General features: G+C 43.6%; 1 protein-coding gene across 5 annotated transcripts; it reads right to left on the bottom strand.

The window, feature by feature from the left end:
- Window positions 1-24,948: 24,948 nt before the first annotated feature.
- Window positions 24,949-57,395, bottom strand: GATA6 (GATA binding protein 6). 5 transcript variants are annotated; one of them, XM_039218370.1, is made up of 8 exons: window positions 57,326-57,395; window positions 56,892-57,003; window positions 54,335-55,503; window positions 49,647-49,813; window positions 45,924-46,049; window positions 44,980-45,067; window positions 44,783-44,886; window positions 24,949-26,406 (listed from the first exon to the last, which is right to left on the bottom strand). In XM_039218370.1, the coding sequence occupies exons 3-8, from the start codon at window positions 55,464-55,466 to the stop codon at window positions 26,239-26,241; spliced, it is 1,785 nt and encodes a 594-aa protein (XP_039074301.1). In that variant the 5' UTR covers window positions 55,467-55,503; window positions 56,892-57,003; window positions 57,326-57,395; the 3' UTR covers window positions 24,949-26,238. The 5 variants fall into 5 exon arrangements, with proteins under 5 accessions (XP_039074301.1, XP_039074300.1, XP_039074310.1 ...); XM_039218384.1 differs by lacking the exon at window positions 57,326-57,395 and adding an exon at window positions 30,440-30,469 and having other exon boundaries at window positions 26,354-26,406; window positions 56,892-57,143; XM_039218369.1 differs by lacking the exon at window positions 57,326-57,395 and having other exon boundaries at window positions 56,892-57,143.
- Between the last annotated feature and the right edge of the window lie 14,694 nt (window positions 57,396-72,089).

Below are 72,089 nucleotides of genomic sequence, written 5' to 3' on the forward strand. Positions count from 1 at the left end.
ACCAACTGAGCCACCCAGGTGCCCCCTACAACCAACAACTTCAAGATACAATCTCAGAGAGATGGAGATATAGATTTCCCATTTTTATGAAAGTCTGTTCTCACATCCTATGACATTCAGAAATTGATCTTCTAAACCTCTGGACTTGTCCATTTCAAAGAATGCAGTCAGATGACTGACTTCAGTTCCACATTTAATCTGCACATCTAGACTAAGACCTGAGTCAGGAACCTCTGGACTGTGGCACGCTGCACTTCTAAATGTTTTCTCAGCCACTAATTTGCTGACATTTCAAACAAATGATGTCCACAAAGTGGATCTGAACCCAGGCCTTTACTTCCCACGGTCAAAGAATTGATTGAGCAAATGAAACCATGGAAGTGGATAAAAACAAAGTGGAGAGATGACACGACATAATATTTGAGTGTCAGCCTCTCAGTTGCTCACAGAACAGTCGGACAACAATAGCCTGGCTCTCCTCCCTATGGCCCGGTCACTCTGCTCACTCTCTGCACTGGGCTGTGCCCAGAGCAGAGCTCTGAACGCTGCACCACAGCACCCACACCCACTGCCTTCCCTGGTCCACTCACCACTTAAAATAACATATCTTGCACAACAGTGTGTGTGTATGTAAGCCACTAATCCATACACTCAAAAATGAGTAAGAACATAAAATTTATGGTACATATATTTTACCACAACTTTTAAAAATAAAAAAAGAGGGGCACCTGGTTGGCTCAGTTAGTTAAGCGTCCAACTTCAGCTCAGGTCATGATATCACCATTTGTGAGTTCGAGTCCCGTGTCGGGCTTTGTGCTGACAGCTCAGAGCCTGGAGTCTGCTTCAGATTCTGTGTCTCCCTCTCTCTCTGCCCCTCTCTCACTCACTGTCGGTCTCACTCTCTCTCTCAAAAATAAACAAACATTAAAAATAATAATAATAATAATAATAATAATAAAAAGAACCAAGGAAAAAAATAGTATCTCTATTTCATAAATGAAGCACAGAGAGATGAAGTCACTTTCCTAAAGTCACACAGTAATAATAGTGGATGTACCAAGAGACTATAAAGACATCTATAGGCAATTTATGTAATTTAGTTAAAAGGTAATTTAAACACTTATGGTCTGTTTAGTAGTGTTTCACAAAATGTTTGCTCCTGGTAAGGCACGCACATCTGCTGGAGATTCAATCAGCATTATCGGGGCAGCATTATCTGAAGCGTTTCTGGGGCAGTTACAGGATTCCAAAAACGACTCAGAAGTGCCGACTCTCCTTCAACTCACACGTCGAAACATTTCTGTGTAAATGCGTCATGTGGGCTTCACAAGGTGTCTAATGGATGCTTTTAGCTGACTGGGCTTCCCTCTCCTCCCCTCTTCCAATTCTGTTGCCTGAAAATACATGAGGCTGCCATTTCTGGGCTGCATGTATTGACTATTTCACCAATGCAAAGTCCAACAGGTTCTCTGGAATTTTAACAACACAAGAATGATAGCCACGAGACAGATGATAAGAAGAGTCGATGAAGGCAAATCACTGAATACTCATAAATACAGAAAAAGGATGAGATTGCACCAGTAATTACCATCATTTCCATACCTGAGAGACAGCATGACCCCAGACAAATTTGTAATGCTGAATTTAAATTCTGATTCAACAACTTATTGCTTAGAATCCCTTACCCTCTTTAGCCTCCATGTTCAATATATCTACTGTATCTATATCTATCTATATCTACCTCACAAGTTGTTTTGAAACTAAAGAGAAAATGCATATTAAAGTGCTTGCCAAAACTATCGAACAACATGTAAATAGAGTTATAGGTATCCCTTCTACACAAGTTGTGTTTAAAAATTCATGAATTCATAAACATTGACACATTTCAAATCCAAAAACGGATTCTCCATTAAAAAGAACCCATTTGTTGGTGTCTGGGTGGCTCCAGTCGGTTACGCATCCAAACTTGACTCAGATCATGATCCCACAGTTCATGAGTTCGAGCCCCGTGTTAGGCTCTGTGTTGACAGCTCAGAGCCTGGGGTCTGCTTTGGATTCTGTGCCTCCCTCTCTCTCTGCCCTTCCCCCACTTGCCCTCTGTCTCTCTCTGTCTCAAACATAAAAAAAAAAAAAAAACCATTAACAAAACAAAACAAAACAAAAGAACCCAATTGTAGAAACATTTTACTCATCTGTGGTGTTTTAAAAACTGATGTGAGGGGCGCCTGGGTGGCTTAGTCGGTTAAGCGTCCGACTTTCGCTTAGGTCATGATCTCGCGGTTTGTGGGTTCGAGCCCCGCGTCGGGCTCTGTGCTGACTGCCAGCTCAGAGCCTGGAGCCTGTTTCAGTCTGTGACTCCCTCTCTCTCTGACCCTCCCCTGCTCACGCTGTCTCTCTCTCTCTCCTAGAAATAAATAAATAAATAAATAAACATTTAAAAAAATAAAAAAATAAATAAAAAATAAAAACTGATGTGAAAAGCCCTTACAGATAGGATTTTGATTTCTATCCTATTTGTAATTCCTATTTAACTAACAAAAGACTTTAGCTAAAATTGTCAAGGGAAGTTACATATATATCACTAATATCTTAGAATAAAGTAAAAAAGGATAACCGCTTACCCTTTGTTGATGTCATGGAGAATGGACAATCCTTACAAGAGATTTTTATACTTGAAATATCCTCTATAAAGTTTACCCTTCATTCAGAAACTTCAAATATTAATATGTAGAAATTGTCAAAGAGTTCCAGTCCCACTACTCAGTGTCATTGAATAAGTACCCTAGCCATGTCTTTGTGTCATTCCTTTGTCTAAGGCACAGAGTTTAACTTGGGACACAAAATGTATCATGAAGTGCTGTTCAAGTGTATAGCACCCCCATTCAAGCACCTACTTGAACGTCAACATCTCCCAGCAGCAGAAGCCCCAGACGCTTCTCTGAAAACATAGGTAAAAGCTCAAAATGACCTTTTTTGTGAAGACCTTTTCCTTAGTGGCCTTCCCATGAAGGAAGCCCCATTCATTTCTAGCATAGGTTCTACATCCAAGGACATCTACTCACATCTTCCAATTACTAACAACTCACAATGACAATATTCTGAGTGCCAGCAGCACTCTCTGTTCTCTATGGTACATGCAGAGGCATGGCCCTTGCCTTGAGGGCTTGTGACATAAGCAGGACAAGAAACAATATTTAGACAAGACATCAGATGGAGAGGCTGATAAGATTCAAGTGTGAGTTGCTCCCTTTCCCCTCTCCATCCCTCTGAGGGTAGCTCTTCAAAAAGGAGCCAGGACAGAAAAGACGGATCATTCAGAGGAGACCCTTCTGGGGAAGGGGTGACAGATATTCTCAGGGAGTCCAAGGGGTGGACTGAAGCTGAGGAAAGACAGTTGGGAAAAGAAACAGGAGAAAAAGAGGGCAGAAGCATAAGTAAGAGCCAAGGAGGGATATTTTATTTTAATGTTTATTTATATATTTTGAGAGAGAAAGTGACAGAGAGAGAGAGAGAGAGAGAGAGAGAATCCCAAGCAGGCTGTGTGCTGTCAGCAATGAGCCTGATATGGGGTTTGATCTCACAAACCCATGAGATCATGACCTGAGCCAAAATCAAGAGTCAGATGCTTAACTGACTGAGCCACCCAGGTACCCCTGAGGAGGGATATTTTAAAGGAACTGAGAAAGTATTTCAGAGAGCAGCCCCCATGAGACAGCTTGAAAGCAATTGAGCATCTCCCTCCAGTGGGAACAGAAGCAGAAGACTGGAACCATCTTTCCAGCAACCTTCTCTCAATTGTTACTGCTGGTATTTCTTTAAGAAAACAATTTCAAAGGAGACAAAGTACCTACACACAAAAATATTCTTGGCCATTTCAATAACAGAAAATCTAGAAACAATCAAAATGTTTATCAAAGAGATTGGTTAGTACACTGAGGGTGTCAGGGTAAGTATTGTGCAGACACATTGTGAAAATGGTCATTATTAAGATAATATATAAGCAGGGAGAATATGCTGGGTTAATAGTAGGAGAAGACAAGCACAATACTCGGGTGTTAAAATATTCAATAAATGGGTATGTTACAATGAACTTGCAACAATGCCAAACAAATGTACAGTATTTATAGAAAAAGACTAGGAAAATGCAAATATAAAAAAGAAATACTGCAGTTACTTTAGGATGGTAGTATTATATAGGTTTTTACATTTTTTCAAACTTTTTAAACATTCTTTTTTACAGCATCTTTTCAGTTTAAAACCCTTCAATGCTATGGTGATTTTGTTAATGGAGACATCCTTCCAGTGTTAGTCCAGGTATGGCAAAGGAATCAGAGGTATGAGAAGTTGTTCTTTTTAAACATCCACCTATAGTCTACACTGCTTTAGCAGGCAGAGGGGTGCTAATTGGCCGTTTCTCACATTTGCTAGTGAATAAGCCACTTGGGGAGGAGGGCACAGGGGAGACCACTTGAGGTATGAACACAGGTCACGTGCGGGCCCAAGTGAGTTATCAGCTTGGAAGGGAAGTTGTGAAAGCTCAAGATGCTAAACAGCCACTTGGACCATTTGCCTCCAATTCTGAGAACCTGTCTTGTCAGCAACAGCCTGGCTTCCCTGAGGCTACAGTGGTTTCACCCAGTTTCGTTGCTGCTCTCATGAGACCTAAGCTAGGCATCCCTCAGCCAAGTGGAGCCATTTCACTCAGCTTTATTTTCCTGAGTATTTTGTTTCTTAAAAAGTAGCTTTTATGGGGGTGCCTGGGTGGCTCAGTCAGGTAAGCATCCAACTCTTGGTTTTGGCTCAGGTCATGATCTTACGGTTTCATGAGTTTGAGCTCTACGTCTGGCTTTGTGCTGACAGTGCAGAGCCCGCTTGGGATTCTCTGTCTCCCATTCTCTCTGCCCCTCCCCCAACTCAAGCTATCTCTGTGTCTCCCAAAATAAATAAACTTTGGGGGGAAAAAAAGCACTATGGATAAAAATAAGAAAGGCTTAGTTAAGTGCTTGGCCTCAACAGCACAGACAAATGGGGGGGGGATTCCTTTTAAAGAATCATTTTGGGGGCACCTGGATAGCTCAGTCAGTTAAGCATCCAACTCTTCGTCTCAGCTCAGCTCTTAATGTCAGGATTGTGAGTTCAAGTTCTGCCCACCATGAAGCCTATTAAATAAAAATTGAAATTAAAAAAAATCATTTTGCTTTATCGTTTTCTGCCTAGATCCTAAATCTCTTGAGAAAGTGCTAATTTTGGGGAAAATCCCACAAATGCAAACACATAGGGTTAATTTTCTCCCTCAATGGTTACCAAAGTAGCACCTATTTTGCTGACCTAGTTAGTATTTAGGCAGCACAAGCCCCATGAGACTTAGGACTTAGATGGCCAGAAACCTTGGGATGGGGAAGACTCCCAGGAACTGTGGTCCATGTCACCTACATCGCCCAGTGACACCCAGCTGAGGCAAGCCACTCCATTCACTGAATTTCTCTTTCTTCAATTCAGAAGATAAGCATCCGGCCTCTCCAATACCATCATTCACCCATCCGCTTACCAGATGCTGTCATGAGAATCAAATGCGATACAGGAATGAAAAGTTTTAAAAAGTTTTATACATGTGTTAGTGACATCATTAAATAAATGAAAACAGAAGCAAAACACATAAAAAGGTGTGTTTCAGGCATGTGAATTGCTCCTTGAAGTTGCCAGGGAGGGCACAGCTTGGAAACTGGGCTGGAATGTCTGTACACCAAGATCCAGGACTGTCCGATGCCAGCAAAGCCTTTGAAAGAGCCACCACAGATCACAACCATCTATGGAAGAACAAAGGGGAAAACATGGCCCAAAACAACAGCAAGAAGCAACAGCCAGGGCCTGGCACTTCTGGACAGGTTAAAGCCCACGATGGAGCCTCCGGGCTCTCTTACTGATCAGCACATCCCAAAAGGGAACGGCACGTCCCCTGCTCCCTCCCACCAACTCCAAACCAGGGGCTGCTCACTGTCAGCGGTGTGGGCCCCTGAGTCACCCACACGTCAACGCCCTGGGTTTCCCTTGGATCCTCTCCCACCAGTGTTGCCAGATGATGAGATCATGGCACTTGACAAAACCCTCTCTTTCAAAAGCACCTTTTATCCAAATGGATAAAAAAAGAATTTAACAGGCTTTATCTTTCTGGCTGTCCCATCTTTGGCAAGGCCTACAGCTCACATATTCAATTGTGTTGGGTTTTTTTTAATATATATTTTTAGAGCAGTTTTCAGTTCACAGCAAAATTGAGTAGAAAGTACAGAGAATTCCCATACATCCCAGCTCCCCACACGACCTCACTGTGGACATCCACACCAAAATGACACATTTGTTACAGTTGAACTTCCTCATCACCCAGAGTCCATGGTTTACAATAGGACTCACTTTTGGTGTTGTGCATTCTCTGACACACTCAGTTTCCAAGGAAGGAAATAGGCAGGAGGAGATGGGAAATTCACAACCAGTCAGTGAGCAAGGACTCTGTGCTCCACAAACAAAACTTCCGTCTCTCATTCCATCTGTGGAAGGCTTTTCTTCAACGATCAAGCAAGGGAATACATGCTATGCATTAACATGCAAGACCCGTTTTAAAGAAAAGTTGGGGCTCCTGGGTGGCTCAGGTGGCTAAGCTTCCGACTTCAGCTCAGATTGTGACTTCACCATTCATGAGTTCAAGCCCTGCATCGGGCTCTGTGCTGACAGCTCAGAGCCTGAAGCCGGCTTCAGATTCTGTGTCTCCCTCACTCTCTGCCCCTCCCCCTTCCTCTAAAATAAATAGACATTAAAAAAAAATTTTTAATCAGGTTGTCTAAACCAACACTTCTCAAATTATCACATGAATATGTAACCCTGAGAGCCTTGTTAAATCCAGATTTTGCTTGCATAGGTCTGGGGTGGGGGCGCCAAGATGCTCCTACAAGCTCCTAGGTAACACCCATGCTGCTGGACGTTGGACCCCGCTTTGAAAAGTGAAATTGAATGTGAGGTGTGTTGGAAGGGTATGGAACTTTCAAGTTAAGTGGATTTGGGTTCAAATCATAGCTCTGCCACTGACTGGCTGCCCAGCCAATGATTGTATCTATAAAAATGAGATTATCAAACTTACCTTGCAGGGTTTCGAGAAGTAATGACTGCAAAGTTCAGTTCAGGGCTAGTACTCAATGAACTGGGCAATAATTACCATTATTTTTTTTCCATGGCTTTTATCACTGTTATATCCGATTTTGATCAGTTTCTCCCTTACCCACCTATATATAAAAAGCATATTAACCACTTTTAGACAAAGTTTACACATTTTTTTGTAAATATTTCACATTTGATCTCACTAAGAATACCTCATAAATTAGCATGAGTTAATAGATTCGTGTAATCCAGAATTGCATTTCTTTCTAAGTTTATTTATTTATTTTTGAGAGAAAGAATGCAAGCAGGAGAGGGGCAAAGAAGAGAGAGAGAGAGTCCCAAGCTGGCTCTGAACTCGGCATAGAGCATGACATGGGGCTTGATCTCACAAACTGTGAGATCATGACCTGAGCTGAAATCAAGAGTCAGATGCTTAATCGACTGAACCACCCAGGGGCCCCTAATCCAGAATTTCAAAAAGCTCTCCCCAGTTTTTATTTCTACTCCAGTTTATGTGAAAAGTCAAAAGAAAGAATTTTCTCTCTACCCTTGATTTTTTCCCTCAAGGCCCTTGTCTGCATTCCAGTCTTTCCCACCTGACCTCACACATATTCATGTGAATTACATAATGTTAGTAATTATGTAACTACTAATTACATTAGTTGTAATTTGAGAGGTCCCAGCCCAACTCTGATTTTAATAAGAAAATTAACATTCAGAAAGATTACATTATTTGCCCAAAGTGACAGTTACATTTTCTTAGAACCAGAAGAAATTGGTTTTAAATAGGTTGAATTAATTAAGCAAGAAGACCATTAGACTGAGGTAGTTCTAACACCTTAACAGCCTATGTAAGCGAACCAAAAACCAAAGCCTACAATGCCTCAAGGTTAAGAAATCCAAACCTGGACAACCAATCACTAATGGCCAAGTAGGCTTCCCAAATAAAGCAACAACTTAAGCTGTAGCCAATCTAATATTTTCCTTGCTTTGCTTATGTATCTTCCCTATAAAGTTCTTGCCCTAACACTGAAGGAGCACTCCTAGCCACTTCCAATTTGGTGTGGCCCAGTTCCAATCTATTTTTGTTCAAATAAACTCTTAAAATTTGTAACATGCCTTAGTTTATCTTTTAACACTTTAAAAAAATTTTTTGTTAATGTTTTATTTATTTCTGAGAGAGAGAGAGAGACACACAGCATAAGCAGGGGAGGGTCAGAGAGAGAGGGAGACACAGAATCTAAAGCAGCCTCCAGGCTCTGAGCTAGCTGTCAACACAGAGCTCGACGCAGGGCTTGAACCCACGAACCATGAGATCATGACCTGAGCCAAAGTTGGACACTTAACCAACTGAGCCACTCAGGCACCCCTTTTAACACTTTCTTTAAGACAGCTTTGCACATAATAAAAGGCAACTCTCATGTACAGGGAACAGTTGGGGGAGAGGGCTATGCAACAGCACCCTCAGAAACCATACACAAATATAAAGGCAAGCTCTAGGTTCATGGTTCTGGGGATGTGAGAATTCACAGAAATCCAGAAAAAAGAAAAAGAAGTTGTAATTGGGGATGTTACCAACTTTTGACTTTGTCAAGAAAGAACTTTTTCTGTAGTTATCATCATTCACTATCACCATTATCCCATAAAAGGAAAAAAAATATTTTAATGCCAAAAAAAAAATAGAATGGACATAATCCCAGAATAGAGGACATTCCTACCATTTTAGGTTTATAAAAAATTCAATTATAGCTCCAATTTTTCCCTTTTTATTGCAAAAAAGCAACCAGAAGTGATTACTGATTCTTAATCTACTTTGTGTCATAAGTACCTTTGAGAATCTGATGAAAACAATAGACTTTTCCCCAGAAAAAAATGTACATACATACATACAATATTTTTCAAGTTAAGTCCATATATTTGCAGGCCCCAGGTCAAGATAACCTGCTCTTAGCTGGTAATTTCCTCTCCACCTGACTAGTGACTTCATCCTCTGATCATCTTTAATGGATCTGAAGTCCTCTGCAAATTGCAGGAGACTCAGGTCAAGGTCCCACCCTCGGGCCCTAAGGCTATCAGAAATAGCCTTCAGCACAGATGGTGTGAACTTTCCTGAGAGGAATGAGGAGTTTCTTCCTTTGCCTGGACCCTGCCCATTAATGATAATGTCAAATACAAAAAGATTCCCTCCCCCAAAAGCTCCAAGACCAAAAATTCCTCTGTGTCCAGGACCAAGAAGCCCCAACTGGTGGTGTAAGGTCATGGGATTCTAGGAAGTAGATTGAAAAAAAAGTAAAGGTCATTCTAAAACAAGACCAGATTTGGGTCCATCTATGTCTCATATCCAGATCATTCTCAAAGCCCTGTGGAAGAGGCAGCACAAGTTAGGAGAGCTAAAATTGGTCCAGGTTCAGTCCAGTGGTCCATGGTATAGGAATGGGGTGGAGAGCACCTAAAAACCCTAGAAAGTGTCTGGTGACACCCAGAAAAATGATGAATGGGCAGGCACATGTATACCGTGATATTTATGGGTAACAAAAGCATCATAGCCTGCTTTCGAATGATGAGCAATGGGAGAAGCTTCTCGACCTTCAGAGGCAGGTAGACTACTCAGTACTGCTCAGAATGACTTCTCAGCCATGCCTGTCTTAATATGATCAAATCTACCTGCACCAATCCATCCATCCAGCTTGTAGTTCCTAAGGTCACCCATACAAAACATATAATATCATTCTACAGTATTCCTCTGGAAAAGAACAGACAAGGAAAAGTGATCTTAATTACAAGCCTCAGCGCCTGTGCATTTAAGAGAGGAAAATCATACTTGCAGCTTCCCCTTCCATCCCTCCACCCTGAAAGGAAGGCACTTGCTTCTTCCTTAAGTCTGTAGAATTCCTGGCTCTAACATCTGCAGAATTTAGGAAGATCAGGTAGCTAAATGGATGCTATTTATAGAAATAGGTCTCCCTAGATGGAGTTTCAACCCGTTTTTTTGCAGACAAAAATTGGGGAAAACCCTTAATGGTGGTTGGGCAGGAGAGAGGCTAACGAGAAGGCTTTGGGGAAGTAGGGAATCCTTCAAGTCATTAAAACCAATTTTTATCTGGGGTGCCTGCTCACTCAGTCGGTAGAGCATGTGACTCTTGATCTCAGGATTCTGAGTTTGAGTCACGCTTTAGGTGTAGAGTTTACTTGAAAAAAATAAAATAAAATAATGCCAATTCTTATCTGGAGAATGCCAAAAGAGGTGAATATTTGACATATTTAAATATAAGTGTATGGTAGATTCAAACACTTGACTATTGATTATGTAGCCATATGTAACTGAAAACTTCCCAGAGACTCATGAGGGTTTGAAAAATACTATTAATGCTTTACTTCTTTTTTTTTTTAATTTTTTTTTTAATGTTTTATTTATTTCTAGGAGAGAGAGAGAGACAGCATGAGCAGGGGAGGGTCAGGGAGAGAGGGAGTCACAGATTGAAACAGGCTCCAGGCTCTGAGCAGGCAGTCAGCACAGAGCCCGACGCAGGGCTCGAACCCACGAACCGCGAGATCATGACCTAAGCGAAAGTCGGACGCTTAACCGACTAAGCCACCCAGGCGCCCCTTAATGCTTTACTTCTTAAGCTGAGTGGTGAGTACCTGGGCATCTCATTATTGGTCAAGTTTTTTTTTTTTTTTAATGTTTATTTATTTTTGAGGGAGAGAGAGGGAGACAGAGGATCTGAAGCAGGCTCCGGATATCAGTGCAGACCCCAACACAGGACTCAAACTCACGAACTGTGAGATCATGCATGACCTGCGCCAAAGTCAGACCCTCAACTCACTGAGCCACCCAGGTGTCCCTTCTCATTATTATTCTTTAAACTAAATAAATGCAGATATACATGCTCTTTTGGTTACAGATTTCATTAAAATAAAATATTTAATTAAAGACTTCTCTATTCCCATTGTCATCTCTACCTGAAGTTAACAGAAGGAGCCAATTAGTGGATTAGATTTGAGAATGTATCTCCTCTTTGTCTCTCTCTGGGCCTCTCCCTCTGTACTTCTTTCCTCTGTGTGGCTTCCTGTTTCCTGACTCTGCTAGAATGTGAGCAGCAAACCTTTAAGAAGAGAATTTGTGAACACAACTCAGGCTAGTCTCAGTGTTTGTATATTCAGGAGTGAGGCTGAGCCACAGGCCAGCCCTCCTGCCCTCCATTGCCTGGAAGGAGAGACTGAAGAGGCCAGGGAACAGAGGACTCTGTCCTGCGGGTACAGGTGCCCTAGGTGAGAGATAAGAAGCTGGCTATTGGACAAGCAACAAACTCCAGCCTCTTGGATCCCAGACCAGCATTGGAAGGGATGCCAAAAGGCACAGGCTTTACAGACACAGTTCATTCAAAGCACCTTTACTGCTCTTTCTCTCTTCTTTCTCATTCACTGTACAAATGGCAGCCGTCAGTTCAGATAGAGCCTCTTGGGTTTGAGGCATAGGGAAGTGTCCACTGCAGGGAAAGATTCATGAGAAAAGGGAGCTTGCCTTTCTACTTTAGAAAAGAAGAACAAGGAGCCCCAAATCCTTGGCCCCTGGGTAAAATCAACCCTGTTAGGTATAGCTTTGTTTGCTCCACATCAAAGTGGAGTAGGAACAAGTGGCCAGCCATGTAGACCAGCCTAAAGAAGCCATGAGCAGAAGGGCACACGTGACACTAATTCCCAACTGCAGTCATTTGGGGAGTGTCAACTAAAATCACATTCAGAACATATTAAAGTGACTCCCAGCCACAATCAGAGGAAAGGGAAAGAATAATTTAGAACCTATCTTCTTTGAAGAGTAGAACCGTTGAAAGAAACTGGTTAATGGTAACTAAGAGCAAGTTAGAAACCAGGTGGAAATAAAGGGGGAGTACATCTTGTTTGGTCCAGCAAAAATGTTGCTGTAAAGAAAATGGTCAGACCCCTGTGCTCACAGGGTTGACCTTGTGCTGACCAAGCCAGCCTTGGGCTCCAGATGCACTGTGCCTTCCTCATTTTATGCAGATGGAAAAGAGACCAGTTTTTAGTTAGTTATTATTACTTACCATTATTCCTATAGCTGACGGTATTCTAAGTTTTTTGCTATAAAGTAGCATTAAAATTTTTTTTTTCCATATACAAGCCTTTGGTGGCCTTGGACAGATCATGACAGGGATGAAAACCATGAAAGGATTAAATAACTCTAAGATGTCAGCTTCGATCCTGGGAGGCCATCTTCATCGTGACTTCTCCCAAAATTGTTCTCAACTGAAGTATCTAGTTTTAATTCCTTTCATTGCTAAGGAACTTGAGAAAAACAAAACAATACAAAACTATTTCCTGTAATGATTAATTACTTCATCCTAGGATGGAAGAATTGCTAATTCCTACAGTACAAACTGTCTGTTTTACAAGTAAAGCATGGCACTAGTTGACCCTCCCTCTTCTCATCTGACACACCAGATGGTAGCCTCTCCCTGGTGCGGGGCTTTGTTTTTACTTAAGGCAGATAAATTCTTTCACACCTCTGAAAGTAAGCCTCTTGCCTCAAACTTACTAATGGCAATAGGGGTACAGAATTTCAGAAACGATCGAAGGGAAGAGAAAGGAGCTCATCTCTACTTCAAGTTCAGTCTGTCAAGTATTATGCTTGCAGTTCACATACAGCATTTCATTTACTTTCACAACAACCCTAGAAGATATCCCATCACTCTCATTTTACAGATGAGTCAACTGAGGCTCGGGGACATTAAATAGTATGACCAAGGTCGCAAAGCTGGTAAGTGGAAAAGCCAGGATTCAAGTCTCAATCTCAGTCCAAAGCCTTGTTTCTTTCCAATACACTGTCCCCCAAATAACAAGAAAGTTAATACAGAGCATGAATCTACCTAGCATTCTCCTGGAGCTTCTGTTGTGAACATGTCTTTTTAATGAGGCTTACTTTTTAAAAATATTTTTTCATCCAAAAATGCCTGTCAGGGTACTCAGATGGCTCAGTCGATTAAGCGTCCAACTCTTAGTTTCAACTCAGGTCATGATGTCCCAGTTTGTGAGATCAAGCCCCAAGACAGGCTCAGCACTGACAGTGCAGAGCCTGCTTAGGACTCTCTCTCTCCCTCCGTCTGCCTCCACTCTCTCTCTCTCAAAATTAATAAGTAAACTTTAAAAAATAAAAATAATAAATAAACAAAAACACCTTTCAAGTACTGATTAGATGACTGACATCATCACATCACAGTGATAAAAAGATATCCCTTTTCTGGTTAATAAACATATGATGTCTGAAAACATGGAGCCATATCCAAAAAAGTGAAGCAATCACAAGCTGTGAATTCCTAACAAGTCTCTGCAAATCTTGTACCTAACACAAGAGGAGCAGAGAAACTCAGTGTTAAAAAGGGAGAAGAAAACTTAAAGTACACCAAGGCTGCATGGCCCTCTTTACACACAAGTAAGCTGAAGCCCAGAAGAGCCCAGTGACTTTCCCAGAATCACACAGCTGGACCATGGCAAGCCGAGCTCAGAACTGAGCAGACAGGCATGGACAGCTCTTGCACTTCAGGATAGTACACCTTCTACAAAACTTCCCCCACCCCATAAGAAACCTAAGAGAGTCCCCAGTATCAATCTAGATGTTGCTTTGAAAGTATTTTTTAGATGTAATTAACATATAATCAGGAAATGGAGTAAAACAGATTACCCTCCCTAATGTGGGTGGGCCTAACCCAATTAATAGAAGGCCTTATGAGCAAATACTGAGGTTTTCCAAGGAAAAAATCCTCCTCAGAAATGCAACATAGAAATGCCTGAGTTTCTAGACTATTGCCGACAGAATTGAGACTCAAGACTCCAGCATCAACTCTTTTTCTTTTTATCATCATTCATTTCTTCTACCTCCCACTCCCTGCCTCTGGCAACCACCAATCTATTCTCTGTATCTATGAGCTTGGGTTTTTGGGGAGGGCTTTGTTTTTGTTTCTGTTTTAGATTCTGTAATTGAGAGGGATTATATGGTATTTGTCTTTCTCTGCCTAACTTATTTCACTTGGAGTAATGTCCCCAGTGTCTATCAATTCCATCCATGTTGTCACAAATGGCAAGATTTCCTTCTTTTCTATGGATGAATATTCCATCATATATGTGTGTGTGTGTATTTGATCATATATATGTGTGTATATATATATTCCATCATATATATATATACACACACATATAGATAGATAGATGTATATAGATAGATAGATATGTCTTCTTTATCCACCCATCCATCGATAAGACACAGGTTGCCTCCATATTTGGCTATCATAAATCATGCTGCAATGAACATGGGATTGCATTATCTTTTAAAGTTAATGTTTTTGTTTTCTCCAAATACCCAGAAATGGAATTGCTGAATCATATAGTAGTTCTATTTTTTAGTTTTTTAATTTTTTGAGGAATCTCCAACCTGTTTTCTAAATTGGCTGCACCAATTTACATTCCTACCAATACCACGTAAGTGTTCTCTTTTCTTCACAGCCTTACCGACACTCGTTATTTCTTATCTTTTTGCTAATAGTCATACTAACAGATGGGAGATGATATCTAATTGTGGTTTTGATTTGCATTTTACTTGTGATTAGTGATACTGAGCACCTTTTCATGTACATGCTGGCCATCTGTGTGTCTTCTTTGGAAAAATATCTCTTCAGATCTGCCCAATTTTTAATTGGATTTTTTGTTTTATTGCTGCTGAGTTGTATGAGTTCTTTATATGTTTTGGATATTAGCCTCATATCAGATATACAATCAGCAAATATTTTCTCCCACTCAGTAAATGGCTTTTTCATTTTGTTTGATGGCTTCTCTTGCTGTACAGCTTCTTAGTCTGATAGATCTTTGCTTTTGTTGTCTTTGTTTTTGGTGTTAGATAAAAAAAAAAAAATCATTACCAAGACCTATGTCAAGGAGCTTACCAGCTATGTTTGAAGGGTTTTATAGTTTCAGATCTTACATTCAAGTCTTTAAATTCATTTTTAATTTTCGAGTTTTGTGTATGATGTCAGAGAGTGGTTCAGTTTTCCCAATACCATCTACTGAAGAGATTGACCTTTTCCCACTATATGTTCTTGGCTCCTCTGTTGTAAATTAACTGACAACTTATGCATGGGCTTATTTCCAGGCTCTCTGTTGTTTCATTGACTGTGTGTTTTTATGCCAATACCATACTGTTTTAATTACTGTAGCTTTGGGGCACCTGGGTGGCTCAGTTGGTTAAGCGTCCGACTTCAGCACAGGTCATGATCTCACGGTCCATGGGTTCGAGCACCGCATTGGGCTCTGTGCTGACAACTCAGAGCCTGGAGCCTACTTCTGATTCTGTGTCTCCCTCTCTCTGCCCCTCCCTTGCTTATGTTCTGTCTCTCAAAAATAAATAAACATTTAAAAAAATAATAATTACTATAGCTTTGTTGAAATCAGAAAACATGATACCTCCAACTTTGTTCTTCTTTCTCAAGATTGCTTTGGCTATTTGGGGTCTTTCATGGCTCTATGCAATTTTTAGGATTATGTTTTATTTCTGTGAAAATGCTATTGGAATTTTGATGGACATTGCATTGAATCTATATATTGCTTTGGGTGGTATAGATATTTTAACAACATTGATTCTTCCACTCCATGAGTACAGAATAACTTTCATTTGTGTCTTCTTTAATTTCATTAATGTCTTACAGTTTTCAATGTACCTGTACAGGCCTTTCACCTCCTTGATTAAATTTATTTCTAGGTATTTTATTCTTTTTTATGCAATTAAAAATGAGATTATTTTCCTAATTTCTATTCCTGACAGTTTCTTATTAGTGTATACTAACACAATAGATTTTTATTTATTGATTTTGTATCCTGCAACTTTGTTGATTTCATTTATTAGTTTTTGGATGGAGTCATTAGGGTTTTCTATGTATATATATATCACATCATCTGCAAATAGTGACAGTTTTACTTCTTCCTTTCCAATCTGGAGGGCTTTTATTTTTTTTTCTATTATTGCTCTGGCTAGAACTTCCAATACTATGGTGAATAAAAGTGGTGAGAGTGGGCCTCCTGGTCTTATTCCTGATCTTAGAGGAAAAGTTTTCAGCTTTTCACTATTGAGTGTGATGTTAGCTGAGGGCTTGTCATACATGGCCTTTATTTTGTTGAGGTACATTCCTTCTATACCCCTTTGTTGTGAGTTTTTATCATAAATGGGTGTTGATTCAACATCAACTCTTCTTTTTTTTTAAGTTTATTTGAGAGAGCGTGTGCATGCACACAAGTCAGGGAGGGGGAAAGAGAGAACCCCAAGCAGGCTCCATGCTATCAGCACAGAGCCTGACACAGGGCTCCATCTCATGAACCAAAATGTGAGATCATGACCTGACCTGAAATCAAGAGTCTGATGCTTAAATGACTGAACCACCCAGGTGCCCCAATCCAACATCAACTCTAAACTGAGTCATCAAATTGCAGGCCTGCCCTATGAATTTCAGACCTTGTCATCTCCCACAATCACTGCATGAGTCAATTCCTTAAAGAGAGAGAGAAGATATATACACACGTAAAGATATACATACATATACATATGCACATATATGGTTCTGTTTCTTTGGAGAAGCTTAATAGATGGAGAATGAATGAATGATGTTCTTCTAGGTTGCATATGGTCAATAAAAAGCAACTAGATTAGTGAATGTCTAGCTCATAAGGGCCCTATGTTAGCTCCATGCCCAGAGTTACAAATGCTGCTTCTCCCTTCACAAAGCTGAAGTTGGTGAGGCTTCAAAGCTGATGAGAGGGCTATCAAGTGGTAATATTGCTCTCCTTTTTGAACACTGAATACTGCAGCCTGGAGAGTTTAAGTAACCTGGTCAAGCCACAGAGCTGGTGTGTGGAGCCAGGATTTAAACCCACGACTGCATGACTCCAAAGTCCACAGTCTTTCCACTTCATTACACTCCTGATTTATTTATAACATCACGTAACGTCAAGAGGGGAGGTTTCAGGAAAAATGGAGTAGGCCATCATATCAAATGCTTCAAAGAGGTCAAGGAAGGAAGGAAGGTTGAATGGAGGAGCAGCTCCCTCCACTGCCCCAATCCAAGATACAGCCACCAAAGGTTTTCTATAGTCAGTTCCAAAATAAAAGAATCTATCACCCATTTGTAAAGGAAAGGAGGCACCTCCTGGAATTTCTCCTGGAAAGGCTCAACTAGAAATTTCACCAATGAATCTAGTAGTATCAAAAAATCAGAAATGTTTGTTGTAGACTCAAGTATGAGACAAAATGTAAATGGAAGAATAGAATAAACAAAAAAGGAAGTTCTGGTAAAAGCATTTAAGGAATAATACATGTGTAAGGAAGAGCAAAGGGATGATGAGTTATAGAAATGTTAAATACTATGTAACCTATGTGAGTGTGTCTCCCACAGACCTATTGGTATTCAGTATGGCTCTATATACACAACAGGTATTCCCAAGATGATTTTCCATGACTAGGATGGCGTGTGTTCTCAAAATATAGGGTGCTCTAAATTACATATAGTGGTTTACAAAGTTCATTTGACTGGAGTCATCACTCTCAGCCAGCCTAGCTACTGATCATTGCCCAGCTGATTGGAGCCAGAGATCTTCCTTCTGCCAGATTCAACAAGAAGGGAGTATAAAGAATGCAGTCTCTTATTTACAAGCTGTGAGGCCTACAAAAACTTTGCAGAGTATATCTGTCCATTTGGTAATAAGTGATCTCCAGGGGCTCAGAAAGGGAAGCTGTTTGGGTTAGCAAGTGTAGGTGTTGGTCCTGATTTTCTGCTCTCACAATGCTTTCATTTATTCCAGCAAATGTAGCCTGATGATTCACTGGAGACCAATAGTCATTTGTGCTATTCCCTGGAGGTAACTCAGAGTTGGTGTCTGGGGACATACGCAATCATTGAAAACTCTATTGGCCTAAGTCTCAGTAGCTTGTTAATTCCTAAACTGATTAATGAAGCAATACTCTGAGTAGCAGAAGTTACTGGCCACTGCCAAAGCCAAACTTTTGCTCACAATGTTTAGGTCTCGAGTTTCATTTAGTGACCTCTCAGCCTAGCCTAGAGCCAAGACCACGGAGTCAAGAGTCTGGAAACCCAGGACACACTGGCCAACAGGACTTAACCTTTTAAGATTCAGCTTCCTCCACTGGACCTCAGCAAGGTCTCTTCCATCTCTAAAGTTAAATGAATCCATGGTTTAAGTGAACAAATACATTAGAAGGTATGTATTTCCTCATCCAAGCAACACCAAGAGCAGGGTTTCCCACCAACACCCAAGCCATTAGCAATACAAATAGAAACTGCATATCCCCCCAGAAAGCACAAGAGAATCAACCAAAAAAATATATGAAAATTCAGGATGATTCTGGGAAACAAGCTTAATATACGCTTAGCAGATATAACAACCAATTCGAAAGATTAGACTAACATCAGAAAGTGTGAAAAACCTAGGGATAAGCTTAACTGGAAATATGCACAGGATCTAAATAAAAAGTTTAAAATTCTGAGGGACACAAAAAATATCTAAACAAATGAAAAGATACTTCGTCTCGGACAGGAAAACTTAACAAAATTGATATTAATTTTCCCTAAATTAATTCAAAATTTTAATATTATCCCAATAGAAATACCAATAGGGTTTTTTTAAACTGCACGAATCAATTCTAAAGTTTTATGGAAAATAAATAAGCGAAAATGTGATCAATTTCTTTTTTTTAAAAGATTAATGAGAAGGGGTTAGCCCTCTAAATACATTGAATAGTCAAAGAAATTTGGTATCAAAGCATGAATAAACAGATCATTGGCACAAAATAGAAAAATCCAGAAATAGAGCCAAATATATATAAAAATTTATATTATATATCCACATAAGAATTTATACAAGAATACATATACATATGAGAATTTACATATTTTTTTAATTCCCATTTTGAATCAGTGGGAGGTAAATGGATTATTCGGGAAATGATGGTAGGACAATTTGGTTGCCATTTGGAAAAATATAAGGTTAAATATATACTCTACATGTTACAACCACCAAAAACAAAAATTCTAGATGGGAACAAAATGTAAACCTCAAAAGCAAAACCATGAAAGTACTAGAATAAAACATGGGATTAAAAAAATAATCTTAACAGTGGAGAAGGCTTTCCTAAATATTATACAAAACTCCAAAGCCATAAAAGAAAAGTTTGGTAAACTGAAATACCTTTACAAAAGAAAAGATCATCATGATTTTTTAAGTATAAACAAAGTCAAATGAAAAACCAGGAATAAATATCTTTAAAGTATATTTCAGACAAAAGGCTAATGTCCTTCATATGCAAAGAGCTTCTCAAATCAATGAAACCAATAACTCAATAGAAAAAAAATAGATAAAGAATATGAACAGAATCAGGCAAAGAGTTCACATAAGTGAACTACACACATGGCTCTTAATCATAGGAAAAGATGTTCAACCTCATTCACAACAGGATAAATGCAAAACAAAACTCAAAGATGCGAAAATGACAAAGATCAGAAAGATAACAAAATCATTTGGCTAAGGGAAAACATGCACTTTTGCACATTGCCTATGAGGGTGTAAATTGGATCAATCTCTGTAAGACCAATTTGGCAATATCTATCAAAAAAGTAGAGATACCCCTTGACTCAGTAATACCACTTCTAGAAACTTATCTCACTGGTATATTTGCATATAAGTGAAATGACACAGATAAAGGATAATAATTGTAGCAGTACTTGGAATAGCAAAAGACTGGAAACAAATGTTTTCAATAGGGCGCTGATTAAATAATGAACTACCCAGATAATACTAAGTGAAAAAAGCAAAATGCAATGTATGTAGTATGCTACCACATGTGTAAAGAAAGATTGTCTATATACTTGTATATGCTTGTGTATGCACTGATAGTCAATGCATATTATCAATACAAGAAATAAGAAGTTACATCTGGGAGAAGAACAGAGTGGCTCAGGAGCAGGGGTTAGGAGGGCGGTTTATAACTTTCGAAGTTTGTACTATTCAAGAAATTTTAATTAATGCAAGGCCAAAAAAAAAAAAAAAAAAAAAGCATTCTTCAGCCTTACACAGGACCTGCAGAATCAGATGTCCTTACACAGGACGTCTCTGAGGAAGGAGTCCAGGACTCTGCAATTTTAACAAACATTATACATGATTCTCAAGCAAACAGAAGTTTGAGAACCCCTGACAAAGAGCATCATTAGTAATGCACACTTATCAAAATAATAATAGCAACAATGACGTAAGCACTATGAACACTTATTTAAAAAGATAAAGCCTAAGACATCATTGCCAACATCTTGCACAAGTTTTTTTCTGAAAAAATATTCCTTGGCACAATCAAGCATAGCAAGATTTGACACCACAATGAAGTATTCCTTGTTCTCTCATGTGCAGTTTTAACCACAATTAATAATTTTGCCAGCTTTTTATACTTTGCTTTACCCTAATCTTGCAAGATAGGTAAGAACATAAGAAGCCTCACCTGAAGTTCTGTGAAAAGAAGGCAAGTGAATTGCTACTACACAGCACAACCCCTCCGAATTCATTACTTCACAGCTAATAACTACACACTACCTTCTGTGTTCTAAAGAAACCTGTAATTAAAGAAACATAGACGTTTACAAGGGGTCTTCAATCTAGGCATGCCTGTGTTGCAAGTCACAATTACCTATTTCTGAGATGCTAGTGGACACAGGAAAGACCTAGCCTCAATTCTCAGGCAGTTCTGGCTTCCCTTCTGCATACTTCAATTTCTTCTCCTTTAAATAGAGATGAAAAGACAGTATGGCGGAGAGATTAAGAACATGTGCTCTGGAGCCAGACTTTCAGACTCCCAAGGCTCAAATTCCAGCTGTGCCACTGTGTAGCCTGGCATAAGTTACTTAACGTCTCTGTGCCTCTGTAGACAACATCTGTAAAATGGGGATAGCACCACTTCATCCACCTGGTATGAGGATTACATAAATCTACATATGTGCGGCACATTGTATAGAAACTGGTACATAGTGCTAGATAAATATTTGCTATTATTATTTTAGACAAGTCTTGGAGTGTTAAAGGAACCAAGTTCACAAAAATAAGAGTAAAACACAGGGAAGGGGTGGAGAGACAGGGAGGAAAACTCTTAATGGCTAAAGAGAAGACACAGAAGGCAAACAGCAATGAAAAGTTGGTTGTTTCCAAGAAATAAAAAACCAACTACAAGATATTGAAGCAATGGGCCAAGCAAAGCAAAGCTGTTTTTCCCGTGTTCTGTAAGCTGCTCAGCTGCCAGACGTTTCCATTTTCCGGTCTGGGTCTGTCTCGCTGTATAAATTTTATATCAGGGGCCCCAGACCAAGCAGGTTTGGCTTCAGGGGATGTGGCAGCACCTCTTACAAAGCCCCTAAGTTCACGAATATGACCAGGATTCTCCCCTCTGTGGTCTGAGGCAACAGGAGGACATGGCCTCCATAGATCAAGACTTGAGGTGGCAAGGGAACCAGAAGAGAGCTAGAAGGACAGTCCAGGTCTGCCAGCTTCCCACAGACCCACCGTCACTCATGCATATAATCTGCATGTGAGACCACGGGCAGCGAATGCAGATGGAAGGGACCTGTGAACAACCTTGCTGCCTGATTTCTCCATTTTATGGCTGATCTGCAGACTGAGGTCCAGAGAGAGGAAATGTCTTGACCAAAGTGAAGGGGTCTCAGGGAACTACTGTTGACTGAAATATAAGCCCTTCTTCTAATTAAACATTATTTCACCTTTAATTGCTATATTTTAGCCATTTTTTAAGTTCATTCTTTAAAACCAAACAAGAAAAAAAAAGCTTCCAAGTAAAATAAGTATCTCTTGAACTAAAACAGTGGTATCAGCTGTCAAATGCTCACTTCCCTGTGCCAGCTACTGGGCAGGAAGAGCCGTGCAGACCCCCTGATCCACCAGTTCTCCAGTGGAGATATGGGAGATGCCAGAGTCCTTGGTGGCAGCGTGGTCCCTTGCTCTAACGTCTAACTCAGAGGTTCAAAGTGTACCTACAACATCCTAACTTTTTCCTTTAGAAGCTATTTTTTAAGTATCAACCATAATTTATTTTATTCAAAGTCCCTATGAATTTACTCAGGCTTTCAGCATTTGAACTAACTGAAGGCACCATGTGATTCTTTTCCTCTGCAGGTCCTACACATGGCTACCACCTTGTCCCTGACCCCCCTCCCCCCCAACACCCCCTCCATCACCTCCAGGGACCACAGCAGAGCAGAAAGGTCTGCTTTAGCTGCAGCTAAAGGTTCAGCCACAAAGAATCCATCTTGAAGCCTCAAGTGGCTAGAGCTGTAGGTACTGAATTTTTACCACAGATCCTGTTTTGGAAGATTTAGTCTAACAAATTTATCAATAATGGTTTCTCATTTAAAATAATCAGATTCATACCTGACTGCCCATTAGAGCTTCAAACAGAGGATAGATAAAAGTGTTGCCAAGCTGACTTGATAGTTCAACCCAGAAACAAAATGCATTTTAATGAGCAAGAGCTGCCTTACCCTGCATGAATGCTTGATCCCTGCTCCCCCATCTCACCTCACCTGCACTCACACCTATTATTTCCCTCTTAGAGTCACAGGATCTGAAGACCATACGGAAAATGCCAGAACATAGAACTTGAGGTATCAAAGCTACCACACTGCCCCCAAGTAAAAGCAGCCTGGAATCTGGCATAGCCTCAAGAAATGCTCGATTGCCCTCCTAGCTGCCAATTTATCTATGATCTGAAATTACATCAAATTTCCAAGGAAGGGGGAAAGCATTTCCCATGAGCAAGAAGTTAATTTATTTGCAGGGGGAAATGAATGGCTCCCTTTGCTTTCCTGACCCTCCTATAGGCACCAGGAAACAACACAAAATGACCCCGAAGAGAGACCCCAGACAGAGCCTTCAGTTATGTAAGATGGCCTAAAATCAGCCATGGGTGACAGAGGACAGGAATTCTGCAACCCACAGTGATGGGTCTGAGGACTCTAAGCTGAAGTGCACCATCTATTTAAATGCACCTCCTTTTGAGGGGCACCTGGGTGGTTCAGTCGGTTGAATGTCTGACCTCAGCTCTTGGTCACAGTCTCATGGTTAGTGAGTTCAAGCCCCATGTCAGGCTCTGTGCTCAGAGCCTGGAGCCTGCTTCGAATTCTATCTCTGTCTACCTCTGCCCCTACCCCCACTTGTGCTCTGTCTCTCTCTGTCTCTCAAAATTAAATTTCAAAAGCCATTAAAAATTTTTAAAAAAATATCAAGCTTCTTTATACCATCACAGGTGAGAAAGTTATCACTAAAAAGGCCCCAGATTAAGGGAGTTCATTGTCTTAGGACAAGAAGCCCCATTTCCTTTGTTCTGCTCCTTATAATTTATTTCATGAAAGCTAGAACACAGAGGGGAAAGAATTCTGGGGGGGAAAAAAAGCTTTAGTATCCCAATGTTGTCTTAGGTTTGGAAGGGGCAATATTTGAGACCACCTCCAGAAAAAAGATTACTTGGAAGCCCCAAGAAGAAAAATTAATTTTCCAATCAGAGCATATTAACTTTGAACTCCCAACCCACCAGAAAGCACTCAAAGAATGAGAACCAAGAACCATAAGAGGGAAGGGGAGAAAAGGAGTCAGTCGGGACAATTATTTTCTGCTGTCACACCAACCCTGTTCTGTAAAAGCCAAACTCAGACTGGTGTCTCCCAAAGGTGCTCCCTCCCCCCAACTCTGCCATCCCTTGAGCTAGGGGGATCCCTCATTTCACTCACCCTAGCTTTGTTCAAGAAGTACAAGTGAGCCAAGGGGCACCAGACCCTCATACACCATACACTTTTAAATACCCCTCAGGGAGTAAGACATTCAAAACCCCCACATTGTAAGAGCTCCTGCCACCTTCCTTCAAAGTCAACACTTAGTGCTTACTATGTGCCAGGCACTGCTCTAGGCTCTTCACGTGGATTATCCTAGGAGTTGTATGTTAATTGGCCTTATTTTACAGATGAGGAAGATGAGAATGGGATAACTTGCCCAAGGCCACAGAGCTCCTGCATGCAGAGCAGGGACCTCCAGCCTAGGGATCTGACTCCACACCCAGACCATTGCTCTAGCCCACTGTACGGTGTATGTGGGCTTCAGGGACCTCCCCAGACACACACACTCCCTAGCCTTGAGTTTCACTGGCAATACAACCCACCATAAAGCAAGACTTCCCCTCTCTTAAAAGACTCACACTGGCCCCACAGAATGACTATAAGCATACAAGAAAAGAAGTTAAGAAATGCTCCACACTTCAGGAGCCAAAATAAATGCCACCATTGTGTTATGAAACAGTCTCCTGTTTTTCCAAAACCCAAGACTGTTCAGATCCTTTTCTATCTTCCGCCGAGTGTCAAAGACTTCGACCTCAGGTGAATGTGGAGGCTTGGTGGCACTTTGCAAAAGGAGGAACTAGAAAGGAAAACTGTTCTGTTTCTGGGTCCTAGAGTATATTTCATTCAGAGGGAAAGAAACTCTGGACTTTTTTAATGTTTATAGGGAGTAGCCCTAAACAGAATGTTTATGACCTCAGATAGTCATATAATACTGGGTCCTTTTCACTTATTAAAGTTGTCCCCAGTGGAAATTGAAGGTGATAACTGACTCCATGTGCCAACTTCAAATAAACCAAGGTATAAAGCAGCTCCAAAAGGACAATTCATTGAAAGAAAAGCCAAAAGGCAATTTACAAACATCACATGCACTTGTTTTATAGGCATATCTCTAGCCACATACAGTATCAAAAGGAAACTATAAGGGAAGGAATTCACTGTACAGAAGACAAAACAATACCCTTTTTTTTTATTTTTAAAACTCTGGTGAAATAGGTTTCCATAGGACATCCCATTCTTAAAAAATTTAATGTAAACCAACCTGCCTGTGGGTTAGTCACACGATAGACTTCATCGTAGTGTGTACAGATGCCTAGAGTATTTACAAATGTTATCTGTTAGGTAGTAAAGTTCTGTTGCAATTTTTCCAGCACAAATTCCATAGTAAAATAAAGAGGGGCTATTGGTGTTTTTGTATAAAAATTCTTAACAGATGGATAAAGTCAATTTTCCTGAGAGAAGATTTGTTCTTGAAATATTTCTCTTTAACAACTGGAAATATAGAAATGGGATGTAGTTGTAAAAGAAGCATAAGAATGTCTAAGTTAACATTTTTCTTTTAAATTATTTAAGTACCATTAAGTTAAAATGTTTACATTCATTATAAAAAATGTTGTTAAATCTTATGCAAATGATTTAACACTGATTGCTGCAACGCAAATTGCACTTTTTAAAAAAATTATTGTTTGCATGGAAGAAAAATATCTTGTTTGCTACCCTGTTTACAAATCCCGACTGACCTCAGGTCAGTCCCACAACATGAACTTTGAGAGCCGTCAGTCACAGTGTACATTACACCTGCAATGCAGTCTTGCACACGGAGTAATATTTTTGACGAGAAACCTCACGAACTGACTCAGCCTCCAGAGGTGTGTACCAAGTGGCCTCAAATGGTCTTCTCCATGAAAGCATGTGAAATTCGGGTGGGGAAAAGGTACGAAGAAATTCTGGAATAACCAAAACCGATCAGAAGAAGCACGTGATTTGGGGCAATACACATAAAACCATTTTTTTAAAAAAAAATCTCTCAATATTCCTTAGCAGGCAAGGCCCCGGTCCTAGTCCCAGTTTCTGGAAGAGGCACAGTGGTCGTCAGGTCTCCTGGCAGGCCGAGGCAGGCTGGCTGGAAGTGGCCGTGGCCAGGGAGGAGGCGACGTGCTGTGGGCTGCACTGGCCCTCCCCTGGAAGCCCTCTGTCTTCTCTCTGGTTCTTCAGAGTCAGGGGCAGGGTGGTAAGGCAGAGGCAAGCCTCTTGGGAAATACATCTCTTTCAAAATAAAGGCACGGAAATCACACGTCAGAGGAACGTTCTGTCAGCATACTCGCCCTGGTTTGGACGGCTTGACAAAATCCCCGCAGCGGGCTCAGGCCAGGGCGAGGGCGCACCAGGAATCCTGTCTCACCGAGGATGTGACTTCGGCCGGCGAGGCCAGGCTGACGCCTATGTACAACCCATCTTGACCTGAGTACTTGAGCTCGCTGTTCTCGGGATTAGTGCTGTCTCCCGCACCAGACATCACTGAAGCGCCCGCCTGGCAGAAGAGAGGGATAGAGAGGAGAAAGACAAGGGGAGAGACAGTTATCGATAAATCTGTCAGGCGGCACCATCTTGCAAGGTCAGCACGTGGGGACAAAAGAGATGGGCGAGAGCTGCCCACCGTGTTGCATGGTGCCATTGACCTAGCCCCGGCCATGTAATCTCTTAGAAACGTTCTCCTGTGAACTTGAGAACTTATGGCAGTAACTACACGGCAAGATGCGCAGCTGGACAAAGATAGGAAAAGGAAACTCAGGAGGCCAACTTGTAAAAAGTGCCAAACTCTCAGCTCTCTGGCAGTGAAACAGACCACACCGCCTAGGTAAATAGGTCTTAATGATGCCCACACAGTCTAATCATTTCAAAAGAGAAAATGCAGAGCACCCCCCCACACACACATACACACACACAGAAGAGCTACAACCTTAGCAGTTATGCCAAAGTCTAACATGGAAAGCCACACAGCTCAGCGAGGCATGAGAAATGAGAGCACTGACTTCATGGAAAATGAACCCACGTGTACACAGTTTTTAATATCTACTTCATTTACCTGAATTCTTTTCAAGGAGAACTGGCCATTTTGAAGGCAGACCACATTATAAAGAAAATGCTAACATCTTATATCTGTCATGGTGGTGGCAATCATTTGTTGAAACAAAAGATCACTCTTCTCTTGTTTCATTCATTCTTTCCATCCAAATGAGAAAGGCCAAATAGAAAACATGGTATAATTTAGTAGAATCAAACCGAAATAACTAAAATCATGTTTAGACTACAATTCGAGAAAAAAGTTGCATTTGACTTTTAAAAAAATATCTAACTATGGGGTACCTGGGTGGCTCAGTCGGTTGAGGGTCTGACTCTTGACTTCAGCTCAGGTCATTATCTCAGTTTGTGGTATCAAGCCCCACATCAAGTCTGTGCTGAGCATGGAGACTGCTCAGAATTTTATCTCTCCCCCCATTCTCCACCCTCCTCCCCCAAAATAAATAAATAAAGAACAGGGGTCAGTGACATCAACAACATCCAGAGACAGTGCCCCACCCATACACAGTGCCCCCAGAAGTTGAAGCCCCAACATGTCAACACAACACGTCTTCCTGCTTCGTCCTTCACCACTGAGTTCTAGCACACACATCACCTCTGATGTTGCAAAGCAGCCCGCACACATGCATCAGCCACAACCTGCAGAACATTCTGCCATCCCCTCCTGCCAGGCACAGGAAACACGGCGGTGTTTCCCCAGGGTTTGTATGCATGCTACACTCCAGATAAGGACTTACAGGATCTAAAGAAAAGCACAAGTGAATAGGCAGGGTCCCAGGGGAAAGAACAGGGTGCAATGACAACTGGCATAGCTTAGAAGTCTGCACGAACCAGCCTTCCTTCCAACTGAATGCCAACCACCCCATCAGCAGGGCCCTCCTTTTCTACCAAAGAGAAAAGATGAGAAGAAAGACCACCACTCTCTCAAGCAATCCCACATTTTTTTGGAGAAAGAATGGAAGCCACTGTGGCTGCAGAAGGGCCATGGGCCAGCATCCCTGTGACAAGATGTGGCACAGCTCCGCTGTGAAGGGCGGTCACCTCGGTGGTCTTAGGCCTGATAGCCTGGAAGTTGGCCTTACTGTCATCCAGAGGCTGAATGAGGCTCACTGAAAAACTATCAGAGCTCAGAGCAAGCTCAGAAGAACTGCTGAAAGACACCTGGGGACAGAGCCTAGCGTCAGTCAACAACAGACCAGTGCTGCTTCCATGGTCTGGATGAAAGCATCGTGGAAACCCAAGGCTGGCATCTGGGGAAACTGAGCAAGGGGTATAGGAGCTCTCTGCAATTTCTCTAAAACTGCTTCAAAGCAAAAGGTTTATTAAAAAAATAAAGATAAAAATAATAAAAAATTAAAAACTAGCCATGATCCCATACTTAAATCATGGCTTTTTCCTTCTAAAAAGCTCTGAAGCTCATTATTCCTTCCTGGCTTTCAGGGTTTAATCCCATAAATTACTGGATATTTGGTTTTCTGACACAGCTAGAATATTTTGTGCTTTTCAAAACATTCATTTGTCTGGCTGAGCTGATGTTACATCTCCTTCAGAGAAACACAGGGCACCAGACACAGGCTGAACTGAATGAAAGTATGCTGAGCCCCCTTGCCTCCACTCGGGGGCCTGGAAGTCAGTGTGGTTCTGCTCTTTTGGAGCAAATAGTCTCGTTTTTCTCTCTACTCTTCACAATGACTGCATGAGGCTGGAACAGAGGGTCTGGCCATGGGAGTTCCTATCCGCCCATCCCCACTTCCTCTCAACTGGAGAGACCAAAGCCAGTCCCTCACAGCCAACCAATCCATCCCTTTCCTGGCAAAAATTAGGGTTTGTAAAACTCCAGCAACAACAGTACTACCACACTCAAACTTCTTGTTAAATCATCACAAACTTAGGGGTGCCTGGGTGGCTCAGTCGATTAAGCAACTGATCTTGGCTCAAGTCATGATCCCACAGTTGGTGAGTTCAGTCCCGCGGTGGGCCCACTGCTCTCAGCACAGAGCTTACTTTGGATCCTTTGTCCCCCTCTCTTTGTCCCACCCCTGACTCCTGCATGCTCAAACTCTCAAAAATAAACACTGTAAATTAATTAATTAATTAACACTTTAACATAAGACTTAAACTGTGGGCTTTCGGTACATAAAAAACCAAATTTCACAGAATCACTGAGATGTTGAAAACTTAAATTTTGAAATAGCTGAAACAATTCTGTCAAACACACCAACAAAGCTACAGATTTGGTGACCCATATAAATATGGTAATTAACTTTAGCCATTAATTCCCCAGAAACTCCACTATGACCAAACCCATCATGGACCCAGTTTTAACCCCCCCCCAAAATATAGAAAAGGGTGATATTCCCTTACTACTCATTTTAGAAAGGAGCTATCATACAACTAACAGGATGAGCACAATTATAATTGACATGTCACACTCAATTTCATAATGATCTACCTATTCCCCCCCAAAGAAACATATGTGCGTTTATTTCTATGACTAAACCTGACTTCACCGCGACAAGACTTTCTGAAACGAAGAGGGTACCTGGATTGGCTCAAGAAGCAGCCCGCCTCACATGGCCAAACACGCTGAGATAGCAGAGGGGTGGTCACCACTACAAGTCAGCAACAAGAAACGTTAGCAAGATGTTTATGAGGGCCAGGCACTGGGTCTGTGAGCCCCAGAGAGACAGACGTTCCCTGGGTAAGCTCCCAGGCCACATACATACTTGAAAGTAAGAATGACCAACTGCCTATCATGAACGATAAATGAGCGGCTGAGACATGGAGGTGGAGCAATAGGTCAAAAAAGGAATCACAGAGGGGCACCTGGGTGGCTTAGTCGGTTAAGCGTCCAACTTTCGCTTAGGTCATGATCTCACGGTTCGTGGGTTCGAGCCCTGTGTCGGGCTCTGTGCTGACTGCCAGCTCAGGGCCTGGAGCCTATTTCAGTCTGTGACTCCCTCTCTCTCTGACCCTCCCCTGCTCACGCTGTCTCTCTCTCTCTCTCCTAGAAATAAATAAAACATTAAAAAAAATTTTAAAAAGGAATCACAGAGGGGAAAGGATTCCTGGGGACAGGCCACACGCAGCCTGCAATGGTGGGGACGACGGACTTCCAAGCATTACCCTGGTTCAGCTAGCTACTGAGTGAGGTCACCTCTCCTAGTCTCCTCCTGGGTAAATTAGAAACTAGCCCTCACATCACCCATCAGTAGGGTTGTGACAATTCAATGTTTGTAAAAGCATGAGCATGGCGCCTTATCATTGGAAGCATTAGGGAAGCTGTTATTACTGGTGAGGAAAGGATATTCAGAAGGGGAGCCATGCATGCTGAGCAGCGTTGGTGGTATAGTGGTGAGCATAGCTGCCTTCCAGAAGGGGAGCCATGCAGGACACATTCTCAAGCAAAGGCAGCTGAAACGGAAGGATTAAGCAAAAGAGGCAAGGACACAATGTGGAAGAGGTAACCGAGAAGGCCTCACCTAAAACTCTCTGTGCCTCAGGTTCCTCACCTAGAAAATGGAAGTAAAAGACGCATCTATGTCCTGAGGGTTATTGCAAGAATTCAACACATAATGCCTTTACAACAGCATCTGACAACAGGAAAACAATAGAAGCAAACAACACTGTATTTTATTATTATTGTTAAGGAGCACAGACCTAATTTAATCTCCCCAATTCCACCCTTCACCAGGTGATTTACCACCATCACTTGGGAGTAGTGATGGAATTCATTCAGAGCTAAGTGAAAACCACCTCAACAGTGACAGTCTTTTTTTAAATGTTTATTTTATTTGAGAAAGAATGTGAGCTGGGGAGAAGGGGGCGGCGGGGGCGGGGGGGGGGGAGGCAGGAAGAAAGAGGATCCGAAGCTGGCTCTGCGCTGACAGCATCTAGCCTAATGTGGGCTCAAACTCATGAGATCATGACCTGAACTGAAGTTGGACACTCAAGTGACTGAGCCACCCAAGTGCCCCAGTAGTGACCTTCTTCTAACTGTTACTGACAACTCTGCAGAAAAACAACAACAACAACAACAACAAAAAACCAAGGTGCTTCTTTAGGCCTTCAAAAGGCTCATAGGCCTTCTTCAAATAAACCACATTAAAGAAATCCTAATACCTTGAACATCATTCTTTAACACCTGAGCAATAATCCTAAAAGCTACCAACTGAAATGCCTATTGTCTTCTTTGTTCAAAAATAACTCCTACGTCAAAGGGCAGGCAAATCCCAAATTACGTGAGTGATGAGTACCTGAAAAACACCAGCTCCTTAGAAATCAAAAGTGACATCTGACTTTCTCAAAAAAAAAAAAAAAAAAAAAAAAAGAAAAAGTGCTTGTGCCCAACACCTGAGAATCTTATTTGTAGATGGGGATACACTATTTCAACAGGAAATACTGCAGCATGCAGATTTTTTTTTTATCAATCATACCTCAATAAAAAATCATATTTTTATGGGGCACCAGGCTGGCTCAATCAGTAGAGCATGAGACTCTTGATCACGGGGTCATGGGTTCAAGCCCCATGTTGGGAGTATGTACAGCTTACTTAAATAAAATTAAAATTTTATTAATGAGATTACAGTGATAAGATCTGAGTAGACTGTGATAACCCCACTCCCCTCATCCATGGCCGGTGGGGCTATATTCTGGTACATGCCTTAGCAGAGCTATCAAGAACTTTATATCCTACTGCACTTTGTTATTGCACTTCTGGAGATGTGTTTATAAGGAAAGAATTCAAAGGAAGGGAGAGGATATACAAGGGAAGAAAGACATTCATTGCATGGTTACTTATAATAGTGGGAATCATGGATATAATCTAATGCCTAATAATATGAGATGGTTTGGAAAAGCAAGGTATATCCGCTCTGTGAACTATTATGCAATTATTAAAAGTAAGATCATGTGGCAAAGTGGAAAAAATCCTGTACTACAATGTTAAATGAAAAATAGCAGGATATAACTATGTCATCGGTACAATTTATGTACATCCAAAAGTATTTCAGGGGAACCCAAGAGAGTGTGGGGCCAGCCACCTATACCTATACCTTCCTTTGAATGTTTTAACTGAATGGAGTAGTGTTGTCTAACTTTGGGGAAGTTTAAAGACATTAGCACCAGAGAGATGACGCAAAATGGGGCTCCTGGGTGGATCAGTCGGTTAAGCATCTGACTTCAGCTCAGGTCATGCTTTCACACTCCATGAGTTTGAGCCCCACACTGGGCTCTGTGCTGACAGCTCAGAGCCTGGAGCCTGCTTCGAATTCTGTGTCTCCCTCTCTCTCGGCCCTTCCCCAGCTCACGTTCTGCCTTTCTCTCTCCTTCAAAAATAAATAAGCATTAAAAAAAATTTCTTTTTTTAAAAAGAAATATGACGCAAAACCACTTGAGGGAGGAGCCAGCCAGGAAAGAGTCATAAAGTAGCAGGGAAAAAATAGGGAGGAACCCGAGTGGAAGAACTAACAGAAAGGAGGCCAGAAGGGGCCGGCTGGGACCTAGCCAGATATGTACACGTGAAACATGGTTCCACATAAATTAAGACAACAAACACTCAAAACCAGTATTCTAACCATATAAGAAATCTAGAATTGGCACAACTCTCCTTAAGAAACCTGGCTTACAGATCATTGTTCATCTGAAGTGTCTTTCCCTCTTTAGTAATGTTCAAGGGCTACCTATCGAGAATCAATACAATTTGGGGGGGAAATCAGAGAAAATTTATGACCCTAGACCCAAGTACACACACACAAAATTACAAGCATAAATTTCAATTGGTTGGTATGTTTTCCCACATCTAGTTAAAACCTTGAAAGGATTTTAGTTCAGCAAAAGCAGGTGCTTCACTAACCTACAACCACCTAACCCGGCCAGTGTTCCTGGACAGAAGCAGAGGGGAGCACCTAAGATTGCCCACAGCTGAACCATCCTTCCTCCTTTTGGTAGGCAGTTCAGGCAGGCGGGAGGTCCTCGCTCTTTCTCTGATCAAAGTACATGAGGGTGGGGCAGAAATCTGTTCTGTGTTTCCATTCACAGCTTATCTGCCCTCTACCCTCCCACAGACAACTGAAAATGGAGGCACTTCCTGTTGAAAGAATGTGTTATCAGCACCAGACTCAGCCTGGGCTCAGCACTGAAGACAGGCCAGGCTAGGTAGGAGGCCTGGCAGAGCAGCTGGGTTGGAAATCTCCCTCTTAAAGGAATAAATGACTTCAGGGACAACCAGACTGCTGCAGCTGGGACACAGGAAAATATGCACTAGCCTGTGAAGCAGGCACAGTTCATCTGTAGATCACACAGACCTTTTATGTTTTTTTCCTGTGAGTATAATTTTCGAACATATATCTGAAAAGCAAGGATTTCTGATCTGATAAACTCATAGAGTCAGTGGCCAGCAGTGTCTGGCTCACAGTGGGCTCACCCACTCTGTCAGTTCTCTTTCTCCGCCTCTACTTCACACACCCCCTTACAGGCAGGCCCAGAAAGCACTCCTAAGGTGGCTCAGGCTGGGCAACTCAGAGTAAAGGAAACCCTTACAGGACACAGCCACCCCACAGAAGAATAACATAGGTTCTCTAGCTTGTGAATTATAAACATAAATTTCATTTTTGAGGAAGGAAACCAAAAAGGAATCAACTGGGGTGTGTTCAGTCCTCCGTGCCATAAACTCTCTCAATGGAGCCTTGATCTGAAGAAACAAAACACTGCACCCCAGGCAGGTTGAGGGTGAGTGTGTGATCATTCCCAGAGCATGAGACTTTGATGATGATCACACTGCCTCTTTAGCCCGATTTCAGACTGTCGGCTTCCATGGCCTCTGATCTGTCCTTCCTACACATCTAAGTAAGCTTGTGGTTACGGCTTTTTCTTGTGTGAGGGGAAGCCAGCCATCTCTCACTGCCAATGCTCTCTTCTCTGCTTTTGTAACCTCTAGGTTAGGCTCTTGCAGTGCTTTATAGCAGCCTGCCTCAAGTAAAAACCTATGTGTAAATTCCAACAAAAGAGAAACACTTTCAGATAAATCTTAACTTCCACTCTAAAAACTACATTCTTTTCTGTTCGGAAGGAGGTCATAGGACCAGACACAAAAGTGACTCACTAATAGTTTAGGAAGTGACACAAGAAGATACAGAAACACACAAGGGTTCTGTCTCCATCAGGACCCATGAAACCCGTCAATCAGAACAACACCCTTTAAATCTCCCATAACAACTCAAAGCAAGAGAACATAGCATCTTATCTCACAAGAAGGGAGAGTCACGATCACTGCAGCCTAAGCCTAATTCAATTTTTAGCAGAATATTTTACTTATTTTCTTGTAATTTAACAAGAAAATTCTTTAATGGAGAGCTCACTGGCCATCCCCTTTGGGCCCTCTTGCAGCCTCTGGGCCTGAGTAGGCCAAGTTATATCCAGCCTCCAGGACATTGCCCTTTTCAAGTAGGGAAGGACAATTCGATAAAATCTACCCTGGGCAAAGGAGCCCATTGTTTCATTGTTTCATCCATCTATACACACATACCAGGTTTGTCATGGTGATGAAGGTGATGAAAGGCGCAGCCTAAAGTTTATGAGTGCCCTGGGACTATCAGTAAAATGCTAATGTACAAACATAAATTGGGGGGGGGGGTTAGATCCCACCACTTGAAGTCACCAGCATTCTAAAGAAAAAGTTTATTTTATACAATGAATCAAAATGGATGACTATATAAATTGTCAGATTAGGTGGTAAATGATCCTGATCTTTTATTAAAAAAAAAAACTGGCTTTTCAGATTGGATGAGTATCCTAATCTCACCAAATCTCACCATTTCAATCAGAGAAAGCAGACCATGGTCTGAGAACCAAACAGCATTTACAAGAAAGCATTATGAAAGTACTAAGTGTTACAAGGAATGATAAATTGTGGCAATCAGAATAAAAATATTTAAAATGTAGTTACTTTTTTAATACAACAGCTCTACATCTCTTAATTTCACCCATCAGGAATGTAAGGATTTATTTCTAATGTCTTGGGATAAAAAAATAAATGCCACGCAAATAAAGCACATCACTATTAACTTCCGAGATTATATTTAAATAGTGCTGTTATCCTTGAGCTTCAAAGAGGTCTGCAGGCATCTCCCACTTATGCTATACAACGCTCTTAAGGACCAGATGGTAGGAATTACTTTTCCCTTTTAGTAGGAGGAACACAGAGGCTTTACAAAACCTTGGCAGCTTTACTACAGTCACACATAGAGCTGGAACTAGCGCCTGGATGCTTGAATGTGCTTCCTTCCAGCTGCTAATCCGTGAACCCCCAGAATAAACTGTAGACCGGACCAAGCCTTCACCATGAATCAAGCACATAAGCTTAATCAAAGCTTCAGGTTAAAAGTATCTGTGCTTAATAAGATAAAAAATATGATTCTGGCATGTGTGCCCCAGTGCTGGTGAAACCATGCCATGTGAACAACACCGAAAACAGCAACAAAGCAAGTAAACGGGCATTAAAACACCCTCAGATACTGACTTGGAACTGTTTACTCACAGGACTGCAACAATACACCGAGATAAATACCTGTCATTTATTTGTTCAAATCTTTCTTAAAATCTGAGGTCAGTAAAATACTCTGTGCTCAGTCCCACAAATTCTGAGTGCTGGTTCTGGTGTGATAGATAGCTGAATTATGAATCATCACATATATGCCAACACCTGTCTTTGTAGATGCTTTTTAAAGTTATTGAAATTTCAGAAAAAATTTACAGGTAGGTCTAAACATGAACAAAGCTAACAAATTGTATTTAATTCATATCCATTAGATCTTCATATCGCTAGTAACCCTTTTGGCAGACACCCATGAAATGCATAATAAATTACTTTTGTTCCAGTAAAGGAATTCATTTTCTTCGAAGATTCATTTAGCAGTAACATTTCAGAGCATTCTAAGCCAGATTTCTTAAATTTGGCCATGTTTTCCCGTAACATTATTTCATGTTTTGTGACAATTTGTATATTCTTACAGAGGCACGGGGGATGGGGGGGGAGACTGCAAAGAAACTGTAATCTACAGAAATGTTGTGTTCTAAGATGAAGCCTTCTAACCTGAGGCTATATGAGAAGGCTTATGACGCTGCCCACACTTATTCCCGACCTAGTATTCTGACTTTCAGGTTGTGATAATGAGTCACTTATTAAATAAACCACAGTCCTGTGATAAATTGGGTGGACAAATATAAACTATTTAAAGAATGATACAGTTGTGCTGTTTCCTAATATACACATAAAGGCACTGGATATTAATGTAGTGCAATGCATTTCTAAGTACTCCTCACCATCCTCCCCATAACACACAGGCCTGCGCTTGTGCGCGCGAACACACACACGAACACAGGCACAACACAAAAAAAGGGAAGTCTGGAAAAGGCCTTGAGATCAAAATGAAAGTATGTAAACTTCACATGCTTACACGTTCCTTGCCAGGTTGGCGTGTGACTTTCACAGCGAAGGCCAATGAGGTCAGACAGGAACGTTGAGTTATTAGAAGGAATTGAAAGAAATCGGGAGCCTGGCACATCGGGAGCGTGAAGATAAAATGCCAACAAAATATTTACGTTTATGGCTTGTAGCAAGAGGCAAGTGGGATGTTAATAACTGGGTGATTGGTCAGCTCCCTGGGAGTGGTAGCAGGCCGGAGACCTCAGTTCCAGTCCCGGCTTCCAAACGGGCTGGTTTTGTGACCTTATGGAGTCACTCTGGATCCTGGCTTATAAAGGAGGCAATAATAACACCTATCTGCAATGCTCTCACAGACCCTTGCAGGAGACTGACGACTTTTTAACTTTCTTTTTATTCATTTAGAAAAGAGTATCATGGACTATAAACTCTGAGAGAAATAGACACTTGCCTATTTCTCGATAATTTCATAAAAACTAACTGTAGGCAATTGGGACATTCTGAAAAGTTACACCTAACTTGACACTATTAGATTGAAACCGTTAGAAGGATGTTAGTACTGCAAACTTGTGTTTGATATTTTTAAGAGAGATTTTTAAAAGCACATTAGGGACATCAACCACAGTAAATTTCACTACCTGTTATTCTTTTATTACCCTATTAACACAGTCTTTGTACTAAAATACATTTTTTATTTAGAAGTACGATATCGATGAGAAAATTTGTATACTGTATTTGGTCGCAAGCAAATCACTTCTCTGGCACCATTTCCCCACCCGTTTCTGCATGATGATTTCTCATGCTCAAATTACTAATGAAAATTGATCAGATTTCCTTAAGAAAATATTTCTTCTCTCTAAAGATTTCAATATCATATAATATCACGTATTAATTTAGTATGCCATAATGATAACAGACTGCCAGAGCTGGGTCCAAAACCAAGCCCTGCCTCCTAACATGTACACCACCTTGGACGTGTTACTTTGTTCGGAGTCTCACCTCCTCTGCCCCCAATCAAAAATGGAGATAAAACACCATATGTAGAGTGATAATTATAAATGAAAGAGAAAAGGTACCTAAAACACCTGACACGTAAAAAGTACTTAGAAGCAGGCTTCTGCTTTGCTATGTCCAGTATCTTATAAATGATGAAGCATGGAAAAGGGAGATCTTCTCAGAAGCAAAAGTACAATGATAAAATGCAAGACTAACACTAATGCCCAGCTCTCCTGCAACCTAAGGACACCTGAAAATATTCAGCTTCAGAGATGACATAGGGGTGCCTGGGTGGCTCAGTGGGTTGAGCGTCCAACTTGGGCTCAGGTCATGATCTCACCGTTCAGGAGTTCGAGCCCTGCATCCAGCTCCGTGTTGACAGCTCAGAGCCTGGAGCCTGCTTCAGATTTTGTGTCTCCCAATCTCTCTGCTCGTGCTGTCTCTCTATCTCTCAAAAATAAATAAACATCATACACACAAAAAAGAAGTGAGCAGTGGGGCGCCTGGGTGGCTTAGTCGGTTAAGCGTCCGACTTTCGCTTGGGTCATGATCTCGCGGTTCGTGGGTTCAAGCCCCGCGTTGGGCTCTGTGCTGACTGCCAGCTCAGAGCCTGGAGCCTGTTTCATAGTCTGTGACTCCCTCTCTCTCTGACCCTCCCCTGCTCACGCTGTCTCTCTCTCTCTCCTAGAAATAAATAAAAAACATTAAAAAAAAATTTTTTTTTTAAAAAGAGGTGAGCAGTAATTTTTTGTCCTCTCCAGGAGCCTCTAGAACCAGAACTGCTCTGCCGAGTCCAGTTCTTCTAGGGAAAGCAAATCCTACCATTTTGTATGTCCTTCATGAATGTACCTTTCAGCTACCGAACTATTGTAGAAATAGTTAATAATGCAGGAACTAATATTTTATGACCAGTCATAATGCTGTAGTAAATCCAGTGTGATCTAATTACTTGGAGGAAAAGGCAGTGGAGTATAAATTGGTAATAAAGAAGCTACATGACTAACGTGGTGTGTTCCGATTTGTGGCATAGGATGCAAATATTAACACATAAAATCTACAAATAGAATTTTAAATATTAACCATTAACCAACAAAGTACATAACCCTTCTCCAGAAGGCCTTAAAGATGTTAATTGTTGCCTTAAGATGTTCTTCAGAAGGACATCAGATATCCTAATGAGTGTCAATTCCTAAATCTCAGCTGTAGCCACAAGAACGGGGGGGGGGGGGGGGGGGGGGGGGTCGGCACATTAACTCTTTCAAACCACTTGCAGTCCAAGATTTAGCATGATGCAGCTCAGAAGTACTTCTTCTGATAAGGTTGCTGAATAAAGTTATTACCAAGGAGTGACTGCAGTTGGGAAACAGGTCTAGTTAGGCACCTAGCATCCCAGAAGAATAAATGAGGCAGGAATGAAGACACCTATTTTGTATCAAGTAAATGACCAAACAGCGAGTAAGGCCCCCACTGCCAAAGGCAGAGAACCAGCCAGTGTCAAATCTAAGATGAGGTCCTTGCCTCAGTCTAAGGAGGTGTGCCTCATCGTGGACGTTGTCTATTACCAGCAGCAAACCACAGAGGTGAGGAAACATTTCCTATCCCCAACACACCATGCCTAATATGTCTCCATTCAGAGAAAGATTCACCCGGCAGCCACCACAAACTGCACAAACTGTCTTGCCCTGAGAAGCCCTGGGGACAGGAAAACTAAACCCCAGGCCTATATTGTATGCCGCGAGGCCAGTGCATGTCACTAGCTCCGAGGAAGGATTTTCCTAATGACGAAGGGAAACCCTGCTTGTAAAATGTACAAGCAGGACCACGTTAGCATTTGTTTACTTACATCAATTATCAAAATACTCCATTAAGAATGCTTTAATTGTCGGACTCCAGCACCCAACATCCAGAAAAAGAAACACATCTGTCACTACAGTTGGGGGCTAGAGAAAGTCCATCATTTGGAAGTGATGGCACCTTGGGCCCTACTAAAGGCAGACTTTATATTGATTTGAGCCAGTTTCAAAGGTGTACTTGCACTCACTTCACCAGCCCCATCTCCGGCCTTTGGCTCCACACCCCACACTCTGTGACACTGGCCACTAAAACTATGTCCTTGAAGTACCACAGATACCCACGCTCTTCCTTCTGGAAAGCTCCATCCCAGGGTGTCCCCTGCAAAAATCCTACGCAACTAATTCAAATGTTCTCTGTGAAGCCGTTTCCAACTCTGAGGTTGAATTAACGGCTCCCTCCTTTCGATTCTTCCCTACCCTACTGTGTCATTCCTTTAACACATTTCCACATCTAACCAGCAGTGAGATCTATCTACACCTGCTCCTGACCAATACCACCACATTCTAAGCAACCTGAGGCCAGATACCTTGTTTTACTCAATTGTGAATAGGGCCTCTCATAGCACAATATTGTTGAAATGGAATAATGACCATACAGCAAGGATTAGTGAGATATAGTTCATCTCCATTTATTCTGACATTATAGAATTAATGATGAATTCAACATTATATTTGAGTTTTAATATAAACTTAAGTAGCTTTTAATATTTAAGTAGCTTTTATAATAATTTAAAAATTACTTAAGTAGCTTTTAATTTTTTTAAGTAATTCTGCCTACAGAACTACCTCTAAGCAGGTAAATATGTTCAGTAATTTCTTATTCCCAGACATTAAGTCTTATTGCTAATTTCATCCCCAAATTACCCCTTCCTGTACCAAAGGAAATTAAGAGAGATACTTTTGATCTATAAAACTTGAGGATAAAGTTTATACATATGTACAAAAAATATATATTATATATTTAAACGTATACCTATTACATATACATCATATGTTTTATATATTAAGCATTTTCCAGTTTTGCTAATTTTTAGCTACAAGTCATGGTAGGATATTTATAGACATTAAATTTTATTTGGAAATTGCTAATAGAACATGTTCCCTTATTTCTCTCCTAAATAATAAAAAACAAACTATAAAATGTAATTTAGTCAATAAATATAATTCAGTGAAAGATTTAAATATTCTTACAATTTAAATATTCTTACAATCCAGAGATTGTAATAGTCGACTATTTAAGTCGACTAAATACATATTTTTCAGTAAACCTACAGGTGTAAAAAAATTTTAGCATGAAAGACTTTTCTTGGAAAATGTATCTTTAAGTTCAAAAGGCACAAAAATCAATTGTCTACCAAAATTTAACACATTTCTTAACAACACAGGAATTCCAAAGGAACAAGACAGGAACTATGTTAATGCTAGGCTGCCTGGTGGCCAGCCTTCCTGATCTCAGAGAAGAAACACTGCCCTCCCTCTACCTCTAACACATACACACCACACATACAAAACCTACATCAAAAGAAACTGAGTCGTAAGGTAGCTGTGTCAATGATCTGATGACCATCAGAAGGATTGTCTCCTTTTTCCAAGAGGTCTCGTTAAAACAAATTAGCAACAAGGACATAAAAAGCTAAGACACTGTAGCTATATGGCAAATAAGGAAAGAAAGGAGGCTTCGGAGCACTGCAAACATGATTTCTGTGGCACTTAGACTCTTGTCAAGAAAGAATGCCAAATGCTATGTGCTAGGAAAATCTTGCCTACTCCTTCACTGCTGCTGGGGAGGAAACCCTGGAGCCTTTGCTCCCAGACAACCTCCCTCCCTCCAGAATACTCAGCTCCTGCCAGGCTAGCTCAGGAACCAGCCATGGGGACCTGGTGTCCCCACATGAATGTGCCCACATGCAAGACAGGGCAGGAACACCAAGATTTAAAAGGAGCCTGTTAGGGACGCCTGGGTGGCTCAACTGGTTAAATGTCCGACTCTGGATTTCAGTTCAGGTCATGATCTCATACTTTGTGAGTTCGAGCTCCACATTTGGCTCCTCTGCCCTGACAGCTAGAAGTCTGCATGGGATTCTCTCTCCCACCTCTCTCTGCCCCTCTCTTGCTTACAGAAGTGCCTTCATGCTGGCTCTCTCAAGCGCGCTCTCTCTCTCTCTCTCTCTCAAAATAAATAAATTTAAAAAAATAAAAGGAGTCTGCTGGGAATGTGTATTGCTCATGTCCTACACTTTCCCAGAGGGGAATTAAAAGGAACAGCAGGATTGATGTGGACCTTTGCAACGCTGACTTCCTCGCTGTTACAGTCATTAAGATGGACAAGCAGTTACGTTGCACTTACATCCCCTGTGGCCCCCAGTTCCTGTCTTCCACTGAAGTATGCCTAGGATTGCCCTTTGTTTTGTAGCTCTGTTGTCCCTATTAAAGTGAAATAACCCTGGACTACTAACTTCCACCACTTGTCAGCCACAGGAGCCACTGGAGATCAGTGAGAAGGACCCATCATCAAAGGAGCCCTCCAGGGTGCTGTGTATTAGTATCCGGAACACTATAACATTTCCTTCACCTGTGGCACTTCCCCAACTCCTAGAAGCATCTAATCCCAACACCAGCTCCCTCCAACATCACAAACTTTGACCAAAATGGAAAAAGGGCACATCATGACATGCTTCTGACAGCTGCTCACAGAGGCTCCCCCCCCCCCACCCTGCGTGGTCCTCCTCACAGCAGCTCCCCCAGCCCTGGCTGCACACAACAAGACTCAGCCTACCCTGGAAGGCTCTGAAGGTGCTAAGGGACCACTGAGCACACACACTGGCACTCTTCAGCAGTAACCTGGGGAGACCACTCAGGTCTACAACAATTATTCCTGGAGAGGGACAGTTTCCAAAGACAGCCAGCAGACTGGCTTCTGTCCCCTAGGCCTGGTTCCCCACAAGAGCCATGTCGGGTAGGGGCTGCTGGAGACATCCGTGATGGAGAGATGTCTGTGGAGCCCAAGCCAGGGGAAGTGAATCCCTACAGGGGGAAGGGAGGAGGGCAGGCCAGGCCAGCTGGGAAGAGAGGGGGGAGGGGAGGTGGTTGCCTGGGCTCTGCAAGCTGCCCGAGGTCACATGTCTGCAGCCCACACGGGCGGCTCCCTCCAAGGCCGCACGGGCTAAGGGAGTGCTGGGGGCTTCCTGCGCAAGACTTTGCAGGGAACTGCTCTCACACCCACCGACCTCCACAGTCCTTACTGTTCTGCTTCCTGGTCTCTAGCAGGGAACGGAGTAGGCCTCTGAAGGACACTGGCCGGCAAGCCGCCTCCAGCGTACTGGGCCTCACGTGAGGGATGCCAGCTGGAGCGGCCGGAGGATGGCGGCAGAGCTCCCGAGGTCCCTCTTCAGAGTAGGCCACTGACTTCCCACTGCTCCTCCCCTGGAGGACAACTGATCAGACTTGCAAATGGCCAGTTTTTAAACTGAGTCTCACACACACACACACACACACACCCCATTAAAAAAAGGGGGGGGGGGACCTGGGTGGCTCAGTCGGTTGGGCATCCGACTTTGGCTCAGGTCATGACCTCATGGTTCGTGGGTTCGAGCCCCGCATCGGGCTCTGTGCTGACAGCTAGCTCAAAGCCTGGAGCCTGTCTTCAGATTCTGTGTCTCCCTCTCTCTCTGACCCATCCCTGCTCACACTGTCTCTATCTCTCTCTCAGAAATAAAAAAATAAATAAAATAAAAAGTAAATTGAGTCACAAAACCACGAGAGCAAAATGAACTCCATTCACTGTGGCCCCAAGCCCCCAAAGCCCCCAAACACCTGTATTTCTGTGCCATTCAGCATTCACATTTGGCTTTTTCCATGCTTAAGGTCACCTTAACAAACAACAGTGACCCAAAAGTGGCAGCGATCTTCATTTCAGCTGGGAGAGCCTGACATCCTCGGCTACTACCCCAGTGCTTTCAAACCCCAGACGCCGTTTTGCCCCATGTAGCTACTACGTAAGTGCAACTGAAGAAAAAAGAACATTCTTAAATAATCTTTGTCCTTTCACTTCTGCACAGGTAACTGTTCTGTTTACCAGTTTAGACCCTTAAAATTACACCTAACCCTTCTGTTAAAAAAAAAAAAAAGACATTATACACCAGAGTCCACCTTCATAAAGGCTAGAAACGCTCTTTAACATCTATCTACAACAAAAACAAAAAGCAATGGAAAGGCTTTTTGCCTGTGAAACTCAACAGACTTCTTGTGTGATTAAAGCAAAAAGCAAAAGCCCAAAAGAATTTGGGATGGAGGACGAGAAATATCAAATAAAATTTTAAGCAGCCTAAAAAACTTTTTTCATGGTTCCTGTTTGCTAGTTTAAGCCATTCAAAATACGACGCAAAGAAAACAGCTCATTGGTTCCCAAACCCAGGTTAGAAGACACCTCGAGGGCAGCAGTTTCGATTTCACCTGGGGCGCTCACTCAAAAAAAACTACAATTTTCCAAGCCCCACCCCCAGAGACTCTTGACTCAGAAAATCCAGGGTGGGGCCCAGGAATCTGTAGCATTTCAAAGGACCCCAAATAGGGTGAAGCTAAATGTAAAAAACAATTACTAAGTAAATGGGGATTTTGTTGCTGGTGTTTTGACTTAAACTAGTCTCGGTGTAATCCTTAAAATCACCGGGACATGCTCGCTGTTCAGTCCTGCGGCCCAGATCTCACCCACTGAGGTCTAGGGTGAGGCCGGTCATTTTTTAAAGAGCATTCCAGGTGAATATAGGAAATACTGGGGTGGGAAGGTGCTCAACACTTGAGAAGAATGGAGTTTCGGTCACAGCTTTACAGAAACCATGACCTTCACGAAGACCATTGCATCCCTATGCTCAGGGGCAGGAATTACTCACAAACAGAATTTCGCCCTGGCTTGTGGCAAGGCTGAAATAAGTCTGGGTGCAATGAAGGTGGGTTAGAAGAAGGCAAGGAAGGAGGGCAGTGGGTAAAGGAAGACCGGTGAATACAGAAGCAGCACGGCATACACTATGATGACCTTTGCTTTGGGGAAATGATTTTACTTAAAAAAAAAAAAAAGGGGGGGAGGAAGGAAGAGAAGAGAGAAAGGAAAAAAGATGGAGTAACTACGATAAGTAAAAGCAATTTAAGTGTCATTGCCACTGAGATCTAGAAAATCTCTGACTCCTGGTTCTCCTGGTCTACATTAGAAATATGTATGTATAGCAGCTCAGATAGAAACTTGGAACTAAAACCCCGGAAAGCACTTCAAACCAAAACGTCTTGCTTTTACTTGGGTTAATTTAACCATAAAAATGATATAGATCTTAATTAAGAGGTTTGTAAAGTACTTAAGTTTGTCATTCTGTTGACATTCAAATGTAATCTCCTCTAAAAACTATTCTTAGGTATCAGCTAACTAAACCGAACTGTTGGTTTAGATTATTGTACTACCAGATAAGATAAAATTTGAGATAATAGACTAGAGAGCAAGAGCAACCCACTAGCTTAGAAAGAGTCTATACTGGGTTAACACTTACCCCTGAGGCTGTCGGTTGTGTTGTAGGGGAAGTATTTTTGCTGCAATCATCTGAGTTAGAAGATGTGGAAGTTGGAGTCATAGGAACAGAATTATTGCTACTACCTGCAAGTCAAAATTAACCTCATAAATATACACATACTCTACTGTTCAAGTTAGCAGATACTTTACAATCAAATAGCATTTTATTGTATTTACCAGAGCAAGCCTTTGACTTATTTATGTTCTTAGGTTTTCTTTTCCTGGTTTGAATTCCCTCTTTTTTCATAGCAAGCGGTCGAGGCACCTAAAAAAATATTCATATAGGCCTTAAGTTTAACATCATATGGAAGAAAACGCAACTTTAAACTAAAGACTCAATATCAGTACTGAAAGCCCTCATTTATAAAAGAAGCTGGCATGAATTTCAGTACAATTTTTATACATGCTCACCAGATTCCAACCTGGACAAAGACTACACTTTCCCCATCAAATGCAGATTCCCTCAGAGAAAATGGAGTGACTTGCCAGGGAAAATTTATTCCTTCAACTTACTGTTTATTGTTTTAAACAACTTCAATTACAGAGTAAAACCAAGGAGTACACATTTTTATTTTAAAGAGATCATGTGTTGTTCTCTTCCTTCTACACATACAAGGTTAATTTCCTTTTTAAGATTCATGTGTTTATAATATTTCATGCTACCCTTAAATGAGTAACAGAATGTTGCTAACTATAACTATCAAATATATTATTGCTCCTTTGCATAAATGTGCTTGATTGCATTCCGAAATTTTTAAAAGATATAGTTATCATGCATTTCTAGTTGGTTCCGTGCCTTTTTTTCTTTTGAGTAGCATTTTTAAAAGGCTACCACCATGTTATCAACTCTAAATTGCACTCTTCCACATGTTAGTATTTCTAAAATTGAGATGTCTCACAATGGATGTGTGACAGTTCAATCGGTAGTATTTTTGTTTCTTACTGGTATGTGAGATAATAGTTCACATTATAATTAATAACATCCTAAATTCAATAACATGTATGTAAGAAATCAGATTTTTCACTTTCATCCCCTCTCCTTGGCTGATTTTTTCATGACTAAAACCATGTACAAATAAGATCCTAAACATGAATATGCATGAGCAGAATACACGGCATACCCCATGGAGTTTCATGTAGAGTCCACAAGCATTGCACACAGGTTCGCCCTCGGCATTTCTGCGCCACAAAGTGGTGGTTGTGGTGTGGCAGTTGGCACAGGACAACCCAAGCCGCCGGGAGGAAGGCTAAAACGTAGCACAAGACAGTAAATGTACAGATATAAGTGATTTTATGTATATGCTACATACATCCACGAAGTGTGTTCCTGTCATCAATAAGCAGGTACTTTCATTATAAATAAAAAGTCCCTTGGGAAAAGAATTTGAAGGGATGGATTGACCTTCCTGGACCAAGAAACTGGAGTTTTAGGTGCAATGCTCCATCTCACGTGTCTGGCTGGTTTGCTCCAGCATATTAGCGTAGATTATAGAGTAACCAGAACACAGTCACAATGCTGGCCAATAACTGTGCTCACTGTTGTCAGAGGTCTGAGACAGAAGAGTCATGAAATGTAATCACAAATCACAAATGCCTGCCAGTGTTCTTAGGTGGGCTTTGTGCAGTCTCCACTTCTGGAAACTAGAGATAACCAGGTCTATTTCTTGGATATATACAGAGAAATAACCCAAAGACTTTAGAAGGGCCTACACATATTGTACACTTGGATATAAAGAAATATAGTTTAATACATCTTATAATTACCATGGTTGCCTGCTGCCTGACTTTTTGTATTATTCATATAACAAAGGATAAGCAAATTTTATGGCATTGTTTTAATGCTGGCATTATCTTACATACAGTGATAGCGATATATTTTCTTTAACCTCTCAGTACATACAATACCCCACTTTTGTTCATACAAAGGACTAAATGGTATTATCAAAAAGGGCACTGTCATTCTGGTTTCCATGTTTCCTTTATGCCCAGGACATCCATAAAGAGAATTCATCTCGTCTAAATTATTATGTGAGTTATGAAGAGAGTTAAGCTAGTATAAGTTCCTCTCCAAAATGCCAAAATCTAAATTTGTTATTAAATTACCTAGAGAGGCAACTAAAAAACAGTGCCATGACTTCAGTAAAAAAGCTGTGAAGAAGGGAAATCCAAGGACCAAAATAAGTTGAAAGTTAACAGAATCTGGGAACTTAGCTACATCGATTAATTGCAGAAAAGAATATAGTTTTAAAGAATGTATAACAAAAATATGAATTGAGGGTGTACTGAATATTCAGATGAAAGGACAGATTTTTCAAATCCTTTGCTGGCAATTTAAAAGATAAAACTAAAATTTTGCATTTACAATTCACATCCTATTGCATTACTTTAACATTATTCTCTAAGACACAAGTCGTAAGAACAGAGAGACATTGGTAAGCCTCTTAGCACCACATTTTTAAGAAGTCAATGCTAAGAAAAAATAGATTTGACTTTTGGATGAAATGAATACGCCTGGCTGACGAGCCAACTATTTGGGGAATTGCTTTGCTAAAATGATAAAAACACAGAAAACCTTACTCATCAGGGTTTCTTTCTTTCTTTCTTTCTTTCTTTCTTTCTTTCTTTCTTTCTTTCTTTCTTTCTTTTCTCTTTTATGGTTAAAATAAAATAATTTCCTAGGAGAGCACTCCTTTCTCTGTGTAAATGTGAAATCAGTAAACTAAGGACAAGAAGGTTCATTTTATAAACAGGTCATTTATGACAAGTTTCCAGTGGAATTTGAAGCCAACATGAAGTAAACTTGTTATCAGAATTTGCCAATATGACAAAGAACTTTATGACTGTCAACTGCAAATCATAAGTGAAGCTAGTCTCCATAAACATGTAAAATGAAGGTGAGTGGGTTATAAAAGTTCCTTGTAACAAATGATCTCAGTTATATTCATCACTGACAAGGAATTCGAGTTACACCATAAATCTCTTATTTTGCAATATATTACAAGTTCAAATTCACAGTGATTGGTTCTGTACTGCTGGCTAAACAAACTCGGGTTTAACATTCTGAGAACTAAGCTAGATCCATCAAAACCATAAATAAGAAACCCACGAGAACTAATTGATGAACACGCCCTTCCATTGGTATCATTTATAACCCACTTACAAAGCACAATGGCTGACCTTGGTCACTGCCAAGACACCTGCCACACAGAAGGAAAACTAACAGATTCAGAGATGTTAAAAAAATCTTTTCTGCTAACAGTTATTTTTACCAGTGAGTATGCATAATAAATGGCACTATCTAAATATGGATATTATTACAGCAAATTTAGAATGCAACCAGAACTGAAAACGGCTACTATTTTACCCAGTATTTCCTTCAATCTCAATAAAATGTCATCTGGAACTCAACTAGTACTCAGCTCAGTGTGCCTTTCAAAAAAAAAATCAGTTTCACTGTTCATACACAGAAACAAGGTACTTCCCTGGATTATTTTCTGGCCACCACTTTTACTTTTTTTAATATGATGCATAAGAAATGAAAACCATAGGGAGTCCGATGCTAAAGTTAAGGATCCTCTTTGAAGATGAGATTGTAAGCTGCAGGAGGTTGTAACAAGTTTAAGGTACATAACGCACATTAAATTAACCTCAGCCACTTTATTTTAAATGCATTAAAAACAAAACAACCATAAAACTAATTGCTTCTGTTTAAGGTGTCAGACTTCCATTGTGATGCAATTTCACCCTAATCTATTTAACACAAACAACATGTGTAGCGTTTGTTCCTGCTAATTAGAGTATAACAATTAAATAAATTACTTGGATACTTAAGATGTCTGGCATCTCACTGTAAAATATTTTACTTTAAAAGGTATTAAAAGCCTGAGTGCTCGGTTAAACAAATGTTAGCCTTACAGTGGGGCCTGTGAACACTTACATTTATTCTCTCTAATCACTACAGCAGTAAATGCCCTCTCCTAAAACCACACCTAACAATAAGGGATTCTTCCCTGAAGAAAATCAGAATTCCCATAATTTAAAACATAGTTAAAAATGTGTTTGGACTGGTGAAAATCCCCAACTTGAGAAGAACATAAGACTGCACTTTTCTCTCAAGTTCTACGTAGTTTTCTGAACAGCCAGATTTCAAAATAATAAAGGTTAGAGTAAATTTTCATCAAACTCAAAGACAATCCAAAAGAGGGATGGAAATGGGGGCTAAAATCTTTCTCACTCCCAGGAGAAGAGGTAGAAAGGACCCAAAGGTATAAGGAACAGAACCAAAGGAACCCAGAATGAGGCTGCGATTGTCATATTCCATGGAAAGGTGAAGGGGTACAAACGAGCACGGTTTTTCCAGAATAAAATCGAAACCATACCAAAGAGTACACAGAGAAAAAGATCTTCCTTCATCTGACCTAGTCGATATACTCAGGTTTTCTCCCCGAAGGTTACCGTCATCACTAATTTCTTGTGTATATCCCTCCAGAATTATTCTAATGGAATGTACAAGTACATCTAGATTTATACAAATACTGACTTTTGTATACTTTTAAAATGGTAGCTCCCTACACCTTCCCCCTCCCGCATTTATAGACATCATTTCCTAGGTGTAAACGTGGTGAAAGGCTGTCTCCGTTCCCCAGACGCTGGTTTCGGGACGATCTCCCCTCGGGCTCCCGCCGGCGAGCGCTGAAGTGGCCGAGGAAGGAAGGGGGCGGCTGGGTTCCCGCGCTGGGGCAGACCCCGGTGGCCCCGGGCCGCGCCGCACCTGTGCCCGAGAGGGGCGCCCGGGGCGAGCCGGGAGCGCCCGGGCCGCAGGGGAGGGCGGCGCTCACACTCACCACGCGCTTCTGTGGCTTGATGAGGGGCCGGCTGAGGCCGTTCATCTTGCTGTAGAGGCCGCAGGCGTTGCACAAGTAGTGGCCGGTACCGTCCCGCCGCCACAGCGGCGTCTGGATGGAGCCGCAGTTCACGCACTCGCGGCTTTCAGGCAGGTCCTCCAGCAGGTCTGCGACGAGAGCGGGGACAAGAGCCCGGGTGAGGCCGCGCTGCACCCTCCCCTCCCCGGGGTCCCCGGAAGACCCCCGGGAGCCCTGGCCCCGTGCTGGCGACGCGCCCGCCCGCGCCCTTCCCCACGGATCTTTCTGTTCGGCAGCCAAGCCAGGAGCCGGCTGTGGTCACTACTGATCTGGTTCAGCATTTGTCCAATCCTTCTGCAGCCCTGGGAGTGACCAGTAAAACCCCAGGAAAGGAGCAGGAGACGGGGCTGACGGCGGAGCCCGAATCATCCGCCTGCGTCTCCAAGGACCTCGGAATTGAGATGGGCTGTGGGGAAGTCAGCTTGGGTCCCCTGACCCCTCCTTTCCGGCTGTTCCCAAGCGTTTCAAAACTGAAATCTATCATAATAACAGTGTGCCACTTGTCAAACCCAAGCAGGCTATACAGTATCAACACAGATCACTGAGCCCCGCACCAACCCACAAATATCCTGGGTCACAGTAAGGCCCAAGTAATTTTTTTATTTCTATAAATCCCAAGTCATTTTTATTTAAAGTATGTACTGTATCTGCCGCCCTTCCTTTCCTCAAAAAAAAAAAAAAAATAGACAAGTGAAATGAAAAATACTGTTCTTGAGCACTTTATCAATTAGAAAGTGACTCAGGTCTCTTAAGGGGGAAAAAAGACACCATTAACACACAGAGATAAATGTTAACTTTTATGTTCATGCCACAAGGACCGAACACTAAAATATTCTGAGTTCCACGCAGGTCTAACTGTGTCTATCTGAAAAATTTCTACAAACGGTTGATATTTTTATCGATTCAAACATTATTAAAACTGTTTCAGTGCTAAATAAAACTGTTTCCTATTTTCCGACACTAAAACTTCAACTTATGTAGTCTGTCTAAATTGTGTTTATGTCATTTTGCTATTTGGGTGGTTTCCGGTATTTACAACTAACCTAAACCTGTTAATAACCAAAAAAAAAAATCTTGAAAATAAATGGTTGAGCATTTATTACTTCAGCTTAAATTGATTAAATATGAATGTATAAGTATTATCTAAAATTAGATAAGAACAAAAACAAATAAAATCAGATAGGTACTTATTAATTAAATAAGTACTTTTAAAATAGACTATAAAAAATAAATATATCCTTCTGTTTGGGGTTATTTATAAAGGGTTTATAAAGGGTTTAAATGTCTGAATTTGGATTTCTTTAAGAAGCATTTCTGAATCAATTTTTAAAATAAATAAACATTACATTTTAAAGCTTTATTTGAAGTTGTGTGCTAGCAAACCTTTCTATTCCTTCTCATTCCCAAGCAGTTTACAGCTTGTTTCTACCACTCTACTTGTAAAGATATTTAAATGTGTCTTTGGCATGAATACTTTTTAATTCCATTAATACTATTTATCACCCTCCAAAACAAGTCTCCTTCCTCCTCCAGAAATAAGTTTAAAAGAAACTAGCATCCTACATAACTAGAGTTCAAAGTTGTCATGGGGATACAGCAACTTACAACACATCACAAAGATTTATTCTTCTCCGCTGTAAAAGCCACTATTGACTACGGTAATCAGTAAAATGCTCAGGACTTCAAGGACACTGAAGTTAAACAAGGTATTTGTCTTGGTTGTTGACTTTAAAATGTTACCTATCAGAGACCCTCTCGATAGAGGAGCGGGGCATTCCCTGGAGAACCCAGCCCTATGCCTGGCCTCCCTCCTTTCCCCTGGCTGGAAACAATAAACTCCCAGAAGACAACGTGAACACTCCAGGTAAATCTCTTTAGTCATCTGAAAACCCAAAGACAAAACTTAAAGTCCACTTTGGATAAATAAAATTTCCAAAGTTTGTTTATTTTTAATTAAATCAAATCTACAGCTCCCATTTTCTCCCTACCTCTTACCCAGTAGCTACAATCCTACAACTAAAGTAAGAAAACTTTTTTTTAACAATTACAAAATCTGATTGTGCTAGACATCCATTCATTCATCAGTTTCCCCACCGCTCCCCCACCTCCATCATCGTCTCCTAAGACGATGGCTTTGGGATCCCCTGGAGAGAAAAAGGCTCTGGGGAGAAGGGCACAGCCAGTGAATGTCATCCCAGGACCCTGAGAATGGAAGACAATTCAGACAGAGCCTAGGAGGGCACTGGGCTCCAGGACATCCAGAAGCGATGTGAAGACTCACCCCAGGACTCCCTATCATCTACCCACCAGCAAAATCAGGGAGAGGTGTATGGAACAGGTTCCCAGAGGCCTACACGCTGTGTAGGTTGAGAGAGCTCAGCACTCAGGTTTTAGCCCTGCTGTTTGCCCAAATCTAATAAAGAGTGCCTTCAAAAATGGTCTGTTAAAAAAAAAAAATCAAAGCAGAGAGGCTGGGAATCTAGCTAGGAAGCTGGGAGGAGAGGGTTTGTAGGTCAAGGTTTCTCTAGGAAGAGAACACCTGTGAAGACAACCAAAATTAGGTCTTTTGCCTCCCCCAACCCTAGACTGGGCTGATTCTCAGTAGCTTCCTGACTTAAAAGACTCTATGCAAAAGCTGGGTGTTCCCAAGCCCCTTTCTAGCTTTTGGTTGCTGTTTATAACATACTCTGAATCTACGGAAGATTTTTCTAACTTTGCAATGTCCTATCCAGGAAGTGAAAACTTACTGAAAGGATGAGCTAGGTTTAAAATGAGATTTGTAACTCGCCTGCTATTGTACCCTACTGCCTCTGAAAAGCTTTTCTATACAAAATAAGTTTCTTTTAACATCCGAAGACTCCAATGGTGTCTTTTGGACTACTAGTCTCAGTCTTGTGAAATGCTGGAAGACTAGGGGAGAGGGACATGGAGAGAGCGCTAAGGTGTGTCAGCATGTTAAGTAGAGCTGCAGGATCTAGCTCCCACTGCGTTGCCCCCTCCTACCCAACTCAGCACACTCTTTCGGATTCCCTGCTGGATTCCCGACAGACAAAAGCCTCACTCTAACCACCACCCCTCCTTCCCGTGCTTTGAAGACTCCTCACCTCCCAGTCTCTCAGCTTCCCCAGGGAGCCAGCCATGGGTCCCTATGCCGAAGAAAGGGTGACAGCGCTCTGTCTCAAGTCTCTACTCAACAGGGCCCTCCTACCCACTCTACACTGTGGTGAAGACAGTCTCCAGGGCCAGCTTCCCAGAGCAAAGAAGAAGGAATCTTGAGACCAGAGTCAGAGGAGGTAGAGAAAGAGAGGAAGGGCTTATTACCAAAACGCCCGTTGCCCCCTCCCAGTGTTACCAGGAGGGCTGTCCAAGTCAGATCCTTCACTTTCAGGCCACTGCCATTTCCAGTATGTCTTTTGAATACAAAGTTGCCGATTCCTCACTTGATCCCAACTAAGTAGAGCCCCCAAAAGACTTGTCCCAAAATTGAGCACTGAGGCTCCCAGGAAAAGCCCAGATCTGGGGTGTGAGGACACCAGATAAGACAATTTAAGCTGACCTTCCTCCTGCCTTTTTGCCACCTCAGTGGCTCCCACCCCTTCCCTCAAACAAACAGCCCCCCCCCCAAAGCTTTGTCTTAGGAGTCTGTCAGTTTATCAAACAGGTTAAATACAGAGCGAGAGACCTGTAAAAGCACCACAAAGGACCCAGAACACAGAAGCAGCTGAGAACAGAAGCCAGGCAACACAGTTCATAACTTCCTCTGTTTGAGCAGAAAACTTCAAAATGGGGTGTTTCCAGGTATTTTGACAACTGTGTTTTCCCAGTTCACTCCAAATTGTCCCCAGACACTGGAATGAAAGTATGGGTGGCATGGAAAACTGGTGAAAAATCAGTGGGCTGAACTCTGGAGTAAGAACAGATGTGGGAGCACCGGGATCCCTGGGTCACTGCCTGGAAGACAGGGCGGCAGCCCCGGGCAGGGCGGCCCGGGTCATGTCAGGCAAAAGGGTCCCTCCACCAGCTTTCCCCACGACAGTCACAAGCTAACCAGCCAGGTATCCACTCTTCTCTCCCTCCCACTGAGCGGAAAGCCAACTTGGTCCTTCGGTCCTTTCCCACGGTGGAGATCTTAAACACTCCCCTTGGGGAAGACACAATTCGTCACCTCTGGAGAGTTGAACTGTTTTTGAGGAGAGAGTGAATCAAGTGTCGGACACTCTCCCAAACTTACCCACCCCCATAGAGTCTCATTCTTGCACTTTGGCAAATTAGGGTCTGTGGCAGGTCTCAGGCCCCACCAGTTCCTTCCCCGTCCTTTTTTCCCCCCAATTGTCCACCCCGTTCACGGTTCAAGTCCCTCGAGCTTCTCCAAGGCACGGAGATGTATACGTGCGCCTAGTGTCCTTCGTGGAAACGAACGGAACCAATCCACAAAATAGAAGAACCTCACCAACACTGACAGACTGAGGGGTCCTGACAAAGTTCTGCAAATCCTGCCTGGGACCAGGTCGACAGTAAAGCTCTAAACACAAGGCCCAGGTCAACCAGCAGCTCCACGCCCCCACAGGCCCCAGCGCTTCAGGCCGCCAGGACCGCGGCGCGCCTCTTACCTGCACTGGGGCCCCGCGGCACCGGGAGCGGGGCGCCGGCGCGGCTCTGCAGGCTGTGCAGCACCGGGGTCTCGAAGGGTCCTGCGGGCCAGGCGGGCGTCAGCGGCGCACCCACGTAGGGCGAGTAGGGGTTCGGGTGGTGGTGATGGTGATGGTGGTAGGTCCCGTTCAGCGGCCGCGCGGCCGATAGCGAGCTGTACTGGTGCTCGCGGCCGCCCATGGCCGCCAGGCCGCCGCCGCCGCCGCCGCCGCCCACACCGCCAGCGCCCCCGCCACCGGCCGCTGCGTAGCCCCCGGGGTCCCGCGCCGCGCCGTTGGCCACTGGCGGGCTGGGCGAGTATGGGAAGCGCGCCGAGACGTGAGCAGCGGCCGAGCCCGCGCTGCCGGGCCCTGCGGCCCCGCCGCCGGCCGCGCCGCCCGCACCGCCGTACGGGGGGCTGTCGGCCGAGGCTTGAGGCCAGCCGGGGTGCGCGCCGGCGCCGCCCGCGTGGTTGGCGGGCCCGCTGCCCGCCCCCTGCAGGTACGGCAGGCCCGGCAGCATGGAGCCCACGCGGGTGGTGGGCACGTAGACTGGGGAGCTGGCTGCGGCGGCGGCGGCCGCGGCCGCGGCGGCCGAGTGCACGAAGCCGCCGGGCGCGCCGTCGTAGGCGGCCGGCCCCTGGCTGGAGAGGGCGGCGAGGGTCTGGTACATCTCCTCGGGCTGCTCGGGGGCGAAGGGGCTCAGCTTGGCGCCGCGGCTGGACCACAGCAGCTTGCTGGCGGTCGCCGCCTGGTCGAGGTCAGTGAAGAGCAGTAGGTCCTCCCAGCTCGACAGGGCGCTCCCGGGACCTGCGACCCCGGGCGCCGAAGGTCCGTGGGGAGCCCCGAAGGGGTGCGAGGCGTAGGGGCTGAGCAGCAGCGAGCGGGCCGGGGGTCCCGCCGCTGCCTCCGTGTCGAGCTGCGGCGTCCTGCAGTTGCTGGCGCCGCCGGGGCCACGCTCCCCACCCCGCGAGCAGCAGGAGGAGGAAGAGGAGGAGATGGGGGAAGGCGGCGTGGAGGGCTCCCGCGCTGGAAAGGCTCCGGAGTCGCTGGCGTCCGCAGCCGCGGCCCCGAAGCGCTTCGGCAGGCACCAGCCGCCGTCAGTCAAGGCCATCCACGGTCCGGCGCCTCTCCAAGCTAACTTCTAGTTCCTGAGGCGGGGTGAGGGGAGGCAGGGACGGGAGGAGAAATCAAAAAGGGTTACAAACGCGCAGGCCACACATCTCACTCCCACTGCCGTTTCTAGCTAATGAGATTTCTCAGATATCCCGTTTCTGCCCTGGGCGCGGGGATTGGGGAAGGAGAGGGGAACGGAGCCTCCGCCGGGTCCTCCCAGGACCGGGAGATCCGCCCTCCCTTGCCTGCACCGCTCGGGTCCCCTCTCCCTCCCGCCCACCCCCGCCGCAGCATCCTTCATCCTCGCGCGCCAAGATCCCAGGGGTGGCGGTGAGGCTGGCCGAGGTGTCCTTTCTGCCCCAAAGTGGTTCCCTCTCGGCCGACGACACACAAAAGAACTTTTTAAGTAGCTGTGCTGGCCGGCGCTGCCCTGTCCCGCCTCGCTACGCGCGCCCCTCGCGGGGAATGCCTCTCTGCGCGGTCTGCCCGCGCGAAAATCATTAGCGTCAGGAAGGCAACCTGCCCCCGAAAACGAAACCGCCGCCTTCTCCCACACTGGCCTTCCCAGAGCTTCCCGGACTACGCTTGACGGGACGCAACGCGAGCTCCGGAGAGAAGTGCAATTCAGCCCAGGGAAGGTGGGGCGCCGGGGCGGAGACGAGTCTCTGACCTTCCGGGCCCAGGCACTGCCGGCTGCCCGCGGGGCCCGTGTCTCACGCCCGAAACTAGTCCCCGTGGCACCGCACACCTTAGACACGGCTCGAATTTGCACCACCAGCGCAGCGCGTGCGCTCACGCCGGCTGAGCCACCCCCTCCCACCCCGCGGTCATCCCCAACCGCGGAAAGGCCAGACCGTTCCGGAATCAGACGTAGCGGGGTGGAGCGGAGCAGAGAAGGGGAGGGGGGAATGCAAGGGGGGGGGGGACGTGAGACCGCCCCGGGGCCGAGGCCACCCCAAAGGGGAGAGCAGGAAGAAAGACGGGGAGACTCGGAGGGAGTAGGGAAGGGAGGTGAACTGCGGCCGGCAGGGCCTCCTCCGAGCTGCTTTTCCAAATCGCTTCGGCTCACTGGAGATAACCATACTAAAATTAATGCCCACAAAACAGACCCGAGCTAGATAGCAAGAAAGAAGTCTCTCTGCCCGCCTGACTGCCGGCTCCCGCCCCTTTGCGCCAGATAACTCGGAGATAAGGCTGCGCGCAGATAAGCGCTTCAGAGCGAGGAAGACACAGCAGAAGTTGGTCCGCGGTGTCCCGGGAACCTGGGAGCCGCTACGGCCGACAGCGACAGTGGAAGGGAGACACCCTCCGAGCGGCCCGCGGCCCGCAGAGGGCCGCAGAGTCCGGGGCTGAGGGGCCCGTGACGGGTGAGGGGTAGGGGGCGGAAAGAGGGGAGCGCGAGCAAGAGAGGAAGCAGCCGAACCTCGGGTGCGCGCTGCGCATGGAGAACCGCCACGGCGGAGACCGCTCTTGAGCGCGGGGAGAGGCTGAGGGCGCCGGCGGGCGAGCGCGAGTCCGGGGTCTGCGCGGCGCTGCTGGTGAATAAAAAGGAGAGAGGAGGCGCCTCTTACTGCTCTGCCGGAAAACTGCAGCCTGCGCTCCTGATTGGACTCACCGAGCCCTAAACAAACAGCGCTCGCCGAAGGGTGCCAGGCTGTGGGTCGGAACTGCGCTGCGCGAGCAGCTGGGCGCTGGAGGTGAAGAGGAGGAGGAGGAGGAGGAGGAGGAGGAGGGAGTGAGGGGAGGAGAGAAAAGAGGGTGGGGAGGGGACCGCGCGCGGCGGGGGGAGGGGAGCGCGCCGCCAAGGCAGACAATGAGCGCCGCGCAGCCTGCGGGTGTGGGCCGAGCTGCTAGTACCTTCCCGGGAGTGGGGGCGAGTCCCTGCAAGGGGCGCAGAGTCCTGGGACGCCTGGGGAGGGACAGAGGTGGCGGAACGCCTGACCTGGCTGGCGACCCACACCCATCCGGCGGCGCAGCGCTTTCCTCCGCCCCCAGTTACACACGCACTCTTGAGGGCGGGGTGGGGAGGGGGGGAGCCGTTGGCTGTGCAAAGCCCCGCGCTGCCACCGCGGCGGGAAGGATGCGCCAGTTTTCGGGTCAACGTGCCCCCCAGAATGAGGGGGAAGTGCTTTGCTCCTCGGGCCTTCCTCGCTCTTCTGTCCACGTTGGAAGAGCTTTTTGTTGTTCTGCAGCTGTATGTGACTTACCTTAAACTTTCCCAGACCTCTTCTCGAGACCCTAGGGCTCGGGTCGTGGTGGCCATCGGGGATCGAGGATCCAAATACATGGAAATGAAGGAACTCGCGTGCCCAGCTCCCTATCTCTACCCTGCTCTTTAGAAACAGACCAAATTCCTAGGAGTTTTCGGGAGTTCACGTCTGCACTCACCAGCTAACCTTTGGGAACTTTTGATTCGGGGTCATGGTGTACGTAAAGGCTAGTCCCTGAAGGTGCGCGTGATGGCAAAAGGGATTCCACCCCAGTCGCGCCCCAAGATGCTCTCCAAGTTTTGGTGTCCCGTTTGCTCTGAGCTTATCCTGCAGAATTTCAGGTAAGTCTAGGATAAGTCATTGGGGGAGGGGGGGATCAACTTCCCTGGACCCAGCGGGAAATACCGCTTCCCCACCCCCACCCTCACATACACACCCCTTCTTCGCTCCCTCCAAATGGTTATCACGACTGTGTACAAACTGATACGGTCCTGAGCCGGCAAAGGGACTGGAAATGAACGTCGCAGGGTTATCAGTGCCGATCTGTCAGCAGCGAGGCGCGCGGCCGCAGGTTGGTCCGCAGCAGGAGCTGTGATATATGTCTCGCTCCCTTGGGCTCACAAAAAGATTTCTTCCGACAGACGTGACCCCAGAAGGCCGCGGAGAGAGAATTTTAACTAGGGCAGGAGGAGTTGCTTTGTGAGAATGGATTTTACAATTTTTTCCAGGTAAATCGAAGTAAATGATTTTCTAAAGGTCAGTCTCCCTGAAAGCATTTGGGCTCTTTTTTTTTTTTTTTTTAATTTTGTGTTTTTCCAGTTGGAAAAGGGAGAGGAAGCTAAGAGAGTTGAACGGGGGAAGGTAGGGGCATTGTAAAATATGGTTTCGAGAGATTGTGAGACCGAGTCGTTGAAAGTATGTTTCCTCTCAATAGAATAGTGAACTGTGAACCTGTGTATAGTACGGGGAGAAGGGGACATGGCCTGACAATGAGAGGGAGAAGGGCGCGGAATCGAGGAAGGCGAAGAGAATTCTTTTTCTTTTCTTTTTTTTTTTTTTGTTCTTCGTTGTAAATTGCTGCTAAACACTTCAGACTTTTAAATTGCTACTAAGACGGTCCATAAACCGTTCTCATCCGATTTAGTCACTTTTATTACATTCCTCTTTGCCTCCCCCAATCACTGTGGCGGTTCCCAGTTTCAGTGTGGCCACAATTTGGAAGGAGTGAAGGTAGAAAACTCTGGAACAGAGATCGGCGACCGGAGCAGGATTCAGGGGCTTTAAATTTTAACCTGGGTTCGATCGAATGGGACTAGCAGAAGAGTTGACCTGGCTTCCGCCTGCCACTTAACTGCGACTAGGGCTGCCAGCGCCTTTCTTTTGGGTTTTACGTGAGTTCCGACCAAGTTTTTAAGTAGACTGAGTTTTTCAGAAGCTCCTTTGTAAGCAGTAACAGAAACGTTGTGGACATCTGATTTTCTTTGGGTCCGACTGTTGTGAAGTGTTTCTCAGTTTTACTCTTAAAAGCAAAGGTTTTTTTTCCCTTAATTCATATTTCAGTGAGGTTATTTCTAATGCCGGCGAGTTTTAAAAAATGCTCTGGCTAAGTTAGATTCCAGGATGTGAATGGCCTCCAAGCCTGAGCCCTGAGAAGACCCAGACCCGAACCTGATTCCTGTTGTGTGTGTTTCTTTATATTAGCAAGTATGAAGGTGTCTGTGAATTTCCTTGGACAATAGCTAAACCGCCAGGGACCTTCTTTCCCCGCAGCTCCGCAGCAGCTGTGAGAGGGTGCGCCAGCCCTGGCACCGCTGCGACAGAGGTGAGCAGCAGGACAGACAATGACCGGCTCCACAAACGTGCGGTTTCTAAGGGCTCGAAAAAGGACCCGGCATTTTACCTTTCAGATTCCCAATCTCTTTTTAACATTGCCTAAAACAAGGGTGGGAGGTTGTAATTTGCTCCTTTGCACGGTCACAATTTTTAGACTAGTTTTCCAACTAAAGGAGAGAAAGGGTAGTAATAGTTTTTTTTTCTTTTCAGTTAACTTAAAAATAAAACAAAACCGTTTAACCCGTAGAGTTTATTCAGACAGCAAGCTAAGGCTGTCTGACACATCCAGTTTACCATTTCCTCAATGTATTGGATTTGGCCCTGGGGGAAACACCCCCGGAAGTAGTGGCACATTTTCAAAGTCACCCCCTAAGGGACCCCGGGTCCCGCGCTTCCTTTGCGCACACCCTCTGGTCCAAAAAAGGAGGGCAGAATAAGGATGCAGAGGGAAGATGTGAATCCATAGAGGAGCCCGAGAGCTGGAGAACCCCATAATTCCCCGGTAAATAGGCTCATAGAAGTTCTATTTTCTTCGCGGTTTTTTCTTTATCTTTTTCCTTTCCTTTTCCTTCCGCCTGTCTCCTTTTTGCAGAGATTCACTAAAATGAAACGAAATTATTTCTCCCCGGACTACTTAGACTCAAGGAATGGCCCCTCTGGAACGCGCCTTCGGTCCTCAAGCCGCCCTCCTCGCCCTGGGAGAGGTGCCGTCTCCAAAACGCGACCTGTCCCCAGGGCTGATTTATTTGGGCCACGCCACACTACTATTCGCAATTCGAATCCAGCCCAAATACAGCAGCCAATTGGGCAGGGGGCGGGGGCTTTGCTGCCAAATGCGAAGGGGTGTTTGGGGATCCAGCCGTGCTCTGCTTCCAGAGGAGCAGCGAGACCCGGGCGAGGACCCGAGTAACGACACGCCTTTTCCCGCCCCCTACCGCCACCCCCCGCAACCTTAAGCTCATTAAGTTGTCAGTTCACAAAGCTCCCGGCTGCTCCAGCGACGTTTCAGAAAGAAAGAATACAATTTCTGATTTAAAACATAGTTTTAAATTGAGAGTTTTTAAAAAGCCGGGTATCTGGGGCCTTCTCGCCGATACCGTATTTCTTCCTGTCCCTGGGACGCTTTTGCCGAAGGACACAGGTCACCCAGGTACCCCCACCCCAGCCAGCATCCTGCCCCAATTGTCAGGTCGGGGCGGCCTGTTCCCCCGACTCAGCGGCTGCCAATCTAATGCTAGCAGGTCCGGAGAGCCCAGGAGGTGTTTGGGGGGGCGAAACGGGGGGTAAGGGGACGGGTTATCTTTTTTTTTTTTTTTCTCCTTAATTCTCGGTAGCCCAAAAATACTCTTTAGGAGAGTCAGGCGGTGGCGGCGGGAGCGCGAGAACTGCGCAGCCTGGCAAGCCGGGTCGCCCCCACCCCGGGCCCGGCTCCCCGCCCGCTCGGCCCGCGGGTCACGGGGAGTCGGGACTCTCAGCGCCGCCCCCGGGCCCCGCAGCCCCGGCCCGGCGCCCCCGCGCCCCGCAGCCCCGGCCGCCCCCCGCGCCCCGCAGCCCCGGCCGCCCCCCGCCCGCCGCCCCCGGCCGCCAGCGCGGCGCGGAGAGGTCACCGCGGTGGCATTCCTCCCGCGCGCTGTTTACGTGACTTAATGTACTTCATACGCCGCGGGTAAGTTAGGGCCGCGATAAGCGGGCGGCCGGAGGAGGGTCGCTGTAAAAGCCCCACGCTGGGCGCCTCCTAGCCCTCCCCTCATCCATTAACCTTTTTACTTTCTTCTTCCCTCTCTCTTTTAAAGGTTGTTATCTAGGCCACCCATGACCGACGAAAGATCTTCCCTCCCTGCTTCTCCCAAGGCCGCTTTAAACCAAATAAATTTGGCTATTAAGGGCCAAGATGCCTGACAAAAGATCGAAAGGTGTCTATCCGTGATCGCTTAAAGAAGCGGAGGAGAGGCTTGGGGCTCTCTGATCCCGATAAAGACATTCCACCCGGCGCCGGCCTCCCTCCCCGCGGCCTGGTCGCGCCCGGACACCCGGAGGTCGCCGCCTCCCGGGCCCACGTGTCCGCGGGCCCGGCGGGACCTGTGTCCGTTGCACCGGGAATGAGAAGGTCCCGGGAGCCGCGGGACTCCGGGCCGGTCGGAGCTGGACGCTCTGCACTTGCCCGGAAAACTAAGCCGAGCTCTCTGGGGCCTGAATGACCGTCCCATTTTGATTACTTTCTGATGTTGAATAATTCTACCTTCCAACTCTCCTCCCCCCCACTCCCTGTGGTTTTGCCGAGGGGTGGCGTGACTCCACATCTCAGGTTTTCTGGAGCAGCCCTTCTCTGGAACCCCGGTCAGAACCCGATGGGTGGAACTGGACAGCTGAGTTAGACTGAGGCCAATATGGAGGGTGTGGACTCGCAAATTAAGAGCGTGCAGGTGGGAGGCAGAGGTCCAATCCCTCAGTCATCCCCAGGTTGGGTTTGGTTATGAAATGCGGTGTTTATTATCATTATTAATTACTACTGGCATAACTACACGAAGCCTAGGGCTGCCAGCTGGGCCGAGGCCCTGCCCCTGGGGTGATCCTTTTCACTAAAGAGGAAACAGGGACTATCCACTTTCCTGGATCCAGGACTAGAAAGTGGGCTTGGGGGAGTCAGGTGCCACGTTTTGGGGGTTTCCTCACTGAATCATTTCTTCTTCCCTTAAGTAGATGTAGCATTTCCCCCATACTCTAGTCTCACCTAAGCGTTTTCTACCACTTTGCAATTTGGGTAGTTAAGAACCTTCAGGGTGGCAAGTTAGAGAGACTGCGATGGATCCCTTGCAATGGGAATTCTTCTTAGATCTGCTGTCCCCTTCTGTTCTATAGTGACGCTGGAGACAGGACTCTGAATTCCAAAGGGCAATCCAACATCTTTGGTTTCTGTCTGTCACCTCATGCGGGGTCCCGGAAGTTAAAGATGACTCTTTTCTCATTGCCTTCCTCCAAATAAGGTGAACTCCAAAGCCATCCACCTCATCTAATCCTTCCCCTTCATCCAGCTGCCCCTCCCTGGATTGGGGGGGGGGGGCGGTGGGAGATAGGGCAAACCAGAGCATCAGAAGGAAAGGGATCATTTCTGCTCTCCAAAAGGTGAAAGAGATACAGAAATTTCCAACACACTAGACATGCAAGACTCAGGCTTTTCCTGGATTTTGCTGGTATCACTAGATGTGCAGATAATGCCAATTCTAGGGTCAGAGTCCAGATGCCACTGCCCCAGAGCAGTCTCAGCTCAGAGACCTTTCTGTTTCTCTTTTCTTGGTTGCAGGGCAGGGAGGGGGTAATGTTGCTAAGGGGAAGCAGAAAAGGAGGTGATAAGCTTTTGGAGATTTGCTAAATAACTAATGCTCCTCCTTGAGTAAATTAAAGGGGAGGGAAATGCCCCAAAAATAAAAAGTTACTGCATTTGCCACCCAGAACTATGACCTCTGCACTCAGTATGTTGCAAATATGCAGAGAATCAGGACCAAGAGTTGTCTACCCATATGCAGCCCTCCAGTTTCCTGCGCTTGCCCAACACCACTGAGTGTATACTGCACAAAGAGAACTAGAAGAGTTGGCTCCTGGTTTTGAAGTGTTTACAGTCTCGAAGTTTGGGACTTCTGTGGAGCCGGTTGGGCAAAGTACCACAGACAATTTCAAAGATGGAAGATGTTTGAGCCTTTCTCTAGAAGAGTTTACCCAGGCTCATATTGTCTTCTGGGCTTCACGGTGAGTTTATGAAGAATAGAGTCACTCTGGCTCACAGACTAAGGGAATTGCCTGGGTTGGAATCCTGATTCCACCACTTTTTAACTGTATGACCAGGACAAATTGCCTAACCTCTCTGTGCCTCAGTTTTCTCATCTGCAACATGAGGATAAAAAACGTACCTCCCTGGCAGGATTGTTAAAGGGATTAAAAGATTTCTTAAATGGAAAATGCTAATAGTATCTGGCATGTAGTAAGCCAATATTACCAATATTTATATTGTAATAGACTCACATATACTACACCAAATTTCAATTTCTTGTGTGACCCAACTGTTCCCTAGAGCAATTTCTGAGAAAGAACTTCTTTCAGCACCCATTCAACTTTGAGTCCTGCCATTCATTAGAGGTCTCAGGCTTTTTCTAGGTACCAGCAGTGAGGATTTTATTTATTGCATTATGGTAGGAAGGGGTGGGGTGAGACAAACATAGTTCTTCACTTGCATTTGATTCCTTTGAAGAAGAAATATTCCTTGTTGTTCTCCCTTGCAAATGCCAGCAGCAGACTCCAGCATCTTCTCCAGGAGGAAGATAGTAATCTTGAGGCTCATCCCCCCGGGAAAAGTATCCTAGACTGCTACAGCACACCTCCCCTTCCCCCTCCCCCACCAGGGACTTCTTTCTGGCAGCAGATAGGAGTGAGTTAACAGATGGGGCCATGAAGGAGGGTAACCTGTGAACTGGCATTAGATAAAAGGGTTGGGGGGACTAATTAAATTGACCTGGTCATCTGACTAGGTCATCTCACACTTATCACCTTTCAGTTTGATATCACTATTTATGCAGGAGACTTATTTGCAGTCATATTTTGTTAAGGAATAGAATATTAAAGATCACTCACGAGCTATGGAACACATTATTATTATTTTTTTTAATGTTTTATTTATTTCTAGGAGAGAGAGACAGCGTGAGCAGGGGAGGGTCAGAGAGAGATGGAGTCACAGACTGAAACAGGCTCCAGGCTCCGAGCTGGCAGTCAGCACAAAGCCCGACGCGGGGCTCGAACCCACAAACCGCGAGATCATGACCTAAGCGAAAGTCGGAAAGTCGGACGCTTAACCGACTAAGCCACCCAGGCGCCCCGGAACACATTATTGATAGAGGAATATCTAGACCATTTCAGACATTTTTCAACTAATTTTCTTTCTGTTTTGGGGGTTTTCCCCCATATAGCACCCCATCTTCTAAAATAAGATCTAAACTTCAATAATGAAAACTTAAAGAGAGAAATCCATGGGACCAAACAAAGAATACCGTTCTCTAGATAAAATGACAGAGAAAGAGATTTGTTTTTCAGAAGGTACAGTCTGGAGGGAACATAAAAGTCTTCTCCTGCCTGCAGGTTTTCAATGGGGTTTGTGCCCAGAGCCTGTTTTTCTCTTGTCTCTGACAGTCCAGATCTTCTCTACATTTGATTTACTGAGTGCTGTCATTTCTCTGCTCTTTACTTTCACAATCACACATTCAAACCTGATAAAGTTCAAGACCCTGAATACTTGCAGCTTTTGCAGATTTACAGTCCTCCTGCCCCCCACCCCGGCCAGCAGTCCTGAGGCTGATTGAATCCTCATGGACAGAAGCCTTGGGGGATCAGCAGAGAGCCAGCCAGTCCAAGAGGGCTGGGTCCATGGGGACGATAGCCCTCATGCCAGCTCTGTTGGCCAAAGCAAACTTTGGTGGCTTCCTTCCCCTAGAAAATGATGGTCAACATTCTCTCATGTTAGTTTCAACTTCCGGTTTGTAACCTGCCCACGGGCAGGTACAGGAACTATAACTTGCAAGATTTAAAATTGGTGAGAATTGGGTGCAAAATCATGGTGAGCTTGCATCATCAGTGCTTGATTTGCCTGGATCTACTAAACAGCTTTGCAATCAAGGGCAAGCCACTTAACCTCTTGGTGCCTCAGTTGCTCCATCCATAAAATGGTAGAAATATTACTTTCCACAAACATTAATCACAAACTAATGACTTGAGCCCTCCTCCCTGCATGTAGCTCTGTCAGGGCCCCAGGAAAGACTGCTAGCATATGTCTGATCTGGTTCTTTGGATTCTGTCAGGTTAAATACAAACCTACAAGTTAATCTAAATACTATACCAATGGGCTAAACAAAAGGAATGATTCATCTCCAAAGACTGAACAGTTAACTCAGGCTCAAGTTTGCAAACCACTGAAATGTCTGGATGGAAGATACTCTCTAAGTAACCTATTTTTGTCTTTTAGTGTATAAAAAATAACTTTAAGTCACAGGACACTGGTGAAAAGCAACCCTGATGATGAATATTCTTATTTCCCATACGGTTACTGTTTGGGGACTTCACATTTACTAAATCATTATTTTTACATGGTTTAATATTTGTATATGTCTTGAACTCTCAGAATTTTCTGAGTAAGGTAAACATTTTAGGCAGCAGTGGTTTAAGTAGGTCTTTTAAAAAAAATCACTGTTGCAAATCCATAAACTAAAAATGGTGTGATTTTTCCCCCCTTTTAAAATTCATACTCTAAAGAAAGATAGGGGCACCTACGTGGCTCAGTCGGTTAAGCTTCTTACTTCAGCTCAGGTCATGATCTCACAGTTTATGGGTTCGAGCCCCACGTCGGGCTCTGGGCTGACAGCTAGCTCAGAGCCAGGAGCCTGTTTTAGATTCTGTCTCCCTCTTTCTCTGACCCTCCCCTGCTCACGCCATCTCTCTCTCTCTCAGAAATAAATTAAAAACATTAAAAAAAAAAAAGCTAAACTGTCATACTATCTAAAGGGAAAATTGTGCTCACCTGTTAAGGAATGAAGCAGATTTGTTCTCTATCTTCTTCAGAAGTTTCTTCTTCTTCTTTTTTTTTTTTTTTTTAATTCCCCCAACCTGTCAGGAGACATTCATTAGAATATATTACGAAGTTGCTTTTTCTGGACCATAATAATATTCACCTCTACAGTGGTGAATAAAAATAGCAACTTGACTTAATGGATATCAAATAACTTTCTGGATACTCCTAAACCAGATTACTGTTCTGTTTATAATACCACAAATTAAAGGCATGCAATTATCCAACAAAAACAGTGTGAATATTACACCATTTTTAAAGACTGACTACCACGGAACTGGTGCCCAGCCAACTCCAGCCAAAAATCACAGTGTGGATCCACAAATAAAGCCATCAACCTTTGCATTTCAAAGGCATCCTTCTGTAAAGAGCTCAGCATGCTCTGAACAGAAGTGGAAAAAGCCTTGGTGAATAGGAAAGAGCCTATCAGGTGGCAGCTGAGCTGGTGGGCCAGTAGAGAATATATTCTCACTTTAGCACTGTGCCTGGACTAAGCACCCATGTGGAGGTTGAAAGTGTTCAAATCCCAGCTCTGCAGCTTGCTCTCTGGTTGTGTGTCCTTAAGCAAGTTTTTAAATATCTCTACTTCTCATTTTTCTTATCTATAAAAAGAGGGTGGTAGTAACAGTAACCATCCCCAAAGAATTGTGAGTTGACAAGTAAGTTGATTTTTATAAAGAGGAGAGCCTGGCTCAGCATACAGATTTTTTAAATAAGTAAACAATTTTGTTTTATAAATAAGTAAAAACACAAATTTCTACCTGAGGCCAACTCCTAAGCGGAAGGGAGATAAAGGGGAAGAGAAGAGGTATTAAAAGTTCAAAAGGTTAGGTAGGAAGATGATCAAAGGCATAAAGAAAACTAAAGATGTGGGAATATCCAACATTTCCTTCTGCGGATGATTTAAGATCATAAACTCACCCTTTCTGTATGTAGAGCACCGTCCAATATGCTATCTTCACAACGACAGATGTGCCAACAATTCGATCTGTGAATGGAGTCATAGGCTTTTGCCTAGCATGGCATGTTTACATCAGAGGAGAAGTGAAGGTTGCACAGGCAATGAAACTCTTTCAGGGTGCAAATATTTGAATGTCTAACAAATGAAAAAGGTTCTTCTTTCTGGCAGAGTCAATAACCTTTCTTACTTGAGAAAGCACCGCATGGTGGCTACAAGAGGGCCTGGGGTTTCCACACCTGTTCCGTCCTCATGAGCTCCCCAGGTTGTGTCCACAGTCACAACTGACGTGATTCTAGGGATTGTAAAACCCATCCCCCAACCAGCAAAGAATGCCACAATGCATCTCAAACATAGTGGCCCTCTTCTTTGTCCACCCACCCCCAAGATTATGGCTGCCCCCTTTCTGCCCAGGCACCCTGTGGTCATCATGATGTATAGTAAATCACAGGTGGCTTGTCTTTACTGCATCCCTGTGTTCCTCTAATCTGTGAGACCTGAGGGTCACAGATCATGTTTCATTCATTTTTATCTCCCCATTAACACATGCATTGTCTAGCACAAGGCACTCACTAAAAGCTCGTTGAATAAATTGTTGAGTGTGATAATATTGAATATTTCAGTTACTGCTCCAAATTCAAAGTATAAAATCCAGCATTATTAACACCACATCATTTCACACTAAAAACAATGATCTATAAATAAATATATTTATTTATTTATTTTGAGAGAGAGAGAGAGAGCATGAGCAAGGGAGGGGCGGAGAGAGAGGGAGAGAGAAAATCTAAAGCAGGCTCCACCCTGTCAGCACAGAGCCCCACATGGGGCTCCATCCCATGAACTTTGAGATCATGACCTGAGCCAAAATCAAGAGTTGATGCTTAGCCGACGTAGCCACCCAGGCATCCCAAAACAATGATCTCTTTATATGACTTCCCAAAATTTAATTTTTTTCTGCTGTTAAATAGAATCCTCAACCAGAATGTTTGAACAACTACTTTTGTAGGGGAATTTATATTGGCTATAGCTGATTATCAAATGATATCTATGAGTCATTTTCTGATCCAATAATCCTAATACAAACAAATCGTGACTATAGCTTGCAGAACTTTGCTACTCCTTAAAGAAGCTATTGTGGGGCTATTACTGCATCTGATGCTTTGCCTCAGTTTTTATGGACTATTTTACAGTATTCTACTACCTTCTAATTTCAGAGTACTCTCCACATTTTTCTTCCTAATTCAGCCACTTAGAATATTATATTGCCTGTATTCAGAATTCTGTATTAGACAACAATTTATTAAGCCAATTGGAAAGAACACTTTATTTTTTATTTTTATTTTTATAATTTTATTTAATTAATTATCTGTGTACATTCAAGTTAGTTAGCATATAGTACAATAATGATTTCAAGAGTGATTCCAATGATTCATCTCCTATGTATAACACCCAGTACTCATCCCAACACGTATACTCCTTAATACCCCTTACACATTTAGCCCATCTCCCCATTCCCAACCTCTCCAGCAAGGCCTCAGTTCACTCTCTGTATTTAAGAGTCTCATGTTTTGTCCCCCTCCTTGTTTTTATATTATTTTTGCTTCCTTTCCCTTATGTTCATCTCTTTTGTATATTAAATTCCACATATGAGTGAAGTCATATGATATTTGTCTTTCTCTGACTGACTAGTTTTGCTTAGCATACCTCCCTGTAGTTTCATCCACGTAGTTGCAAATGGCAAGATTTCATTGTTTTTGATTGCCGAGTAATACTCCATTGTGTATATATACCACATCTTCTTTATTCATTCATCCGTCGATGGACATTTGAGCGGGAAAGAGCACTTTAAAGAGCACTGCTTAAGATTCTCTCTCCCTCTCTCTTCCCCTCCCCTGCTCCTACACACACATACTCTATATCTCTCTCTCTTTCTGTCTCTCAAAATAAATAAAAATACTTAAACAAAGAATTAAGGGCTGAGGTGTCTGGGTGGCTCAGTCAATTAAGTGTCTGACTTCAGCTCAGGTCATGATCTCATGGTTTGTGGGTTAGAGCCCTGTGTCAGGCTGCATACTGACAGCTCAGGGCCTGGAGCTTGCTTTGTATTCTGTGTCCCCCTCTTTTTCTGCCCTTCCCCCACTCTCTCTCAAAAATATATATTTAAAAATTTTAAGAAAAATAATTAATGGCTAGTTGTTCAAACCAGGAAGAATTCATTAAATATTAATGGAATTTCCAGTACCATGAATGTGAAGCAGAAATATAACTTCCTTTTTCCAGGCTGGACACATGCTCTTCTTTTGTTTCCATCATGCCAATATTAAAGAACAGATTTCAGAGGTGCCTGAGTGGCTCAGTTGGTCAATTGTCCAACTTTGGCCCAGGTCATAATCTCATGGTTCATGAGTTCAAGCTCCACATCGGGCTCTGTGCTGACAGCTCAGAGCCTGGAACCGGCTTCAGATTCTGTGTATCCCTCTTTCTTTCTGCCCCTCCACTGCCCACACTCTCTCTGTGTTTGTCTCTCTCTCTCTCTCTTTGTCTCTGTCTCTCTCTTTTTCAAAAATAAATAAACATTAAAAATTTTTAAAAAATAGAGAACAGATTTTAGTCTCAAGAGCAATGCCTTTTGACATTAGGTATAACATAATGGAATAGATTTATGACTGGCACACACTAAGGTTTTGCTTAAAAATGCGAGCCTGTTTGGATCTCACAGTTTTCCATAAAACTGACAAATCAGAAAATGAGTTTGCTGTGGGAAATGAGGTATTGTGTGCGTAAATATGTAAAGGCAAGATGTGAGCAATATCCTAGAACTTGAAACATGGTTAAAATAATGATGACAAATCTTCAACTGCTGTGAAAACAAACAAGATACAGCTTGCACAATCTTCAAATGCCATACTATTCAAAGATGCTGCCCTCTTACAGGGTTTCTCTTTGACTTACTTTAAATGAACTGGTAACAAAGTACCATAGAATGGTAAAGTAGAAGATACTTTAAACTTCCTCTAATGTGACATCCTGGTGAGAAATCTGAGATCCAGCGGATCCCCAGAAGTTCACTTGTAAGTTGCTTATTTGGAACTTGGAGTAGATATTCTCATAGAAATAACATAATCAGTAATGATTAGAATTCAAATCTGTCCTTCCCCCTCTTATTATACAGTACTGTGTTTACCTGAACAGTATCACCTTCTAGTGTTGTTCACTGCATGTGTACACCGTTTAATCTACATTCTAGGTTAATATGAGCAACATGGTTCAGTTGGTAGAGCATGCAACTCTTGATCTCAGGGTTGTAAGTTCAAGACCTACATTGGATATAGAGATTACTTAAAAATAAAATCTTAAAAAAAAAAAAAACAAAGAAAGAAGACACAACCCCTAGAGATGGGCCTTAATATGCTTAGATACAAGATACCTCCACCCTTCTGTGAGGAGCTAGGATGTTTTTGGTTCCAAGATACAGGACATCTTCTCTAAGTGGATTGAACAGTGAGGACATTCATGTGTTCATGTCACTGGAAGTTCGGAGTGGGGCAAGCTTCAGAGTCATTTTAACCCAGGAGCTCCCACTCCATTTTTCTGCCACTTTCTGTGTGTGCTTCTCCCATTTGTTGACTTCATCTTTAGGTCACTCTTGTCAGGTGGCAAAGGGACTGCAATGGTTCCTATACTTCCTGGAACAAGAAGGAGAGAGAGCACCCCAGTCATAGGTTCTCAAGCAGAAGTCCAGAGATTCACCTTGATGGGATCTGTAAGTCATATACTCTCACCTAAACTAGTGTCCTTAGCTTGGAAATGGAATGGGCTGATTGGAGTAAGCCAAAATCATCTCTCCTCAAAGTGCATGGGTGAGGATGTCAACTAAAATGAAAATATGGGTCCGCTGAGATAGGGAAAGAGGAGAGATGGACAGAATATCAACAATATCCACTAAACCATCTTTCCCCTTGCCCCCAGCCCCAGCCACTAAGGGAGGTATTATGGAGCTAAGAAAGCTCGATGAACAGGGGCAGGCATACAAGTGTGGGGATCAGAGGATGGAAATGTTTTACTTGTGTTAGCTTCATCCTAAAGTGCAATCTACCTCCATCCTTTAGGATCCTTGAACCACAGATCCCCACTCTCTTTCCCAGTTCCCAACTACTTAGAACTTCACTCCCTCTTAGAACTTACGGATCAACCACTGCCACTAGAAAGGAAAATGTCAGTAGAAAAACGTATCTTTTCTTGCATCATTTAAAAGTGGTTATGCATCTTTTATCTTCCATTTCCATTCCAATTCTGTGTTGAAGGGAAACATTAGGGCCCCAGAAATATGACTTATTCTTTGTATCCTGACAAAATAGCTTTGGTATCCATTGACTTCCTAGCATGCTTTGGGACAAAACTATATCGGCTTTTAGTTCACTTTTGATGGTCTGTCTTTAGTCAGTTATGCACTAAGATTACAAGGTTAGCCATGAGAGACTATCTAAAGAAATGTACAAAGAAAGGGGGGTCAACACTGCTTTCCCAACTACGCTCACATTAATAAAAGCACATTACCCCAACTCTCTACAGAGTATCCTCTTTTTGACTAATGGTGGTTACAGTGTTTATTCATGAGCCATTGAACTGTAAAATGTAATAAATAAGCTTGTGATTGGCAAATAAGCTGGAATGGGATTCATGACAATCAATGAAAACACAAAATAAAAATAAAGGAAGGATCAGTCACTCAGGCTTCTCAGTAGAATTGTCCCACATAAAGATTGATTTCAGCCTTACTCTCACTGTATTCTAAAAGTCCCACTTTCTAAAATGGTGGTTTCCCACTGCACGACTGGCTCAGAGCCCAGAGCTCTATCTCTAGAGCTTTCCCCAGAGCTCTAAGAGTATTGCAGCCTTTGCTTGACTGGAGGCCTGGAAATAGAATTGTCCTACCAAGGGTTAAATTTTAAGTAGTTAAGTTCTTCTTTTGCAATAATAATACTTTACATGTGTATAATGCTTCACAGTCACTTT

The sequence above is a fragment of the Hyaena hyaena genome, unplaced genomic scaffold, assembly GCF_003009895.1.
Source record: "Hyaena hyaena isolate Hyena2069 unplaced genomic scaffold, ASM300989v1 scaffold_14, whole genome shotgun sequence".
NCBI lineage: Eukaryota > Metazoa > Chordata > Mammalia > Carnivora > Hyaenidae > Hyaena > Hyaena hyaena.

What these genes read in the sequence shown, in the direction of transcription:
- GATA6 (XM_039218370.1), bottom strand. Translation starts at nt 55,466, where the DNA reads ATGGCCTTGACTGACGGCGGCTGGTGCCTGCCGAAGCGCTTCGGGGCC. An exon ending in TCAAGCCACAGAAGCGCGTG is followed by an intron (nt 46,050 to 49,646) that starts GTGAGTGTGAGC and finishes GCTACGTTTTAG; the next exon opens with CCTTCCTCCCGGCGGCTTGG. An exon ending in TCTACATGAAACTCCATGGG is followed by an intron (nt 45,068 to 45,923) that starts GTATGCCGTGTA and finishes ATATTTTTTTAG; the next exon opens with GTGCCTCGACCGCTTGCTAT.